Source organism: Quercus lobata, chromosome 5 (genome assembly GCF_001633185.2).
Source record: "Quercus lobata isolate SW786 chromosome 5, ValleyOak3.0 Primary Assembly, whole genome shotgun sequence".
Lineage (NCBI taxonomy): Eukaryota > Viridiplantae > Streptophyta > Magnoliopsida > Fagales > Fagaceae > Quercus > Quercus lobata.
In genome coordinates this window covers 65,766,660-65,838,748 of record NC_044908.1, presented here as the reverse complement: position 1 = coordinate 65,838,748, position 72,089 = coordinate 65,766,660, and the positions used below count along the sequence as shown (strand labels likewise).

The 72,089-nt window shown below is 33.9% G+C and overlaps 2 protein-coding genes and 1 pseudogene across 5 annotated transcripts; all 3 read right to left on the bottom strand.

The window, feature by feature from the left end:
* Positions 1-25,793: 25,793 nt before the first annotated feature.
* On the bottom strand, positions 25,794-26,527 carry LOC115992865 (pre-mRNA-splicing factor CWC25 homolog). Its single transcript, XM_031117098.1, is given in 3 exon segments — positions 25,794-25,950; positions 25,952-26,008; positions 26,104-26,527. Coding segments are annotated over 3 exon segments (369 nt in total). The 5' UTR covers positions 26,292-26,527; the 3' UTR covers positions 25,794-25,826.
* A 1,336-nt stretch (positions 26,528-27,863) lies between these two features.
* Positions 27,864-42,821, bottom strand: LOC115992669 (annotated as a pseudogene).
* A 7,972-nt stretch (positions 42,822-50,793) lies between these two features.
* On the bottom strand, positions 50,794-66,210 carry LOC115988421 (beta-amyrin synthase-like). 4 transcript variants are annotated; one of them, XM_031111997.1, is made up of 18 exons: positions 66,102-66,210; positions 65,701-65,951; positions 61,505-61,690; positions 61,278-61,367; positions 60,884-61,081; positions 60,654-60,738; positions 60,244-60,410; positions 59,948-60,139; positions 59,746-59,859; positions 59,515-59,634; positions 59,304-59,426; positions 59,113-59,211; positions 53,054-53,110; positions 52,362-52,552; positions 52,087-52,264; positions 51,562-51,642; positions 51,385-51,468; positions 50,794-50,965 (listed from the first exon to the last, which is right to left on the bottom strand). In XM_031111997.1, exons 2-18 carry the CDS (start codon positions 65,899-65,901, stop codon positions 50,843-50,845), a joined length of 2,289 nt encoding a protein of 762 aa, XP_030967857.1. In that variant the 5' UTR covers positions 65,902-65,951; positions 66,102-66,210; the 3' UTR covers positions 50,794-50,842. The 4 variants fall into 4 exon arrangements, with proteins under 4 accessions (XP_030967857.1, XP_030967855.1, XP_030967856.1 ...); XM_031111995.1 differs by having other exon boundaries at positions 65,701-65,930; XM_031111996.1 differs by having other exon boundaries at positions 65,701-65,922.
* Positions 66,211-72,089: the final 5,879 nt, after the last annotated feature.

Genomic DNA, 72,089 nt, shown 5'->3' with positions numbered 1-72,089 from the left:
CCATGAGAATGCATGAAAAATGCATGAAAACAAGAAATAAACTTGAAAAAGAAGGGCAAAAGGGTCTTACCGGCTTCTAAGGACGAAAACCTTGCAAAAATCTTGAAGGAAAATGACAAAAATTGATGGTGGAGCCAAGAGCCAACGCGGAGAGAGAGAAAAGCTTGAAAAAGTTTGAATAGTGACTTTGAAAAAGTCCTATTCTGCTTTTTTTTTTTAAACCAGATACATGAGTTTCGATCGGTCGAAAATCAGTCTCGATCGGTCGAAACAGTCAGAGACTCCCTCTCTTAAAAATTTTAAAATTTTAAAAATTTCAATCAGTCGAAAAACAGAATGGACCGATCGAATCAGGCAAAGGCTCACCATATTTTTCAGGAAAAACACAATTTTTGAAAAGCAAATTGATTTAACTCAAAGCATTGAAATTCAAGAACAAAAATGCATGAGTATGAGATGATATGATTTTCCAAACAAGAATTTTAAGCCCAATATTCCCAAAAACAAAATTTTGCATTCTCCACAAATTTTCAAGCAACAAATTTAGTTTGCACATAATTCAAAGTGATTGCAAAAAAACTTGGTTGGTCAGACCATAAACACACACAATAACATGTACAATGTTTAGCAACGAGTAACTCGTGTAGTGTGTGCGACTAGCAAAGACATGAGATACATGTGAGGTGATATGTGAATAGCAATCAATCACAAAGTCTACAAAATTCATCACAAAGAATTTAAAAGAGACTATCACCTAAAGAGTTACATCATATAACTCCCACATCTCCTAGATCATAAGCTTGCAATCATGTAAGTTTCTTGTATTTATGTCTCATAATATACATTCCAATTTTAAGTTTATGTGAGTTTGGCATCAAGCCTAATAGTACACACCAATTAGATTTTAAGAATTAATCACTTTTACTGAGGCTTCACCTTATGTTCTTTTTGTGCATGTGCTACACTTTCTCGAGCACAAAATCTTATGATATGCACTAAAGTGTTCATGATTGGCTAGTGAACAGTGATGAGATGGTTATTTATGCCTTTCTCTAAAAGTTCAAGTCCGACATTTAAAAACAAGTGACTTCAAGATAAAGACATAGTAATCAAAAACCATACACATCTTTCCCACACAACATGCACTACAAATCTTCAACTAGTAGAGTGCAATAAATAATCTCATCAAAGCTAAACAAGGTACAAACAACATGTTATATGAAAATAAATTGACCAACCTTGTTCTCAAAAACCAAGAAGAATAGTGCAAAAACAAAATGTGCTTCCTTTTCCCTTTTTTTTTTTTTTTAATAAAAATAAAAACACCTAGAATGAAATGCATAAATGTTATGTAATGCAAATCCTAGAGACAAAAAAAACAACCAAAGAACAATGGTCACAAAGGGTAGAGCAATGAAGCACAAGGACCAAGAGGCCAAAGACAGATTAGGGACACAGAATCACACCAATCACTTGACGAAGAGTCTCGAACTTACTTCTATCAAGAGGTTTGGTAAAAATATCAGCATTCTGACGCTTTGTAGGAATATACTCAAGACACACAATTTTTCTTTCAACAAGATCCCTAATGAAGTGATACCTAATATATATGTGCTTAGTCTTAGAATGCTGAACAGGGTTCTTAGATATGTCAATAGCACTAGAGTTATCACAGTAAACCACCATAGTATCTTGGGATATCTCATAATCTGTTAAAACCTTTTTCATCCAAAGAAGTTGTGAACAACAACTTCCAGCAGCAATATATTCTGCCTCAGCAGTAGACAATGACACAAAATTTTGCTTTTTGCTCATCCAGGCAACAAGGTTAGCACCAACATAAAAACATCCACCAGTGGTGCTTTTTCTATCATCAGCATTACCAGCCCAATCAGAATCAGAAAAACCAGCAAGAGACAGATTAGACTCTTTGCTATAAAATAATCCATAGTCACAAGTTCCAGCAACATATTTAATTATTCTTTTAACAGCATTTAAGTGTGAAACCTTAGGATTAGACTAAAATCTAGAACAAACACCAACACTAAAAGCAATATCAGGCCAACTAGCAATCAAATATAACAAACATCCAATTATACTTCTGTATAGTGTAACATCAACAGACTCACCTGATGGATCATTTGTTAGTTTTGCATTGGAGGCCATTGGTGTTCTAGCATGGGCAGCATGGTCCAGTCCAAATCTCTTGACTAGATTCTTTGCGTATTTGGCTTGGTTGATGTAGATCCCTGAATTCGTTTGCTTCACCTGTAATCCCAAGAAATATGTTAGTTCACCAACCATACTCATTTCAAACATTGCCTTCATTTCATCTGCAAAAGAATGAGCAAGAGAGTCATTAGTAGCACCAAAAACAATGTCATCTACATAAATTTGAGCTACAACAAAACTATTCTTATCCTTTCTTATGAAGAGAGTAGTGTCTGCAAATCCCCTTTTGAAGCCGTGCTTAGTAAGATATGCAGTCAATCTATCATACCAAGCCCGTGGAGCTTGTTTCAAACCATTCCGTGCTCTCTTCAATTTGTACACATCATCCGGTCTATGAGGGTCAACAAATCCTTTAGGTTGTTCAACATAAACTTCTTCTTGCAGCATGCCATTCAAGAAAGCACTTTTGACATCCATTTGATATAACTTGAAGTTTAGATGACTAGCTATAGCCAGCAATATTCTAATGGATTCCAATCTTGCTACTGGAGCAAAGGTCTCATCAAAGTCAATCCCTTCCACTTGTGTGTAATCTTGAGCAACAAGTCTTGATTTATTTCTGATGACAATGCCATGTTCATATGACTTGTTCTTGAAGATCCACTTAGTTCCAATTACATTTACGCCCTTTGGTCTAGGAACTAATTCCCACACATCATTCCGAACGAATTGATGAAGTTCTTCATGCATAGAGTTCACCCAATCAACATCTTGAAGTGCTTCATCTACCTTCTTCGGTTCAAATTGGGACAGATAGCATGAGTGTGTAATTACACTTAAAGCTTTTAACCTTAATCTCATATTGTCATTCAAACTTCCCAATATATTTGAGGAGGGATGATTCAGTCTTACTCTAGAGGAAGGACCTTTAACCAGAGATCTGGATGTACCTCTCTGTTCTGATGAAGGACTAAACTCATGTTGAACCTATTGAGTCTCATGAACTGGAGTTGATGGTTCAGGACTTGATGGCACATATATTGCATCATTCAACACCATTAGCTCCTCATCACTATGTTTCACAACATAATCATCAGGGAGAGAGTCATTAACCTCCATTGGCTTATCTTGAACCTGAGTAGTACTTTCTGGATGTGCTTCTGGACATACTTCATCATTGATCACAACATTTGAGGATTCCATGACAGTTTTGGTTCTCAGATTGTACACCCTATATGCCCTACTAGTAGAAGAGTACCCTAGAAAATACCCTTTATCACTCTTAGCATCAAATTTCTCTAGGTGCTCTCTATCACGTAGAATGTAACAATCACTACCAAAAATCCTGAAATACTTGACAACTGGCTTTTTCCCTCTCCAGAGTTCATAGGGAGTCTTCTTGGAGTCAGGTTTGAAATACACCCGGTTTAGTGTATGGCAAGCAGTGTTAACTGCTTCTCCCCAGAAAGATTTTGGCAATTTTGTATTGTGCAACATCACACGTGCCATCTCTTGAACGACCCTATTTTTCCGTTCAACTATTCCATTTTGTTGCGGTGTCTTGGGTGATGAAAATTCTTGATGTGTGCCCTGTTCATTGCAGAAAGTAGCTAGCTTGGTATTCTCAAATTCTCTTCCATGGTCACTTCTGATTCTGGCTACCACTGTATCTTTTTCAACCTGCAATTTCTTACACAGATGTATCATCTTCTCAGGAGCCTCAGCTTTATCTTTCAAGAGCACAATCCAAGTATATCTGGTAAAGTCATCCACAACCACTAGAATGTATTTCTTTCCTCCCAAACTCTGAACTCTAGCAGGACCCATAAGATCAATGTGCAGTAACTCCAAAGGTCTTGAAGTTTGAACACTAGCCACAGACGGATGTTTAGATTTTATCTGTTTACCTATCTGACATAGTCCACATATGCACTTGTCTATCTTCTCAAACTTAGGTAAACCAACAACAGCATCACATTTTGAAATCTTTTCTAACTGCTTATGACTCGCATGCCCCAGCCGTTGATGCCACAAATTAACTTGATCAATCTTTGCACTAAAACACTTGTTGCTTATGCTTGGTGTCAATCCATAACAGTTGTCCGCTGTTCGTACACCAACATACATACAGTCACCTCCACCATCAAGTATTTCACATTTATGCTTGGTGAAGAGAACATTTAGTCCATTGTCACAAATCTAACTGATGCTGAGTAAATTTGCCTTTAGTCCATCAACATACCAAACATCTTCAAAGACTGGTAACCCTGGGATGTCCACAGTTCCAATGCCTCTGATGACAGATTTGCTTCCATCTCCAAAAGTGACTGTACCAATCTTTCCTTCAAAAAGAGTCTTGAATAATCCTTTGTTTCCTGTTATATGCCTGGAACAACCACTATCCAAATACCAAAGACAAGAATCACGTGCCTTTAAGGCGGTTAAGGCAGTATAACACAAATAATTATTACCACATATGATAAGACCAAGATGTTCAAGGAAAGATTTAACAAACTCAACAAGAGACAAACATACAAAGTAAGCAAGTTGATGAATAAGTAGATAGAATTTCCAAAAATACATACCAAGGGGTCAAGGATCAGCTCAGTGATCAAAAGATCAACAACAAAAGAGCTACCCGCTCTGATACCACTTGATAGTTTTTAGACCCCTTAAACAATTGATTAAACCTAGGTAGTTAGCCAAGTTGTTACTTAGTCCAATTAAACAAGTCTAGATTATCACAATAATAAAGATCAAATCATACAAAGCAGCGGAAAATAAATAACACACGATATGATCACCCAGGAAACCAAACCGGTAAAAACCTGGGGAGGATTTGACCTAGCTATCCTCAAAGTAAACTTGAATCCACTATTAGAAAGAATCGAAGTTCATAAAAAAAGACTTACAAGCACCCTCGCTCGACTTCCTAATGCTACCAACCAGTAGAACTTACTGACACGGCCACGTGCAAGCTCCGAATCCACGAACTCCTTCTTTCTTGGATTCCCACCAACTACAAGCACCCCCGCTTGTGTATTCTTTAAGCTTTAATGGCAGCAACTGTTTTGATCATCAAGATGTAGAGAATATCTCCTCCTTGAAAACCCTAAGTTTGTGTAAAGGAAAGCTCCTCTAGATCTCACAAGAGATTTACACAAACCGCAATATGAGCAACGCTAAAACGTGGCTAAGGTTTGCCTTTTATACTTAGGACAAATAAGAAACCCTAAAAACGTTTTAAAACAACTAGGGCTGAGTTGGAAAATCTGCAGAAAATTAATCTGCCCGACGTTCGATCGGTCAAGCCTAAGCTTCGATCGATCGAGCCAGGCCGAAAGCCACACTGCTTTCTGCTTTACACTTGATTCCAACTTTACATTGACATACAACTTTGAGCTAGCTTTAAACACTTCTAAACACATTGTTTTGATCATGGTTTGCCAACAATACAAATTAGAGTTCTAAATACATAAAGTCCTACACTTTAAAACCTAACAGGTTCCTTCCTAACTACTTCCCAAAACACCAAACAACCCTCTCACAGTAATGGATATGGTGAGAAAATGTTTTGGTAAAAAGTCTCTCAAGGATTTAACAATGGAGAGGTAGAAAGTAGAGGAATTTGAAGAGTCTCTTATGTGAAGATTGTGGATGAATCAATCTTATTTTTCTCTAGGGTTTCTCTCTTAAAATTCTCTCTGGAAGCTCTCTTTCTTTCGTGGGTATAAGGGGTATTTATACTAGGGTGAGAATGGAATGTGAAGAGTCAGGTTTTTCAAAACAGGGCTAGCTCGCGACTTGGCCTTATGGCTTGACTGAGTCGCGAGTTCCAGCCATGAGATAACTAAATGGCCAATTGTCCTATTTTGTCCTGTAATGCTCCAGCTAGCATGACGCTTCAACTTTTGGCATGCCTGGCACGTGTGCAGCTTCTGGTGGCTTGCTGACGCGAGTCACCCGAGAGATCCAGTCGCGAGTCTCTGTTTTTCTTGCGCACTCTTGAGCATTTCTTCACACTATCTCACTCACTACCCTTACAAGAATCCCACCTAAATATAGGGTTACTAATTGCTGAATTACAAGCAAATTTGGCACAGAATAAAGCCAACAAGATAGTTGATTAAATTCAACCTTACAATCACAAATGTGAAAAGTAACGGGAGAATTTTCCCTCCAAAAATTTTACCATTTTCGATGGCTTCATGTTTGTCGCTGATGCCTTCTTTTATATTTACGATGGAGGAATGTTTGTCACAAATACTAACACCATAATATGAATATATATATATATATATATATATATTTTTTTTTTTACCAGAGTACCAAAGCTCTTATATTCAGAATTCTACTTAGGACTTTCTCTTTGGAACTTCTTCCTCTTAGAAGCCTTTCTCTAGAGAGAATTCCTTGCTCCTATTACTTTGTTCCTACTACCACTATTTCCTTACAAAACCTTGTAACTAGGACTAGTTCAAGCTTTGTAATTGTTAACCTGTACTGTTGAAATCCTGTATTCACTACTACTGTAAGTGTTTATTCTACTTTCAATAACAAGTATTTTCAGTTTTATGTTCATTACTCTACTTGTTGCTGCCGCCACCTTGGACGGATTACCGCCATAACGGACGGTTCTAAATTGCTTTCATTTACTTTGAATTATTTTCATACATACTGCTTGGCTGGTTCTACCGCCTTATTATTGTTCTTATTTTGTTTTAAGTTATTTACTTACATTCACTACTATTATACACTGTTCTTCTATCTCTTCCCTTCAGTTGTGCGTCCCCTTCCCCCTTTATGGTATCAGAGCCACTCTTTTCTGGTCGGTGATAGTGTTGTTGTGTCTTTATTTCTTGTCCGTGTCTACCCGAACCTTTGGTACTCTGTTGTTGTGTTCCCTTCTTACCGTCGTTGGCATCACCCTAGTCGTAAAGTGAATTCCTAGAACCGAACTGTAAGGCTCGTTTGAGCCAAGAAAGGGCGTGTAAGGCATGAGAGTTATAGGGTTATTTAGGGTATGTGTTACGAAATGCAACAGTTGTGAGAAAAACATGATAATTGAGTGTTGAACCTAGGATAGTATGGATAAGTTATGGAGATCCAACTCCTCTGTCAGCTCTAGGACTGGTTGTCCTCATGTTATTGTAAATGAAGAAGATCACACTGTTGAAGAACATGAGATCCCTGATTTCCGGAAATGGAATATTCCTAAAGTCGATACTAAATCTGTTTATAAGACTAGTTTTGTTGAAACTACTTTCTATCCCATTTACAAAGTGAGAACTGTTGAACAAACATTTTCTATTTCTAGAGTTCATGAAAAATGTTGCTTGTTTTCTAAAAGAAATATTAATGAATTCATTGCTAAAAAACTCAGTTATTTGCATATTGGTATGGTTCAAGTTGCTATTAAACCACTCACCCAAAAGGGTATTAATGCTTCTGTTCTCATGTGTTTACGTGATGCCATATTTTAAAATTTTAAAAATAGCATTCTTGGTATGATTACTGCTTCTTTGTATGATGGTCCTGTTTATTTTAACCGTTATCCTGATCTTACTCTTGCTTTGGATGATCCTAATATTGTTAAAGTTTTAACCTTAAATATTGCTTCATCTGGTTATATCATGGAAGAAGGTAGTAAGCCTTTTGTTTTGATTTACCGCATTTATTACAGATTGTTGGGTACTCAATTAAATCCTGGTGCTATAAATCATAGAGAACCTTCTGGTAAAACTATGTTAATTCAATGTTCAACTCCTGATGCTAAAGTTCAAGTTCCAAAAATGATTCAATGGCAAGACATTTAGCTTCCCATTGAATGGTTGTTGGAACAAGAATCTCCTCTTGTTAAACCTGTTTTTTATGAACTTGATCTCACTCATATTCAACAATATCTTGATGGTACTGTTAAAATAAGTTTTCAAAATAACCAACCATTAAGGATCAACAAAGGAAGGCATTCCTTTGCTAGATTTGAAAATATTTCAAAAAGAGATCAAGACCTCAATGAATTTTTGCAAAAAAGTCTTAAAAAACCCACTGGTTTAAGGCTGAAAGGAGTTTCCAGCAGTAACTCCCAAGTTAGCACTCCTTTCTATTCTACTAAAGCTGAATCTTCCTCTCCTCATGGCAATGTTGCTATTGATGATGAAGAAGACTTTGTATCTGTTACCCCATCAGATTCTGATTTTCCTCCTATTGAAAATCCTCCTGTTTACCAAAATCAATTAAGAGTTTTGACTATTTTAAACGATGATTTTGAAATTGATTGGGATTCTTTGTACAATGAGTTTATGCTTTCAAAAAACAGACCTAAAAGAAAATATTTCCAAAATAATTTTGCTTAGTCTGAAAAAGACCGTGTTAAAAGAAAATGGTTGGAAAAGATGAATCAATGGAAAAAACATATTTTGTTTTTTGATTTTCTTGAAAATCATTATGTTTGAAAAGATGAGGTTTCAAAACAACATTTAAATGTGATAAAAAAATCAAATTTTGTTAAAATAGATAAAACCATTATTAGGTCTAATCATCCTCCTCTTGAGCCAATTTTGATAACTACTAAAAAGGATGAAGTGATAAAAGAGGAAGTGAAGGCCTCTTCTTTCAAAATTGCTGATGATTAAACTCCCATTGTTAGTCTTATTGAACAAAACAATTTTTCTAATGAATCCTTGCATGTTATTGGTAAATAGCTTGACCGTATTGAAGAAAAAATTATTGACAAAATTGCTTTTGTTGAAAAATCTGTTTCTGAAAAACATGTTTTTGTCAAGACTGAAGAACCTTTGATTAATTTACCCAGTCATGATAAAAATTTCAAGTTCAAAACCTCCCAATCTAAAACTCTTGAAATTGTTGAAAAAATGCTTTTTGATTTGAAAGTTAAAACTGAGAGTACTTCTCGAAGTACAACATGCACTATTTCAAGAAATGGAAAAGAAATTGTTTCTGATGAAATTACAAATTCTGATACTGTATCTTCTATTTCTACAAAAAAAAGATTTTTGATGATGATTTACCAGAGATTAAAAGATTTGTTGGAAATTTCAAACCTATGTTTCTTACAAAAAATTGGTATTCAAATCCTACTCCCCCTGATATGCAGTTTGAAGAAAGACCTTTTCAAACTCAGTTTTCTGTTTCTACTGATAAGATTTATGAATGGAATATTGATGGTTTGTCTGAACAAGAAATAATGAATAAAATGGGTCATATGTCTATGGTTGGAATTGCTTATGTTAATAACCATAATCTTGATCACGCTAAAATTGTTGACCTTCTTGCTATTGGTTTTTCTGGTACTCTTCGCGAATGGTGGGATTCATATCTCACAGAAGATTTCAGAGAATCTATTAAACATGCTGTTAAAAAGAATGATAAAGGTTTGCCTATTTTTGATGAAAGTATTGGTCGAGATATTCCGAATGGTGTTAATACCTTGATTTATACTATTATCAAACATTTTGTTGGTACTCCATCTAATATTTCATCTCGAATTTCTGACTTGCTAAATAATTTGAGATGTCCTAATATGTCTGATTACAGATGGTACCAAAATGTTTTCCTTTCCAGAGTAATGCATCAGAAAGACTGTTTCAAGCCTTATTGGAAAGAAAAGTTTATTGATGGTCTGCCTCCTATCTTTGCTCATAAGGTAAAACAAGAGTTAATTGGTAAAAATGATTCTATTGATTATGATAATTTCACTTATGGTGATATTTTAAGCACTATTAAAAAACTTGGCATTAATATGTGCAATGATGAAAAACTGTTAAAACACCAATTAAAAAATAAAAGAAAAGCTAACTATCAAATGGGTAATTTCTGTGGACAATATGGTTTGCCCCCTATTGCTCCTTCTAGACAAAAAGGGAAAAAACATGATAAAAGTCACAAAAATTACAGCCATAAAAAACATAAAAGATATAGAACCAACTTTGTTAAACCCAATGATTTTTATGCTAAAAAGAAACATGTTAAACAAAGATCAAGTCAAGGTAAATGTTTTAACTGTGGAAAACCTGGACATTTTAGTAAAGATTGTAAACAAAAACCTGGTAAGTTAAAAAATAAGTTTAACATGTTAAACATTAATGATAAAGAGCAAGAAGAATTATTTAGAATCCTTGAATCAAAGAATTCGTCTAATTCCTTGGAAGATGATTTTTCTTCTTCTGATTCTTGCTATCAATTTGCTACTGATTCTTCTGATTCTCCTAATATTAAAATTTGTAGTAGAGATTCCTGTTGCAATGTTATTAAATCTGTTAAACTCTCACCAAGAGTGAAGAGAATGAAAAATTAATCATTCAACTGATCAATCAAATTCAAAATCCTGAATTATAAAAAGAATATTTGGATAAGTTCAAAAAAATTTTGGTAAAAAATGAAACTGATAAAAAACTAAAATCAACTATAAGTTTTGAAGAAACTTTGGAAAGATTTAATAAAAAGAAATCCAAATATTTAACTGTTAATGATTTACAACATGAAATTAATATTGTTAAACAAGAGATAAGCAAATTAAAACATGATTTTAAATATATTAAAAGTAATAACAATAATCTTAAACAAGAACTGATAATGTTAAAAGTTGATAAAAACCTTGATAAACAACAATCTGATAAATCTGATAGTGAACATGATGAGCACAAAGATGGAGATGAATCCAATCAACAAGCTCTTCTTTCTGATAAAGGTATTGTTGATGTTTTCACTGATCCTCAACTTGCTCTTGTTAATAAAATACTTCCTCCAAAATGGTTTACAAAAGTCAAAATTGTTGTTTCTCCTAATTATCATTTCACTGTTATTGCTATGATTGATTCTGGTGTGGATATGAACTGTATCCAAGAAGGACTGATTCCTTCAAAATATTTTGAAAAATCTACTGAAAGATTGGTTTCTGCTAATAGTTCTCAGATGAAAATTAAATATGAATTGAATAATGCTCATGTGTGCCATGATAATGTTTGTTTCAAGATTCCTTCTGTTCTTGTTAAAAACATGACTGATAAAGTGATTCTTGGTTTGCCTTTTATAAATGCTTTGTATCCTTTTCTTGTTGAACATGATGGAATTACTACTTATCCTTTTGGACAGAAAGTAAAGTTCAAATTTGCTTCAAAATTTGAAATTGAAATTGATCCTGCTTCAAACATGATTCATGCTAAAATTAAACATCTTAAATTCCTTCAGCAAGAAGTTAGATACAAGAAAATTGCTAAACAAATTTCTAATAGATTGTTGCAATCCAAAATTGATAATTTTCAGAAAATTCTGATTGATGATGTTTGCTCTGATGTTCCTAATGCTTTTTGGCACAGGAAGAAACATATTGTTGACTTGCCATATGTTAAAGATTTTGATGAGAAAAATATTCCCACTAAAGCTCATCCTATTCAAATGACTGTTGAAACTGTTGAATTTTGCAAAAAAGAAATCCATGATTTGTTGCAGAAAAAATTGATTAGGAATAGCAAGTCCCCCTGGTCTTGTTCAACTTTTTATGTCCAGAAAAATGCTGAGATTGAAAGATGAACCCCAAGATTAGTAATTAACTACAAACCCTTGAATGAGGTTTTGGAGTGGATTAGGTATCCTATTCCCAATAAGAATGACCTGGTCCATAGGCTAAGTGAAGCTGTGGTGTTCTCCAAGTTTGACATGAAATCGGGGTTCTGGCAAATCCAGATTAGTGACAGTGATAGGTACAAAACTTCTTTTACCACCCCTTTTGGACATTATGAGTGGAATGTTATGCCATTTGGTCTTAAGAATGCCCCGAGTGAGTTTCAAAACATCATGAATGATATTTTTAATTCCTCCAGTCACTTCACCATTGTTTATATTGATGATGTTCTTGTTTACTCTAGCTCTATTGATGAACACTGGAAACATTTGTATTCATTTCTGGATACTATTAAAAGAAATGGTCTTGTTGTCTCTGCTAAGAAAATCAAATTGTTTCAAACCAAAGTTCGTTTCCTTGGCTATGACATTTCTAAAGGGCAGATTTGTCCCATAGGTAGAACCATCCAATTCGCTGATAAGTTTCCTGATGTTATCATTGATAAAACACAGCTCCAAAGATTTCTTGGGTTATTAAACTATGTTGCGGATTTCTACAAGGATATGAGGAAACAATGTAAACCCTTGTTTGATCGGTTAAAAAGTAATCCCCCTTCTTGGTCTAATGTTCATACTTCTCTTGTTAAACAAATCAAATCTCATGTTAAGACATTGCCTTGTCTTGGTATTCCCACTGTTGGTGCTTTTAAAATTGTTAAAACCGATGCCTCTGACATTGGTTATGGTGGCATTCTGAAACAAAGAGTTTTTCCCAGATCACCGAAACAAATTGTTTGTTTCTATTCTGGGATTTGGAATAATGCACAGTTAAATTATAGTACTATTTCAAAAGAGATTTTATCTATAGTACTATGTATTTCAAAATTTCAAAGTGATTTGCTAAACCAAAAGTTTTTGTTACATATTGATTGCAAAAGTGCTAAATATGTAATTGAAAAAGATGTTGAAAATATTGCTTCAAAACATATTTTTGCTAGATGGCAAGCTATTTTAAGTGTTTTTTATTTTGATATTAAATATATTAATGAATCCCAAAATACTATCCCTGATTTCCTTACCTGTGAAGATAATCATCCTGCTGAAACCTCCAAACAAATTATTAAAAAAGAACCTGCTTCTCCTCTTGAAATTACTAATCGTTTCACCACCCTAGGAACCATCCCTAGGCCTAATTACTCCACTGTTCTTGCCTCATCCTATGACCCCTATGCCATAACCCCTGTTAACCAACCTATTCGAACTGCTTTTTCCAGAAATTCCTATAACCCTTAATACATCAAAAAACAACATTTCCAAAACTTGTTTTATATTGAACCTAACAGAGTCTCCATTTCTGATCCTCTCAGACTTGCTAAAAGTTATTTCCCTCCCACAGAGAAAAGAATTTACACTATTATTCTGATCTTCTGTGTCATGAAAAATCTGTTATTATTAACACCATTTCTGACAAGGTTGACACCTCCAAAAAATTTTACCACAGTGTTTACATGGTCAATTTTATTTTTGAAGAAAAATGGGGCTCTTCCCCTCATTCTACCAAAACAATGCCCTCTTCCCCCATTCCTTATTCATATTATGATTATATCACTGCTTGGTCTAGATTCATGCTGCACCGAAATGAAAGCATGACTCATTTCTGGTTTGTTAACTTTGATAAAAGTTTCACTGGTTATTTACCTCATTGGTTCAATCGTTGGTGGACCCAGTTTGGCCCTATTGCTAAAATATTTCCTGAGCCATTGCTTGATGCTTTCGAATGTTTCAAGAAATTTTATCGGTGTAATGCTCATGGAGTTAAATTTCCTACTTTGCTTCACTTTGTTAAGCACTATAAAATACCTTGGATATTAAAATGGCAATATGAAAAAGAAGGTGATGTTCTCTCAAGACATTGGTATGTAAAATGGTGGGGCAAATTCCCTCACACTCAACGTATTATTGCTAATATTTCCAGAGAATTTTCATCTACTGCTGCTCTCCCCATGGCCAAGGATCATTCCCCAGTTAAAACCCCTGTCCATGCTAATGCTCCCTCTTCTTCTTCCAAGAATGCTAAGCCTCTAGCAAAGAATAAGAGCTCCCCTATTGACGATTTAAGAAAAAAATCCTGCTCTTTTGGCTTTACTCAAATGGGCAGAAGAAGCTATTGCCAATCAAGGAAAAACCAAAGCCTTCTCTAAAGAATCTGTTGCCCACAAGAATATTTCCCTTATGACCAAGAACTGTTCGGTCATGATAAGGATAACACTCCAGATCTTCAAGATGATTGATCTTATTTGTCTAGCCTTCACAAAGGCCAAAAATGCTACACTGTTTACTTATTGGTCAAAATTCACTATTGTTTTCCACCTCTGATGATGATGTTCTGAAAAGAAGATTCCCCATGTTTCCTACTGAAAAGAAGATTCTCCATGATTCCAAGGCTTTTGGTCACACCAAAATCACCTTGGCCAGCTTTTACTGTTCACTGCACTATTCACTATTCGCTTTTACTATTCGTTGTACTATTCACTTAGATATTTTGCCTATTTAAAGGGGGTTGTCCCTTAAGTTTAGGACAAAATTCTACTACCCATAAGCTCTTATATTCAGAATTCTACATAGGACTTTCTCTTTGGAACTTCTTCCTCTTAGAAGCCTTTCTCTAGAGAGAATTCCTTGCTCCTATTACCTTGTTCCTATTACCACTATTTCCTTACAAAACCTCGTAACTAGAACTAGTTCAAGCTTTGTAATTGTTAACCTGTACTGTTGAAATCCTGTATTCACTACTACTGTAAGTGTTTATTCTACTTTCAATAACAAGTATTTTCAATTTTATGTTCATTACTCTACTTGTTGCTACCTCCACCTTGGACGAATTACCACCATAACGGATGGTTCTAAATTGCTTTCATTTACTTTGAATTATTTTCATACATACTGCTTGGCTGGTTCTACCGCCTTACTATTGTTCTTATTTTATTTTAAGTTATTTACTTACATTCACTACTATAATGAACATAAAACTGAAAATACTTGTTATTGAAAGTAGAATAAATACTTACAGTAGTAGTGAATACAAGATCTCAACAATACAGGTTAACAGTTACAAAGCTTGAACTAGTTCTAGTTACAAGGTTTTGTAAGGAAATAGTAGTAGTAGGAACAAGGTAATAGGAGCAAGGAATTCGCTCTAGAGAAAGGCTTCTAAGAGGAAGAAGTTCCAAAGAGAAAGTCCTAAGCAGAATTCTGAATATAAGAGCTTATGGGCAGTAGAATTCTGTCCTAAACTTAAGGGACAACCCCCCTTAAATAGGCAAAATATTTGAGTGAATAATACAACGAATGGTAAAAACGAATAGTGAACAGTGCAGTGAACAGTAAAAGCTGGCCAAGGTGATTTTGGTGTGACCAAAAGCCTTAGAATCATGGAGAATCTTCTTTTCAGCAGGAAACATGGGGAATCTTCTTTTCAGAACATCATCTTTAGAGGTGGAAAACAATAGTGAATTTTGACCAATAAGTAAATAGTGTAGCATTTTTGGCCTTTGTGCAGGCTAGACAAATAAGATCAATCATCTTGAAAATCTGGAGTGTTATCCTCATCATGACCGAACAGTTCCTAGTCATAGGGGAAATAAGGGTTGTGGGCAACAGATTCTTCAGAGGAGGCTTTGGTTTCTCCTTGATTAGCAACAGCTTCTTCTGCCCATTTGAGTAAAGCCAAAAGAGCATCAGGATTTTTTCTTAAATCGTCAATAGGGGATCTCTTATTCTTTGCTGGAGGCTTAGCATTCTTGGAAGAAGAAGAGGGAGCATCAGCATGGACATGGGTTTTAACTGGGGAATGATCCTTGGCCATGGGGAGAGCAGCAGTAGATGAAAATTCTCTAGAAATATTAGCAATAATACGTTGAGTGTGAGGGAATTTGCCCCATCATTTTACATACCAATGTCTTGAGAGAACATCACCTTCTTTTTCATATTGCCATTTTAATATCCAAGGTATTTTATAGTGCTTAACAAAGTGAAGCAAAGTAGGAAATTTAGCTCCATGAGCATCACACCAATAAAATTTCTTGAAACATTTGATATATATATATATATATATATATATATATTTTTTTTTTTTTGAATTTTCAATGTATAAAAGCCGTCACAAGTGTTAAAAGTTTTAACGTTTTTTTTTCGGTCATCATAAATAATACTTTATTAGCAACGAACATTTTTATGTCGTCGTAAAAAGTAAAGCAGGAACACTTCCCTTCAAAATAAATCATATTTTCGACAACAATAATAGGCATTTTCAATTAACTCATTTTGTTATCACAAATGTTTTAATTTTTGACGAGTAATAATCGACAAAGAGACTTGCCGTCGAAAAAGCTAGTTTTTACAATGGCATTTTGTAGTCGTCAAAAAAGTTTCGTCACAAACAACAATCTTTTTTGTAGGGCCTACAAGACAAGACATTCAAGTAGACCTGCGTAGTTTTGTGGTCTTTGATCGACATGTTGAAAGCCCCCTTTAGATAGAAAAACCTATACCCATTTGATACTCTCTCTCCCTCAGTTTAAATATTAACATATTAACATTAATTCATTGTCTATCCCTCTAGCTAAGCAAGTAAAATTATAATATTAATTATTTAGGGTGATTCAAACTCTTTTTTTTTTTTTTTACAGACTTTCAAAATCTATGGCATCTGCTTTTAATGATAGCTCTTTATCAAAAAACCAAGGCATTAATCAGTTTTTGGTGTAAGCGGGGGTTGAACTCTAAATCTCTTATGCGAAGTCAAATGCAACGCAAAATAAAAATATTCCTTATAGGGTTTTCTTAAATAATAAAACTTTATGAAGTCTTACTTTTAATTAACCCTTTTTTTGTGTATTTTTCACATATGAAATCATTTTCAAAATGTTATTCTCATCCATCTCTATTAAGAAGATAGATGTTAAGTCAATAAGTCAGCCAATATAATAGTTGGTCTAATTAAAATGAAAGGTATTACATCCATAATATTTGTACAACACTTTCATAATAAATCATAGATGGTAAGTTGTTATTGGTTCTAACTTGAATTTATAACTTAAATTGCTTTTTTGCCCATCTGTAATAGCAAATAATAACTTATCACCTAAGAATTGTCTTGAAAACGTTGTGAACATTTTTTTTTTCATTTTAATTCTCTCTTATTTTCTTCATCGTGACAGTTTTTGTACCCATCCTTCTAACCACTATTAAACCTCCCAAACCACCGATTACATTGACCAAAATCTCAAAACACATTCTACAAAATTATTAAAAATATGAAAAGAAGAAAAAGGAAACTAAAAATTAAACAGCTCACATTTCCCCTTTGCATTTCATAAATGAAAATAAATCAATCATTGGTAGCCAAAATACATTGTAGTAACTCAACAAAGATGACAACAACAAGGATAGTAAAGTTTAACAAACTACAAAATATAAAATTGAATGTTCAAATATTGTGTAAAACACCTATGAATGTTCAAACCCCCAATTTATAAATTACCAACACAAGCTTATAATCAAACAATGTATGTGCGGAATATGAAAATAAGCTAAAACAGAATTGATAAAAAAATCTAAACTGAAATTAATCACAACCACAGCAGTAATTAAAAGGCAAAGATTAAGGGAAGAGAGATGCAAACACAAAGACAACAGAGCAATGTGTTATCGAAGAGGAAACCGAAGTCCTCAGTGAAAAACCTCTCCACCGCCCTCCAAGCGATCAATAATCCACTAGAGAATAAAGTTGGGATACATGAATAACAGAAGATCCTCCAAGTCTAATCTACCCAGTACACCTAAGCCCTCCAAACTTCTTGCTCCAACAAGATTACGCCGAACCTTGTCTTCTCTAGCTTACCGAATCCCGCAATAGCCCATTGCATCAACCAAAAAGAATTGGTCCCTTCCGAACTATTTCCCAAGTACCAAAATGCCTCCTCACAGATATGAATATGGTGAGATAAGGATTTGGCTAATGTACCTCTCAAGGATGTATCAATGGAAAGGGTGAGAGTAGAGGAATTTGGAGAATCGAAGGATGAATATTGTGGATGAGTCAATCTTGTTTTTCTTTAGGGTTTCTCTCTCAAAATTCTCTTTAGAAGCTTCTACATTTTGCGGGTATAAGAGTATTTATAGTAGGGTGAGTGAGGAATGTGAACAGTCAGTTTTCATCAAACAGGGCATTCTAGCGACTCGAGCTCGCGATTGGAATAAGTCGCGAGTTAACTGTCTAGCCAGTCTGAAAGTTTTGTCCTATAGTGCTCTAGCTGGCGTGACCCTTCAGCTCCCCTGCATGCTTGACACATGTGCCACCTTTGGCAACTCGCCAGTCACGAGATCCAATTGCAAGGCTCTTCTTGAGTGCACACTTGCTATATGAATTGGTTACATGCATTGACGAAGAGCTTCATGGGCTTGATGTCACGATCCAAAATATGGCAACCAAAGTGGTGGAGTGAACCAAGTCCCACAAGGATTTCTTTAAGCTTCCACAACATGTTTAAATTTTGATTCAAAGACAATAGAGGTTCAAGGTTAGGGTCAACTTTATAGTATAGACAAATGAGGCGATTATTAACGCCCCCAAGTAGAAAAATGCCCCCAAATTTTAACTAATAAGGTTATTTCTTTCATTGTAATAGTAAGTCCAAATATTAGCTAATAAATAAAATAAGATTTTTTATCAAATGAAAAACAAGAACAATAAAGGAGAGAAATACTACGTCCATAAAATTTTTCACAGCAAATCATAAGTGGTAGGTTGTTACTGGCTATTGTTGGTAGGCAAAAAATAATTTCAGTAGTGGGTTCAAATTAAGACCAGTAACAACTTAATACCTAAGTTTTGTTGTAAATGTAGCATGTTACATTCTAAAGATTTAGGATTAAATGTTTAGAATTTCAAATTGTATGTGTTGGCAAACTGAGAACAAAACTTGTTTAGTCTAGGTTTAGGCATTGCTCAAAAGTTGTATGTCTTAAGCTTTAAGTTTGAGCTAACTGCAAAAAAAGGAAGTGCAAATCTGCCAAGCTTAATCGATCGAAAATTAAGCTTGATCGATTGAATTTCGCAGAAACAGAATTCTGCAGAATGTTTTAAACAGAGCCCAAGCCCACGAAATGTTTAGGGTTAATTCCAACTCTTCTACATATAAAAGAAAAGCCCTAGCTACGTTTCAAAGACCTTTGGAAGCCTTATGTGTTACTCATTGTGAGATATGAGAGGTGTTGTGCCTTCTAACAACACAAGAATCTACCAGAGCAAGATCTACAATCAAGCATAGGTAGAACACAGTTGCTGCAATAAGATCAACGTCTGAAGGTGATCTTAAACCTTTGAGTGGAATCTCAAAGTCACAAGCAGGAGTGCTTGTGTTGCTGCAAAGGCCAAAGAGAGAAGTAGTCTGTGGATTTGGAGCTTGCACGTGGTCTTGTCAGTAAGTCACTACATGTGGTAGCAATAGGTTTAGTGGTCTAAATCTAATTGTAGAGACTTCAATTCTCTTTAGTGGATTTGCTTTATCTTGAGGATAGTTAAGTCAAATCCTCCCCAAGTTTTTTACCTTGAAACATTTAGTTTCATTGGTTTTTCCTGGATCATCATATTGTGGTGGTCTTTATATTTTCCCTGTTTTGCATGCTATGATTTTATTGTGTTAACCTAGATCTAAATAATTAATCTAAGTATTCACTTGGCTAATTAACTAGGTTAAACATATTGGTTTAAGAGGTCTAAATGAACAAACATAGCACTTCCAAAAAAAAAACACACAATGTAACAAAATTTCACTACACTTCTCACAAAAGTTGAGTTGGCAAACTTTACTAGTTCTCGTCTAGGTCTACTACTAACATCACATTTTTACTTACTACAATCAATCAGCCACATCATGTGAAAAGTTTGTCAAATTTTTTGTATCGATAGGCCTTTCCAAAAAAAATGTTGTGTGGTTAATTAGTAATTTTGCATCTTGAATAGAGTTTAAGTAATACTTACTTTTTTAATTTATTTTTAAAATTCATATTTAAAACTATAAAAGGCCATAATTCAATTTTCATCTAAGGCCTTCAAATGCATCACACCTCACCCGTTCAAGGCCAAGTTGGATTTTGGTGCAAAGTCCATACCAAGCTACCACATTCCCAAATTTTGTCACCGCCAAGCCCCTCTATCGGTTTTTTCATTTTTGTTTGTTATTTCGTATGTTTACAATTTTAAAAAAAAAAAAAAAAAAAATTTAATCTTGAGCCAAATGAAACAGGCAGGCTTGTCATACATACATATTTGATCTTCGGTCCTGTGTATTACTTACTATGATCCCCATTTTAGTGTTTAGCAAAAAAAAAAAATGATCACCATTTTAGAAAACATCACATGAAAATATCCATAATTAATTGGCAATTTCACTAACAATAAACCAAAATCCAATTAAACGCCATGTAGTGGTGTCCAGTCCACACAAACCAACGTTTTCCATGAGTCAAATATACTGATAGAGACGCATGAATGACATTGAGAAATCACATCTTTTATTTGGTTATTACTTCGTCACCACGTATCTAGATGACGCAGCATGTCGTTGAATTGTACATGTGTGCCATGTGGCCAGTTGTTTGTCTGTCATGTCACTAATTTGTTGTCTGCGCAAGGACGGAGCCCGAAATTCTGAGTTAGAGGGCATAGTATATAAGAAGAAAATTGTCATAAGAGAGAGAGAGAGAGAGAGAGGGAGGAAGAAGGGTTTTTTATATATAAACACATTACAAATTTTATTCAAAAATCATGATAAAGGTGATGCATGTTATACTATAAATAACACACTTTCTTAAATAATATGAGATAATTACTATTTTTTTATTTGAAAAGAGAATTAATTTAATATTAACAATGACAAAAATACTAACTATACAATATGTACTATTTATCTATTTTGTATCATTTGTCACTAAAAAAACAAATTCAAAAGATGCTACGAGATTCATGTAAGCCCCCAAAGATGGGTGGGGGAAGGGCTGTCATTTGTATTGACATATTATAATAACTAGTCGCAAATTCGCATGTTGTGCGTGATAATTATTTTTATGATGGTTTTATTATTATTTTTTTTACAATTTAAACTAATTTAATAAAGAGTAATGTATTTCATAATCATATTTTTATTTATTATAGGAACAATCATAAATGTAATATAGGAACAATTATAAATCATAAATATAAATTTTGTCATACCAAAATGAAAACAATACAATTTTTCTTAGATATTCAAAAGGCAAGTTAATGAAAATATTCATTTTTTTAATACAAGTTATTTAGAATATTTTGTGAATCATTAAAAAGAATATTTTTGGAAATTATTCTTTAGTTTTAAACAAACTTTCTTAAATCTTTTTTTTTTTTTTTTTCTGCCTATAGTCCAAAACATTGAAAAAAATGTAACTTAGAAAATTAATAAAACTTAACAATGATTAATTGGACCAATTAGGAAAAAAAAATTGTTATTGATAATCTCTTAAGGTTATTTTCTTTGCAGAAATTATAATTTCGTCCACCCAAAACATATTATAGCAAAACAAATTCAATAACACAATAGAAATAAGAGAGAGGAGAGAGCTTTGACCGGCAGAAAAGAAAGTGAGAGAGAGGCTGTAGAACCAAAGCTACCGTAGAGCTTCTCTCCCCCATCTCATCGCCCTTGTCCCGGCGATGCCTTGGTGGCCGCACCGTTCAATACCCAACACCTGTTTTTTTTTTTTTCCCTCTTTTTCCTTTCATTTTTTTCCCTGAGTTTAAATCCACAAAGAAACCTTTTTTTTTTTTAATATCCATGTGCGAATTTTAAAGCAAAAATTCTTGGTTTTGTTTAATTCTTTGGTTGATTTAATTCTTGGTTGTTCGATTTTGAGGTTCTATAGAGCAGTTGCTTTTGAGTATGCCATAGAACTGTTTGATCAAATGCTTGTGTGAGATATGGTTACTGTGTTATCTTAGACTTAGAGGATATGGTGGCTGCTTCCTCACAGCTTTGACCAGTTTTTTTGATGACGTAGAACCTTATCAATGCAGGGCCGTTCGGACTAGATTATTATTTTTTTAACCAGATTCATCTGATTGCTATCCACAAATTTTCAATTTTGTACATTGTATTTGTTATGCACAATACTTTGCTTAAAGATTCAAAATTTAGCAGCTGAGTAGGTTACAATTATGCCTTTCATAAAATGTGATATGGGCTATATATATGTAAGGTTGTGTATAGATGTAGCTTGGGCAATTTCCTTGGTACAATTCCTATCTCCTTTGCAACTGACAGTTGTCACCTGGTAGAACCTAGGTAATTCGATTGTCAAGTTCAGCGTTGGTAAATTAATTGGGAAGATATTGCAAACTATTTTAGAAATGATAAGTACCTTTTTGGAAGGAGATATTGATGCTTAACATCAACTGAGATATGGCTACTACATTATCTTAGACTTAGAGGATATGGTGGCTGCTTCCTTACAATTAGTATTGGCTAGAATAATTGTTTTAGATTATTTAGTGTCAATTTGCAGATCATAAGACAGATGCATTATTTTAAGAACTCAAGTCAAAGTTGTTAAAATTAGATTCCACCTTCGGGGTCATTGTGTGTTGCTTTTGAGTATGCCATGGAACTATTTGACATTGGCAAGAGAGGTCATATTAGTATCTGTGGTCTGTTTGGTCTGTTTATCAGTAGTGGCCTATTAGAATTACATACTCAAACTTTGCCTAAAATTCAATCTAGGTATGTAACTTTAGTTTTTTTTTCTTCCGTTTGTACAATGTGCCTTAAAAAAAAAAAAATCGATAGTTTAGGGAAGGAGGGTTTAATGCATTCCTTATTAAAATTACACATTTTCATGACATGGCATACCTACGTAAAAAACATAAGAAGAAGAGACATGGGTATTTACAATTTTCCACTCTCAATTATTTGATCAAAGCAAAAATGTTAAGGGTCAAGAATCTAAGTAGTGCCAGAGTCACTAAGTAGAGGTGGACCAATATAATTTGGTTCCTAAGGCAAAAAATTTATGTAAGACCTTTTATTAAGTAAATATTTATTAAATAAAATTATTTAATACTAATCAAACCATGGTTAATTTGTTGCATTAAATGAAAATTTTGAAGAATAATACTAACTAAAATAAGGTTAAAATCATTTGTTTGGAATCCTATCTTGGAGAGGATGGAGAAGAAACTCTCAGGTTGGAAGCGTTTTTATTTATCAAAGGGGGGTAGACTTACTCTGTTGAAGAGTACTCTTTCTAGCCTTCCTACGTACTATCTATCCTTATTTGTCATCCCTATAGCTGTGACTGATAGGTTGGAGCGTATTTAGAGAAATTTGTTATGGGAATCTTTAGAGGAGTGTTTCAAATATCCTTTGATGGCTTGGGAGAAGGTGTGTTTACCATTAGAAATGGGTGGTTTGGGGATCAGGAAGTTAGTGCATTTTAATAAAGTCCTGTTAGGGAAATGGTTATGGAGGTTTGGACGAGAAGGCACTCATCTTTGGAGGAGGGTTATTGCATCTAAATATGGAGAGGGTCAAGGGGGGGGTGGACTACTAAAGCATGTAGAAGGGCCCACAGATGTGGTCTATGGTGTGGTATTCATGATGGATGGGAGAGTTTCTCCAAACATGTGGCCCTAGTGGTGGGTGATGGCACTCATATTCTTTTTTGGCATGATAAGTGGGTTGGAGATAACACACTTAAAATGCTCTATCCTTAATTGTATGTGTGTTCTAATGACAAGGAAGCTTGCATTTCTGATGTAGTATGCGACTAGGAGGGTAGAAACGATAGAATTTGGAATTTGAGATTTTATAGGGATTTTCATGAAAGAGAATTAGAGGTTGCCTTCTCTTTCCTTGAATTCATTCAATCTTGGATCCCTAGGGGTGTTGGGAGTGACACTTCTCATTGGTGTCTCAATAGGAATGGCAAGTTTGATACTTGGTCCTATTACAATAATATTCGGGGTGCATTTGCATCCAATTTTCTATGGAAGGGTGTTTGGAAAGTTAAGATTCTTAAGAGGGTGGCATTTTTTGTGTGGATAGCGGTTTATGGGCAGATCCTTACATTGGATAATCTTATGATTAGGGGGCGCATTTTGGTGAATCGGTGTTGTACGTGCCATCGTAATGAGGAAACTGTGGATCATCTCCTCCTCCATTGTCTTGTAGCTCACTCACTGTAGGTATATATGTTCCAGATCTTTGGGATCCAATGGGTTATGCTAGGCTCTGTGGAAAGCTTGGTGTATTGTTGGAGCTATTAGCTGGGAAAATTTAATTCAGACATATGAAATATGGTTCCTGGCTGTTTGATGTGGATTATTTAGACGGAAAGAAACTAGAGCTCTTTTGAGGATACTGAGAAATCCTTGGTTCAATTACAAGCTCTATGCCAGAAGACTTTATTTGATTGGTCTAGGTGTTGGGGCTTCTCGAATAGTTCTACTATCTTGGAGTTTATTTCTTTTCTTAGTATTGCACTTTAAGTTTTTCCTTGTTGTTTGATGCTGATTGTTTGCTTGTTGCATTTCTTTGTGTTCACCATCATGTACACCTTGTATTTGCTTACTTTAGTTTTATAGTTTGTTTAATAATACTCTTATTACCTATCAAAAAAAAAAAAAAAAAGGTTAATATCATTACTCATGCACATTTATAGAAGCAAAACAATATAACAAATGGAACAAACACATTACTTAGAGCCATATAGACCTAACTAGATTGTTTGATATTCCGCATATTTAGGAGATCACAAACATTGCGCTTATAACACAAAAATCAATATTCCAAAAATAAATTGCCTAGAAGTAGGAACTGTAGGCATTATTCTATGAGAAATGCTTGGATAACGTAAAATTGCACAACTTTTGTTGGCAAGTTGTGAGTGGTAGAGGTATAATTATGAGTCCATGGGGGAAGCATATTTAATAAAACACAGTAATAACAAATTCCATAATTATCAAATTTTATAATTCATATTTCACATACAAAGACAAAAAAAAATACAAAAAAAAAGAAGAGAAAAGTCTATCAATAAATATCAACATCATCAAGTTTCATAATTATATACAAAATAAAAGAGAGGGAAAATCATTTTTCAATAAAATATTCAAATAAATACTTCATAAACATAAACATGTACATATTGTCACAGGGTCAAATTTTTCTTTCAATTTGCTGCCTATGATGGCACTAAGCCTACTGACTTAGTCTCAGCCAAACACACCACACACACGCACTGTAGGAACACTATGAACAGAATTATCAAGAGAATGCACACACACACAGCACACAAAGCAAGCTAGGTGGCAAGAGTTACTGCAAGAATATGATTTTGTGTGGGAGCACAAACCAGGCAAGCACAATGAAGTAGCTGATGCACTTAGTCGTAAACAAGTGCAAGAATATGTGGCTGCCTTGACTAGAGTGGAGTCAGATTTTGTGGATAGGATCAGGGAGAGTGCTAAGCTTGATGCTACCTATCAAAAGCTGGTGCAGGATGTGACTGCAGGCCTTGTGAGGCGTTATTGGCTGGAAGATGGGTTGCTGTATGCCAAGGGTCTAACACATATACATGTACATTACAATTTTTTAATAAGCTAAATTAAAACCATACACTCTAAATTTGCCTAAAATTCAATTCAATTATGTAACTTTAGTTGTTTATTCTTTCATTTGTACAATATGCCTTCCGAAAAAAAATCTATAGTTTCAGGAGGGAGGGTTTAATGCATTCTTCCTTATTAAAATTATACATTTTCAAGACATGGGGTGCCTACCCTAAAAACAAAAGAAGAAGAGACATGGGTATTTACAATTTTCCACTCTCAATATTTGATCAAAGCATAAAGTTTGAGAGCCAAGAATCTAAGTAGAGGTGGTCCAATATAATTTAGAGCCTATGGCAAAAAATATATGTAAGAATTTTTATTATGTAAATATTTATTAAATGAAATTATTTAATCCAAGGGAAATTTGTTACATTAAATGCAAAATCATAAGCAAAGGATCCGAATGAAGTTTCTTCCACGCGTCATTCGCAGACTGAGGCTTGTCTTCGAACAAAGCTCCAGGCGTAGCTGATGCCGGTGCCGATGATGAAGCTGCCCTTTCCTACAGCCAATCCCGAATCGTACAGAAAATCCAATCTCTCCTGCTTACTGTCACAGAGAATTATAGAATTGTTAGTATCAGAAAAACCTCAAAATTCAAACCCTAACCCTAGCAAATATAGAGAAAAAAGGATGATACGTACGGAACGAGACCGGCTTGCTCTTGAAGGAGACGAAACTCGTGGCGCTCCCTTTCCTCCTGGATCTGTTTGCGGAGTTCTTCCAATTTCTTATCTTCTGCGTCGCGCTTTTGCTCGGCTTTCCACACGTTCTCTATGTTCCGAAGAGAACCCGTGTGCCATCCCTTCTTGTTCAAGAATTTCAACGCCATTCTTCTTCTTCTTCTTCAATCGAACTTCAACAACAACTACTACAATTGAAATCCTTTTTCTCCTTTTCTGCTCTTCTTCCAATAATCGCCATGGTCACTCCTAGTCTAGCCCAGCCCATCATATTGTCGCTATTGGGCTCATTACTTACGAAAAGGCCTAATTAATAATTAGATATGATTTTAAATATTAACGTCTAAGTAGTCCTTCGGCTTATAGTCTGCTGGTATTTATTCCTCTGTGAGGCTTTCGATCCTCCTTTGCGAGGCTTGTTGTTCCGTGTTCGATCCCTGCCTATGTCACAGCAAATGTCTGTGTTTTTGTTTTTTTGAGAATTTTTTTTGTTTTTCTAGTTAAGAATTTATAATCCACCCCAAAATATTGGACTAATGTTTTCTCATCATCAGCATGGTTATAAAAATTTACATAATCCCTCTAAAAATACAGTGTAACAAATTAAATCATAGATTTTTTAATCAAAACAATATCCTAGATTTTTAATCCTATTTTATCTATATGAAAGCAAAAAATTTAATTAACTTATGTTTATAAAGAGTCTTAGTGATATTGGGTGCTCTTTACATGGAAAATTTGGACTTAAATCTCTTCTCCCCCATTCGATTTGTAACAACTGAAATAAAAATAAAAAATTGTGGAAAAACATAATTTGTCAAATTGGAAGATTATTTTAATACAAACAAATGTTTTAGTCAGAAAAGACAACCAAATTCAAGCTGAAAGAATACACAGAAACTTATCAAATTGGCAAATTGATTGCTGGGAATGAAATACAAAATTTTAGCCTATACCTTTCGGCAGCAAAGGCAAATGCTGTCATGACAAATCATGACAATTCCTCTTGTGGGATATTGGAATGATTTTTCAGGATATTCAATGCAATAACTCACATGATGCATCCCAGATTCATCGATGTTAGTGGTCTGTGTAGCTGAATTTGGATCCAATACAATCATCACGCCATGCAATTTCTGTGTGAATGAGATGTAGAAGTCGAAAAGGTAAACAGTAAAAAAGTTGAATGGTTAAACTATTTTTTGATCCAATACAATCATTGCACTGTTAGGCATGGCTCACTGATTTCATGCTCTAGCTAATGGAGTTGCTCATTTGGTTATTTTTTGGTTAACTGTTTGTTTGTTTGTTTTTTTTTTTTTTTTTTTTTTTTTTTTTTTTTTTTGAGAATCCAGACCTGAAAAGGGCCCCTGGGTTGTTAAATGTTAAGGTTAGGCATGGTTATTGGTATCAGGCTCTAGCTTGCTTTGGTGTCATTTATAAGGTTGGTTAGTTTTCTGGCTTTTCCCTTCTTTTTTTGCACTCGTATGTTCCAACCAAAACAATTAGCGAGAGAGCTTAAAGCCAGTTCATAATTTCTCAAAAAAAAAAAAAAAAAAAAAAAAAAAACAGCCAGTTCATCAAAGAATTATGATGTAAAGCTATTGATTATTACAGATCTTACAAAAGTTTTATACATACAAAGAATTGCTGGGCCAAGACAGATTTACAACAAAATTTATCTTTCATGCCTAGCTTCCCCCCCCCCCCCCCAACCCCTTCCTTTTCTCACCTCTGCCTTGATTCCAAGAGAGTGAGAGTGATTGAGAGTTCTTATGAGTAATAAAAATGTTTATTTTGTTGAAAAGACACACAGACAACACCAACTGATCATGGGCTAAATCCTTGACTACTCAGTGATGAAGTACTACTCAGTCTTGACAAGATTGCCTTTATGAGAGCAATGATGCAATTGGATGAGATGGCCCCTCAAACTGAACTCTTCCACCTGATATGAAAGCAATATCATAAGGTTAAGGCATAATCTTTGATTTATTTGTTATATTATATACATTTTTTTTTTCCCGTCACTTCAGCATGGGACTACTATAGTCCCCTACCCAAGCAAGACTACACTACATTTGACTTAAGCAAGCTGGCATTTCTACAAAGCAACTTGACAGTTATAATAATACATTACAAGCAGAGTCGTGGTGAGGCTAACCTGCGATGCATATGTCTTAGACAACAGACCACCACATTCTCCAATAAGAGCTTTTTCTCCCCCCAGTTACTTTGGCTAGTTCTGAAATTAAATTTTCTGTTTCTTCTGCCTGTGTCAGATGAGCTTTATCACTAAAACGCTCGAGCTTTTTCTCCCCTAGTTACTTTGGCTAGTTCTGAAATTAAATTTTCTGTTTCTTCTGCCTGTGTCAGATGAGCTTTATCACTAAAACGCTCAAAATAGGCAAAGTTTATTTACATAAATTTACACATATTTACAAATACACACAATGTAAAACACTGAATTCAGTAATCATTAATAGAGAAACATAAAGGATTAAATTAAATATATACAAATTTTCATGAACAAATTATTGCATAAAGGAGAAATCTCCTACAGAAGAACTTTGTTCAACTTAAAATAGTTCACGTAAAGCAATCCAATAAGTTGGATTTGGATTGAGTTGTGTCTAGTGAAAATAACAATGTGGGATAGGCTCAAGTAGTGGTTTATATATAGTCTCTGTCATAGCTATGGAGAAAATAAAAGATCTACTTGTCAAGGGTAAAGGAAAATGTCTTTCACTTATTTTACCTTTGGCACAAAGCTTTGAAGATGAAAAACTATCATTTCCATCATATTTGTTGCTGAGTTCAGTGCCTCTCCTACCTCTCTTATATCAGCCTGCAACATGCATAATTCTCATGGTCAAGAATCATCAGTGTAAAGCACACAGTAGCAAAGATTTTCTAAACATTAGTAACACTTGGAAGCTAAAATGGACAAAAGAAAAAAAAATTACCCTGACATTTCTGATTGGAAGTTGAAGTGAGGCATTCAACAAAGCTTGAATTGCTTCTGATAAAGAAACTGAATAATCCTCTTCTAGAGCAGACCACTCCTCCAGATAGGGAATCTAAAATCAGGGCCAATAGCGTTTGATTTAGATAGGGATAAACTATGAACGTTTACAAACACCAATGTTACAAGGCAAATCGATATTTTCTTAAAGGAGTAAGAGAAAAAGTAAAGAGTCCTATCTGTTACATGATCTCACAAGTAAAGAGCACCAAGTAATCTATTCTCACAATAGTTATATAATGGTAAAAAAGGGGGGGGGGGGGGTGGATTTGTATACTTCACAGATTTGGTACATGATCTCATCAAACACAGAAATTATTCAACTTATGTACATATTGTTGGCTGCTTCCACCTCTATTTTTTTGGTTCCACGGTTCAAATTATTTTATTGCTATAGGCAAATCAAAATAATCATTGTAAATAAAGAATTCAGTTTGTTGCTACATTTCATATAGTATTTGCTTCCTAGATACATTCACCGTAGTTATATCAAGCTTTAAGCATTGATCTCATCATTGGGTCCAACTTTGCTCGTTATAAAAAAGAAAAAAGGAAAGAATAAATAAATGGATGAGAATTAAGATAAAAACGACTTATTGCATTTGGATGAGCTTATTTTGTCTTACAAGATAAACTGTGTAAAAGAAAAACTGTATGTATAAAAAAGTAAGCATTAAAAATTTGTACATAAAGTTGACGGTGAAGATAATTGTCCATTTTGAGCTAAAAAGAACTGACCCTAAATGAAACTATGTTAAACATCAAACTTAGTAGAAACACCTGTCAATGCAATATCATGAAAACATTTGCCAAGATGGGGTCGTCATTTTGCAATGCTATAACTTATGAATAGAAGTCATGTAGTTTAAGTGAATGGTGTCTTAAGCAAAAGGTGAACAGAGTAATATGCGAGATGAGGCTTAGAGAAAGATCTAAAATGTAACGGGAACACTTGTCAATGCAATATCATGAAAATGTTGGTTAAGATGGGCTGTCATTTGCAATACTTATATACAACTGCACTTTATGAAGAGAAGTCATAGTTTAAGCGAATGGTACCCTGAGCAAAAGATATTAAATTTGAGATGAAAATCTAGAGAGAGATCTAAATCATAGCATGAATGGATAGTTTATTGTTTAGACAGTTTATGAAAACTTTTTGTTTTTAACTTTTTTCCCCTTTTGGTTGGAAGAAAGAAAACGTGAATGATAAGAGTTGGCGCCTATTATAAACATCACGCAAGATAATTATTACTCCTTTAGTTCAAACAGGATGTTTAGTATAAATGTATTTCTGAATATATTTCCCATTCATGCAGGTTACAAACAACTTTGTTCCACTGAAATATAAATTACATTAAAGATGCTTTATATGCCAGAAATGGGTTAGATAATGCAGAAAGCAGTAATGAGGCAGGCAGCCTTACTTGAGCATCAAGAACTGTTGAAAGAGTCTCTGTTCTTTGCAAAAGCCCAAGTTCTATGCGTTTCTTCTTCACAGAATCGAATAACTCGGATATCTTGACACCAAGCCGAATAGAGTGTTCTTTACAAGATAAGAAACAGTCTGTTTAATAAAGTATTCACAGTCATAGAAAAGATTTCTGTTATTAAGAAAGGAGAAGAACAAATTTGATTGCATATTTAGTTTTTTTTTGATAAGTAATAAGAGAATATTATTAATACAAGAAAAGCAAGAGAAAAACAAAGAGTTCACGGTAGTGAACAAAGGAAAAAAGAAACAACAAGACAAAAACAGCCCCTAATTTATTCTAATAGAAGAAATAAAATCCATAAGGGTAGAACAATCCGAGAAACCCCAACATCAAGACCAATCAAATAGGGTCCTTTGGCAGGACTCTAATAACTGAACCACAGTTTTCTCCTCATCCTCAAAAGCCCGCCGATTTCGTTCAGACCAAATAGTCTACATTAAACAACCTAGGACCAAATCCCAAATATCAGAACTATGCTTCCCAAGCCAATGAAACCAACAAAATAATAAGTCCTCAACTGAACTTGGCATGACCCAAACGATCCCAAATAATCGAAGCATATACATCCACAAAGAATGAGCTATCGGACATAAAAGTAACAGATGATCCACAGATTCCGCATTACAACAACACAAATAACAACAATTCGCCAAAGGGCGACCACGAAGCATAAGATTATCCAAAGTTAGAATCTGACCATGAACTGTTGTCCACATTAAAAAAAGCCACCCTTTTAGGAACCTTAACTTTCCAAATACCCTTCCAAGGGAAGGTGGAGGGAGCTGCATTTCGAATCTTATGATAGAAAGACCGAGTATCAAACTTCCCACTGCCATTAAGGTCCCAACAAAGCCTGTCACACCCTCCACCCCTAGGGATTCGGGTTTGGATGAAATGAAGAAAGGAGTAGGAAGCCGCCAACTCCCAATCATTGAATTTCCTCTGAAATCTTAAACTCCACACTCTGTCATTATCCCCCACTAAAGGGCTTAGCACATCAGAAATACAAGCCTCCTTATTAGTTGAACACAAAAATAACTGAGAATAAAGATTTTTAAGAGGGACATCCCCAGCCCACTTATCATGCCAAAAAAGAGTGCGAGATCCATCCCCCACCACAACCATGGGCCCTACTGCAAGCTCTAGTGCACCAACCCCCTTTTCCCTTCCCATATTTCATGGCTATGACCCTTCGCCATAGATGAGAGGTTTCATGGCCATACCTCCAAAGCCATTTCCCTAAAAGGGCCTGATTAAAAGGCGCCAACTTCCGAATTCCTAAACCACCCAACTCATGTGGTAAGCAAACCTTTTCCCAAGCCACTAAAGGATATTTGAAACACTCAACTGATGAACCCCACAAGAAGTTCCTTTGAATGCATTCCAATCTAGACGCCACAGCTTTGGGGATAGTAAAAAGGGAAAGGTAATAGGTCGGAAGGCTTGAAAGGGTACTCTTTAGCAAGGTGAGTCTACCACCCTTTGACAAATAAAACTGCTTCCAACCTGAAAGTTTCTTTTCCATCCTCTCGAGAATAGGATTCCAAATGGAGGGCGTTTTATACAAAGTTCCTGAAGGCATACCCAAATAAGTCATAGGCAAACTGCCCACTCTGCACTGAAGGATATTAGCCAAGGACTAAATGTTACACACCTCCCCAACAGGGACAATTTCACTTTTCCCCACATTCACCTTCAAACCAGTAAAAGCTTGAAAATAAGTCAAAGCCAACCTAATAGACAGAATCTACTCTTTAGAGGCATCACAAAAAAGAATGGTATCATTAGCAAATAAAAGATGGGAAACACGGATACCAATAGAATGAATAGGACCCACATGAAAACCCTGAATGAAACCACCTTCCTCAGTTTTCTTCATGATATGGCTTAAGAACTCCATGATCAAAAGAAATAGGAGGGGAGACAAAGGATCGTCTTGTCTGAGACCTCTAGAGCTACCAAAGAAACTAGCAGGAAATCCATTAACCAAAACTGAGAAGCGAACGGTAGAGACACAAGTCTTTAACCATCTCCTCTATCTATCCCCAAATCCCATCCTTTCCAACAGATAAAACAAGATGTCCCAATTCACATGGTCATAAGCTTTCTCGATATCTAACTTACACACCACCCCCGGGGTACAACACTTCAGTCTACTGTCTAAACATTCGTTGGCAATAAGCACTAAATCCAAAATCTGTCTGCCACCAACAAAAGAATTTTGAGACTCTGAAATAAGATTATCCAGCACCCACCTCAATCTGTTAGCTAAAACCTTGGACAAAACCTTATACACACTGCCTACTAAGCTGATAGGCCTAAAATCTTTAATATTCAATGCATTGTTTTTTTTTTTGGAATCAGAGATAGAAACGAAGCATTCAGAGACCGTTAAAACTCTGAGCTCCTATGAAAATGATCAAAAAACGCCATGACATCTGTTTCCATGACACTCCAGCATTTTTGAAAAAAGGCCATAGTGAAACCATCTGGACCTGGGGCTTTATCACCCTCCATCTCTTAAAGAACCCTTACCACTTCCTCCTTAGAAAAGTCCCTCTCTAATTCAAGCCGCTCATCCTCTTCAATGCTAGTAAACTCTAATCCATCCATAAAAGGGCGTCAAGTATCTGTCTCAGAATACAAACTCTGATAAAAATGGACCACCTTAGACCGCACCTCTTCCTCATCCTCATAAAGGACACCATTCACCTCTATACCCCGAAGATAATTAGTTCTTCTATAGGAGTTTGCAACCCGATGAAAAAAGCGAGTATTATTGTCCCCCTCCTTCACAAATAAAATCTGGGACTTTTATCACCAAGAAATCTCCTCCAAAGAGGCAAGATGTGCAATCTCTCCTTTAATCTGAGTATGACGAGTTAGATCCTCATGAGAAAGGCCTAACAAGTCCTCCCTCGCATCCAAACCCAACAATTCCGATAAAAGACATTTCTTCCTAAATGCCAAGTCCCCAAACTCCTCCTTATTCCACTTTTTTAGGTCCTCTTTAAGAGCTTTTAGTTTACGACCCAAAATAAAGCTAGGAGAACCCGAAAAGCAATACCCATTCCACCATTGCCAAATCCTCTCTACAAAACCCTCTTTTTTCAACCACATATTCTCGAACTTAAAGGCACTCCAGCCTTTATTAACACTACCCGCCACCACCAATAGAGGGCAATGATCAGAAACTACACGAGGGAGAACCCTTTGAGACACGTTTCCAAAGTGATCCACCCAATCCACCAAAGCCAAGGTTTTATCAATTCTTGACATACAATCTGATCTCGAATCTCTAAACCAAGTAAACGAAGCCCCTTCAAGGGGTAAGTCCACAAGGTAATTAGCCTCAATGAAGTCTGAAAAAGCAAACATAGATGGACTAAAAGCCTCACAACCAAATCTCTCACTCGGATATTGAATGGTATTAAAATCTCCAAAAACACACCATGCTGTATTCCACCTGGAGTGCATCCTTGAGAGTTCTTCCCACAGAGCACCCCACTGAGTATCCTCATTAGGCCCATACACTCCTGAACAAGCCCAAACAAAATCATCTACAACCCCCTTGAATAAAACATTAACAGAATACCGCCCAATAGCACAATCAACTTTTTCAAAAACTCTCTTGTTCCAAACTAGTAACACCCCCCTGCAGTATTGACTACATCTAGAACAACCCAATCTAGAAAAGGACTACCCCAAAGGCTTCGAACAACAAAAGAGTTTAAAGAGGATAGTTTAGTTTCTTGAAAGCAAACTATATCACACTTCCACTCCTTGAGAAGATTTTTACATACCTCTCGCTTCTGAGGATTATTTAATCCCCTAACATTCCAAGATAGCAGCCGTAAACTCATTTAAAACTAGTAATCGCCCCCGTACCTACTGAGAGGTCTTTGTTCCTCCCCTTAGATGCTACCCTATCATAATTAATAGAGGAAAACAATCCTTTGAGTTCCCTAAGCCCTTTCTGCTTAGAGTTCACATTACCGTTAGAAAACCCAACACTAACAACATCAACACAGTCTTGTTCAAGAAGACGAAACAAAGCCAGACATTGATCTTCATGCTTCACAATAGGAAAACCCACAATTCTACAAAAAAATTTCATTTGACTACAAACCCATTTCGAATTTTCCTCCGCTGACCCCCGAAACTCTCCCTCACCATGAAAAAAACCACTAGGATTAAACACACTGTGCTTCCACTGACTCAGAATATGCTCAAGTCCATCCTGAAGCAACTTAACCCCACCCACTTGGCTCGGCAACACAGGCTCAGCATTAGGACTACTCCAATCTCCTCCCTTCTCACCTGAATCCACCATAAAGTCATCTCTCTCCAAAGCAGAGATCTTCTCCATTACCCATACCTGACAGAGGAGAAAAAGAATTATGGGCAGCATCGGCCTTACCGTCACCAGCTATCGGAGGATGGGATTGTACACCATCGCGCCGGAAAGTGCCCCACCGTCGTTGTCACTTGCACCACCGCACTTGCCGGCACCGCAATTGTCATTGGCACCGTTGCTGTCACTAGCGCTCCTCCCTTCTCACCGTCACCAGCTATCGGAGTATGGGTCATGACCCCCATCCTCCGATCGTTCACCACCGCACCAGAAAGCCTAGGAAAACACCCCACCTTCACAATCGCCGGCGCCACCGCTGTCACCAACGATCCGGAGACCTCCATTGTTCTCGCCGGAGCCGCAGCTGGCACCGGCGACCCAGGAAACTTCCGCGCGCTTCCTTTGGAGCTCTCCCCTCCAACCCATGAAGCCTGACCCTGAAAAGAATCTCTTAAGGCCACGGGTATGACCAAAGAGCCCTTAAGTGGAAGAACAAATTCCACGGGCTAGGCTTGAGCAAGCCCACCAGGATGTTTAAGAATTTCTGGCTCACCACTAAGGTTCTTGGGCCAACTGAAATCCTTTACATCCAAGTAAGTCACTAAACGTTTCCCGCCTTCAATTTTGCACACTCTTAGAGCCAAACAAGCAGAGGTCAGCTTAAAAGTACAGTCCGCGTGGGTCTGCCATTAATGACTGAGATTTTTCCTTTTAAAACTAAACCATTCTTTACATGGCCTCCAGGAATCCTGTTCTGCCCCAAAATAGCTCCAATTTTTTCAAAATTCCTAAACTTTCGCTAATGCCCAACAACAGACAAAAGTTTCCCACTTCGGTTACCACCAGTAGACTGACCACCTCCACCACCACCATTTTTGGAGGGTGCTTCAACCATAGGAACTGGTTTAACACCAGTGAAAAAATCCCTCATCTCCCTCTGAAACAGAGACCAACTTGCACGGTTGGAGCTTGCTGATATCATAACACACCCTCAACGAGCCGCCAAAGTATTCAGCTATGACCACAAAAACACCAGCCTTATTCGACCTCCCACAAAATTCCAACAATTTATTATTATCCCAAAACCGTTTGCACAAAGAAACTTTCCCCGGAACCTAATCACGAATATCAGCAAAATAAGAAAGGATCCACTCCAATCCTTTATGACCTACCCAGATAGTATGCTTGACATGCCGGCTGCTCTCATGAATAGCATATGAATCATGTCGCCCACCATTGAAAGAAAAAGAGAAAAGCTTTGCATCAATATGAAAAAGAAACTGACTACCCCCCTGAACCAATACCATGGGAGGGGTAATAAGGTTTGAGGCTGGTTTAGTATCATTTATAGGTAGGGAGATAACAATATCAGTTTTAGGTAGAGAGATAGCGGGTAACTGTGGAGGTGTAGGCACAGAAAGCTTAATAGGCAATGTGGATGGTTGTAAAGGGTGTGACGGTGGGCAAAAGCTAGAAGGGATAGGGGGATGACAAAAGGTGTATGGAGGTAAACCAAAAGGTGGGATTTGAGGTGTAAAAAGAAAAGGATAGGGAGAGAGGGAAGGAATCTGTGGAACAGCCGGTGGTAGGAAGGGGAAGAGAGAGGGAGTAGGGGAGGGTTGATGGTGAGGGTGAGGGTGGGGGAGGGGTGTGGGAGGGATAGGAGTCATTCTCATGAGTATAGCATGTGGGAGGTAAAAGGTAAATCATGATGCGATTGATTTTGCAAAGAGCAAGTACATCAGAGCAACAAAATTTCCAAAAAAACAAGTTATGGATGACCATGACTTAGGAAAAAAGTGTGAATGAGGTCAGTTTAAGTAAAAGTCAATTTAGACTGAATACTCAATATATAAATATATATATATATATAGTCAATGTGACTGAGACGTCGATGCTAAGCTTGTTATTTCACTATCCTATTTTTCTCGCATCAAAGAAAGAGTACATGCTTTTGACTGCAATTACCCACATTCTTTTTGGCTTCCTCTAAGTCCTTTTTGTGCCTGTATTGCTCTTTGCAAAAACATATCTGCTATGTTTACCTCATTTGCATTTAATGCTGTGTTTAACTCCTCATCATTGGCCATTGCAAACATTTCTAATCAGATCCATTGTTGCTTTACCACTAACAATCTCAGTAGTCTTCCCTTTGGTTCCTAGATTTTCACAAAGCAATGTAATGGAAAATAATATTGATTCCTGTTGCCCTAGATGGAAAACTAAAATGTCTAACAGAACATATGATACTAGTGGTATTGAGACTATTAAATCTCTAACAATTATAATTATGCTGATAAGTATCCTCTACTAATGTTATTGACAAAATACCATTTCTTTTCTTTTCTTTTCTTTCTTTTGGGAATTCCTAGAGGTTGTGTCACAGTCAACAAGAGCATGTATGTGCAGCAACATAAACTAACCCTCATTTGGTTTTGATAGACATGGAAAGGGGGTCTACAGCAAAGACAATTAAGTCCAGTCCTTCTTACTTAAACAAGTTTTTGTTGGGTGCGCTGCACCATGTTCCAGCCCACACTTTGTCTTAGCTCATTTAATGAGCTTGTTGGACAAGTGCTGAGAAGTCAGCAAAGTGAAATGGGTTTGCTGGAGAAGCTTGTCCAAAAGAGAAGAGTTAGATTCATCTTTTCCTCAATTATGTACAAAATTCCAACAACATTTATAAAGGGATGTACAAAAGTCAAGCCACATAAATGATTATGTGATGTTAAACTTGTGAGACACGTTGGAAGGAAGAAAGAAAAGAAAGAAGTAAAAGGCAAGGTCATTCAGCTAAGGGAGAGCTGAAATTGGTTGAAGCTAAGTCAAGATAAGTTGGTTTGCATTTAATGTGACTTGATGTGAAAAGTGTGAAAGGGAGTAAGAGAAAATACACAGTGAGGAAGAGAGAAGTGAGTGAAAAGAAAAAGAGAGTTTTTTTTTTTACTCAAGTTGTATCTCTAAGTGTTGTAATTTCTATTTTATATAGTGAAATTATTCGGAGTTTGTCCCGTGGTTTTTCCCTTTAAGGAGAAAGGATCTCCACGTAAATATTTGTGTTCTTGTGTGGTTGTGCTTCCGTTGTACTTGCTAAAATTTATTCTTAGTTATATAATTTTTCCCAACAAGTGGTATCAGAGCATAGATTCGATTGGGAGCAATGGCCAGAGAAGAAGGAAAGACATCAAGAATTAAGAAGTTTGACGGTATAGACTTTGGCTATTGGAAGATGCAGATTGAAGATTATCTGTATGGGAAAAAATTACATCTTCCTCTTTTGGGAATGAAACCAGATAGTATGGAAGAAGAAGAATGGAGCCTTCTTGATAGACAGGTGCTAGGACTTATACGATTAACTCTAACAAGATCAGTTGCACACAACGTTATGAAGGAAAAGACCACAGTGGATCTGATGAAGGCCTTGTCTAGTATGTATGAAAAGCCTTCAGGTAACAATAAGGTGCATCTGATGAAGAAGTTATTTAATCTGAAGATGGTGGATGGTACTCCTGTGGCTCAACATCTGAATGAGTTTAACATCATCACAAATCAATTTTCCTTTGTGGAGATTGTCAGTTGGGAGGCCATGAGAATGGCAGTAAGCAATTCTGCAGGAAAAAGCAAACTCAAATATGATGATATTTGAGATTTGATTCTAAGTGAGGAGGTTCACAAAAGAAATGCTGGTACAAACAATGCACAAGATCAAGCTCTTGTTATGGAGAACAGGGGCAGAAATAAAAGCAGAGGGCTTGATGATCGGGCCAAATCTAATGACAGGTCACAGTCAAAAGGTAGATCTCAGTTTAAAGAGATGAGAGAATGTTTCCATTATGGGAAAAAGGGTCACATAAAAAGAAACTGCTGGCATTGGAATAAAGAACAAACTGAAGAGAAAGATTAAAAAAATGATGATGAGAAGAATACTGCAGCAGTTGTGTTTCATGAGGATGTTTTGATACTCTCTCTTGAAGAGCAAAAATGTAAGCATGTTGCTAAGAATGATGTTGAGTGGGTTGTTGATTCAGCAGCTTCCCACCATGTTATCCCCACAAAAAGGTTGTTCAACACATACAAAGCAGGCGACTTTGGTGTTGTGAAGATGGGTAACTCTAGTTATTCAAAAATTGTGGGAATTGGTGATGTGTGCATCAAGACAAATGTTGGTTGCACGTTGATATTAAAGGATGTGCGGCATGTTCCAGATTTAAGGATGAATGTGTTGTCTACTTTGGCTTTGGATTGAGCGGGTTATAGTAACCATCTTGGCAATGGAAGACGGAAACTTTCTAAAGGATTATTGGTTATTGCAAGAGGACGTGCTTGTTGTGGTATGTACAGGACTCATGTGAGGGCTTGTAAGAAAAAGTCCAATGCAGTCAAAGTTTTTGAGAAAACTCCACAGTTGAGAGTTGATATTAATGGGGTTGCAGCCAAGAGAGTAAAATTCTCTCTACTTGAAAGTGATTTAAATGAGAAAGTGATATTTGATGAAAAATATCATGATACTAGGAAGAATGATGAAGTGAAAGATTGTGAAGGTCTTGAGCAGGGGGAGCCAAGAAATTGGATTAAGGATATCCAAAGTGAAATAAATTCTTTGAGAAAGAAAGGTATTAATTTTGATGAAATTTTCTCAGTGTTAGTGAAGATAAGAAGGTTGAGTCTAGTGTTGACTTGGCCGGAATGAATTCTAACTGAAGAGTTGGATCGAAGATCTCCATCGTAGTGGGCTGGAGGGGGAGATTGTTGGGTGCGCTGCACCATGTTCCAACCCACACTTTTTCTTAGCTCATTAAATGAGCTTGTTGGACAAGTGCTGAGAAGTCAGCAAAGTGAAATGGGTTTGTAGGAGAAGCTTGTCCGAAAGAGAAGAGATGGTTGAAGCTAAGTGAAGGGATGTACAAAAGTCAAGCCACATAAATGGTTGAAGCTAAGTCAAGATAAGTTGGTTTGCATTTAGAGGCCGTTTGGATTCCACTAAATCCGGCATCTGCGTTTTCAAAGTTTTACGTTTTCCTCTTCTTCTTTTTTTCTGCATTTGTTGACTTTGGGGTGCAAAATTTACTGTTATGAACAGTGTATGTACTGTTCACACTGTGCATACACTGTTCACATATTAAAAAAATATTAAAAATGGGTCCCACGGTACTATTTACACATTTAAAAATTATTTTGTTACAGCGTTTTCAATTTTCAATTTTCAGTTTCAATAACAATAAGTTCAATCCAAACAGACCCTTAATGTGACTTGATGTGAAGAGTGTGAAAGGGAGAAAAGAAGGAAAAGATGAAGAAATAAAGGTAAAGGTCATTCGGCCATTTGGGTAGAGGGGAAAAGAAGTGAAGTCCCAAGAGTGTGGTGAGGACTAGGTGCAGTCTTGAAGAGCTGCGTGAGTGAGAGCAAGCTAGAGAGAAGAGAAAAATAGAGAGAGTAAGAGAAAATACACAGTGAGGAAGAGAGCAGTGAGTGAAAAGAAAAAGAGAGTTTTTTTTTTACTCAAGTTGTATCTCTAAGTGTTGTTATCTCTATTTTATATAGTGAAATTATTCAGAGTTTGTCCCGTGATTTTTTTCTTCAAAAAGAAAGGGTTTCCACATGAATATTTGTGTTTTTGTGTGGTTGTACTTCCGCTGTGCTTGTTAAAATTTATTCTCAGTTATATAGAATTTTTCCCAACAGTTTTTAGTAACAAAAACTTTATCTTGTTTGTACTTTTCATTTGAAAAGCAAGTAGCAACCTTGTATTAAAAATTAAGACCCCGAGTTCTCCTCGTAAATAGATTTTTATGGTTGTTATGCAATTTAAGCGTGCCCATTTCATACATGATCATAGCATATATTCAATTTTGGTGAATAACAAACCAAACTTGAATATGGCATTTCCATTGTCATGAGTCCAGAATTCACTGTGACCTGGTAAGATACTGTAACAACTTACAGCACCACGTGGCATTTACAATTAATACCAGCAAGTAATATGTGCAAAAAATTCGACAGCACCATTAGTTAGAATGATACTTATATAAGTATATTCACTCCAAAATTATTCATCAATTCACCTCCCTAGTTCTATATCTAGTCAAAACTTTAAGCATCATTACGCTCACTGAGAAAACTAGGCCCCGTTTGGTATAGTATTTTAACATCATGTTTTCAGTTTTTAAACAACATTATACGCATTTGCACACACTTTTTCACCAATATATATTTCAAAAAAATACAAACAACGTTACTAAAACAATGTTACCAAACGGCCCCCTAGTAACTAGAAGCAAAAACAATGAATTTAGGAAATTGGGTAATGAATGTGATGAACCAACCTCGTATTCTCTTTGCTGAGCTTGCATAGAGGCCTCTGCTTTTGCATTGGCAAATCTCTACTGCAGATAATGGTTGTGAAGCAATCTGAGAGTATGTACATTTTCCCGCTGGGTCGAAACTTTCTTTACCTTCCTAGTATCATTCCCAGCCCCCAACGACTTTGCACCAGGCGGCGGGACTGGAGGCAGAGAGAGGCCTCCACTCGTCTTCACAGAGTTTGTGTTTGGTTTGGGGAGAGCAAAGTTTGATGGCTTTTCACCACCACCACCACCACTTGATAATGGCAAATTCATCGAACGAGAACAAGGCGATGGAGCAGAGAATTTCAAAGAATCACTGCTTCCATTAACACCCCCTATTGGTAGAGCAATTTTTCTCAGACATCAGTCTATCTGCCTCGGGCACTGAAGACCGGAAATCAGGAAGAGAGCGAGCCGTGCAGTTTGGGCGTAGATTGTGATTAGTCACATCGGAAGAATCTGAAGGTTGAGCTGATATTGACAATGACAAGCCGCTCGATTGCAAAAGCTTGGCCGCGGCGGTGCCCGTGGCGCTCATATTGGTGGTAGATCGTCTGAATCTGGATGCTATTGTTGTACCAATTGTAGAGACAGTAGGCGTGTCCGGCCTTGAAGGCGTGTTGAATTTCCCGGAGCAAGTTTTTGAAGGCGGTTCGGCTCTGTTTCCACCTCTGTTTTCTTTGAAAAGCTTCACTACAGAACGCTGTAGTTTCCTCTGAGCTGCTTTGCACTGAGGGTCCAGCTCCGAGTTTTGGATCTGAATCGACTCAGTGACAGAAGGCCTGTTCTCGTCATCGGAACTGTACAATGGCTCCATGTCCAGATGCCGCCGCCGCTGCCTATGCGCCGAGGTTGACCGCTGCGGCTGCTGCTGCTGATGATGATGATGCTGATGCTGATGCTGTTGTTGTTGGTGTTTAGAAACGGGCGATGAAACGAGAGGAGACATGAACCGAGAGCTGACCTCTCTCACCCTCGGCCGCCGTTGAGTTGGCGGCGGAGGAGGCGGAGGCGGAGGAAGAAGAGGCGACTCCGCCATCGTGGTGGTGACTTCCGGCTGATGTTGGTCTTGCATCAATTCATTCATATTTTTTTCAGGTTTAGGGTTTGGGCGAAATTGAATAGAATCCAAACTCCAAAAATCACACTGGCATATACTTGTGAATAAATTGAATAATCGGATCGGATCGGAAAGTCAAAGTAAAACCTGAAATGAGATTTGACCTCTGTCGGGTCGGGTTTCGGGTCATAGTAAACCTGACCCGAACCGACCCAATATCAGTCCTGAATCAGATGGAAGACCCTATATGACTGAGGTGTTTACCGGATTAGGGATATCAGAGAGAGACAGAGAGAGAGATAAAAGAGAGAGAACAGTGTAGCGGTGTCCTCAAAAGGAACATTAAAAAAAAAACTAGCCGTTGGCTGTGAGGATAAGTTCCTAACGGTTCTATTTTTCAAATTGAGGGGGGGCATGCCATGTATTACACATCAATCTATCTGTCTAAAATATATTCTAAGTTGTAACCATTTCTTGTAATACCCACAAAGGAGAAATCTTTCCACTCCTGGTCACTAGAGGGGTATTTCTCTAGGTAACTCCTCTCATATGGTGTCCATTCTACTCATGAATTGACTGTTTTGCTTTTGTTTATTTTCGGCAGTATATTTGTATAGTAATTATTGAATAGATATAATTTTTGATCATTTTTATAGTAAATATGTTATAAAAGACTAAAAGCTTGTTTATTTCAAAAATTCGTTAAAAAAAAGGTGAAATTTTTTCAAGCAAATCTCAAATGCTCTCAATTTAACATGCTCTAACTCCACCTACCACCTTGAACTATTTTTTATAAGTTTTTTTTTTTAAAAAAAAAGTTTCAACCTATGGCGTCCGCTCCTAATGATAGTTTTTTATCATCAAACTAAAACATCAATCAGTTTTTGGTATAGGCGAGGATTGAACCCCAAATCTCTTATACAACTATCAGAGATTTTACTAGTTGAATTAACTAGAACCCACTTTTATGAGTTGATGCAATGAGAAGATTTTCAACTTATTCCAACTCCACCTGTCACCTTGTATTGGTTTTTTTTGGGTTTGGTGACAAGGTCTACAACTTGACCCAACCCACGCTATCAATTTTCGATAGTTTATTAAATATATTTTTTAAATTGGTTAATATGGTTCTTCTTGGATTTTGAGATTTTATTTATTTATTTATTATTAAAAGATAGAAACTTGAATTTTGAGATCTAGTATTTTTTTTAAGGGAAATTTTGAGATTTAGTTTATTTGTTGTTTGGTTTATTTTGATATTTTGATATTTGGGTTCTAGTTGAATTAACTAGAACCCACTTTTATGAGTTGATGCAATGAGAAGATTTTCAACTTATTCCAACTCCACCTGTCACCTTGTATTGGTTTTTTTTTGGGTTTGGTGACAAGGTCTACAACTTGACCCAGCCCACGCTATCAATTTTCGATAGTTTATTAAATATATTTTTTAAATTGGTTAATATGGTTCTTCTTGGATTTTGAGATTTTATTTATTTATTTATTATTAAAAGATAGAAACTTGAATTTTGAGATCTAGTATTTTTTTTAAGGGAAATTTTGAGATTTAGTTTATTTGTTGTTTGGTTTATTTTGATATTTTGAAAAATCATTTTTGACAACTTTGTTCAAGGTTTTTAACTGACAAAGGTCAAACTATAATGATGTAAAAATTACTATTTCCGTCCCAGTTTATTTGTCCTCTATTCCATTTTGAGATGTCTCAAAATATTGTCCTATTTCTAAAAATAAAAATTATTAGTTTACTAACGTTCCTATTATACCCTTACTTCATTTTCAAAACTACTTGACAAGAAAACTTACTAATATTTAAAAAAATCAATTTAATTGGGGCACCTTTTTAGTTGTCTCCTTAAGAATAACTTGTTTTTAAGAGAGGTGTTACGTCTACAATATTTTTACAACAAATCATGGGTGGTTAGTTATTATTGGTTCAAATTTGAATTTAGTACTGAGATTACTTTTTTAACCCAACAATAACAATCAATAACAACCTGCTACTTAATATTTGTTGTAAAAATGTTGTAGACATATCATTTCTCTTTTTTTTTAAAGCTGATAAATTTATTTAAGGGTAGTTTTGTAAACTTATACATTTTTATAAGAACAGACAAGATAATAAATGATGTTCCCTTAAAAAGTTTGACTTTTCAAACAAGACAAACAAATTGGGACGGAGGGAATAATTTTTTTTTTTTTTTAGAACAATGTCAAAATTAAATTTAATCATTAATTAATATGAAAATAAATGAAATAAAATATTCTTGATTGAAAATTTAAAAAATATTTTCTTAAATTATTTAAACAAGTTTGTACAACATGACAATATCTTTTAAAAATCCAAAATATTTATGCAACTAAAATAATTTAAACCTATCAATACTCTTTTTTTGAACGCATAGAAACCATATGAATAAAGGCATGTACAATTAAAAAATAAATCATTTGAATTTATTCTCTAAAAATGTACAATTGAATTGAATTTTCCTTAACATTTTTTAAAAAGAAACTAAAAATGTCCTTATCAATTTGACATTGATTGTGAATGAGAAACTTTCGGTTAATAAAACTCAATCATCCTCAAAATGTTCAGTAAAATTACTGAAATGTCTTAGTTATGCCCTCCACCACCAAAGCACATTCTAACCAATTACATGGGATTGTTCATGTTGAAATATATTTGACTTGCTCAGAAGAATTAACATCAACTTGAAAGTTGTATGCTTACATTTTCTTATAATCAATGAAATTTAATGTTTGTCATGGTTTTTTTTTTTTTTTTTTTAATTTTAATTTTAATTTAGTTTTGATACATACAAAATCAATTGTGAAAACTAGCACTTATCGCTCTAGTTATGTGAGTTCTGTAAAATTCTCCTCCTCATGATTTCCACTTGAAAGAGCTCATGTCAATTACTTAACAAAAAGTTAGTTGCTTTATCCTAATTTACGAATTACCATGAGATGAGGTAAGTTTTAAATAAAGTAGTTCAATAGATGAGGTAAGTTTTAAATAAAGTAGTTTTTCATAGGGTACTTAAGTTTCTAATGTACTTGGATTTTTTGATAATCAGAAGGGGGCAGAGGCGACCATATGTGACTTACTCTCCAGGGTGTGATCTAATAGGGGCACCTCCCGTTAGAGAATGTTGAATTGAGCCATAACTACTGTGACGGGGGTGCCACAGACCTCACCCTAACACCCCAAGAAAGCTAGTGGATGAGGTGTAATGCATGCTAGGAACCCACCCTCACATCACATGGTACCCGCCACGACTCGAACAAGGGACCACATGCATGCACGCGGGATCTCACACCACTGGGCCACCTCTCTTGGGGCTAATGTACTTGTATTAAGTTTCAACATAGAAATACTCAAATATTTATTGTAAGGGTATGGAGTATGGTTTGAAGGCAATGGCATTGAATTTGGCCTTAAGTCAAACATGGCTACTGTCTAGAAAGAATGTTAATATGTACTTATAACTGGAAGCTCAATGTTTGCCATGTAAATCACAAAATGTAGAAAATGAAACTGAGAGTGAAGAGAAACTGGTTTCACTAACCTCTTATGTTTTTCTGTATGAATTTCTACGTATATTTGTGGTGTGTTCAATTAATTTTTTTATGGCTAATCTAATTTGTTGGAATTTTTACAAAAATATAGGCAATTTTAGGCCTGGTGGTGCAGATTGTTATATGATTGATTCACATATTAGCTAGAAGAAATCTGCAAAGACGTAATCTTCTCTCTTTTTTTTTTTTTTTTGCCCTAATTGTTATATCATGTAAATTTTGTTTAACAACGATTAGCACCAAAATTATTCTATGCTATTTTCAATTTTGTTCTATTTTCCAAACTCATCAGAAACCCAATTCACTTACCAACAAAAAATAAAATAAAATAACCAAATTCACCCAATTGCCTGAAAATCAAGAATTCACATACCCCAGACCAAACGATTTAAAATTTGGAGGAGGTTCAGGCAATAAATTAAAGCTTTCTTTTTCTTTATTTACAATGTAGAGAAAGGGTCAGCGCTCATGTTCAACCTATGTTTTGCAATGACAAAATCAAAGAATGGAGTAATTTAATAATTGGAAATGTTAACGAATGCTCTAAGAGCATTGATGTGGAAACTATTTTCGGAAATATTTTATGGGAAAACGGTAAAGCAATTAATTTTGTTGACAACTTTTTATATTTCTCATAAAAGTGATGTCAAAACTTTCCTAATATGGTTTATTAACAATTGTCATAAGGGCAACCGTTAACATGGCCCAATTATAAATATGATAACATTTGAGTCTTAAAAGATAAGACCATGACATACAAGCACAAAATTTGCCGAGAGTAGGACAAATAATTATTGTTTCAGAATGAATAACATACAACTAATGAATGAAATAATTTGATTTACAAGGTTGGGATGGATCTGAATTCTGTGAGAGGTAACAATTTGATTTAAAAAATATTACTACTATTGCTCAGGTATACGACTAATTACATAAGACAAAATTTAGGTACAGTACGTTAGGTGTTGTTCCTCAGGTTCCCATCTTAAAATTTAGCTATATGGCTACTTAACTAAAAAATACATTTCTATCCCATGAGAAAAAATCCACATGGCAAAATCTTAAGAGAGGAACCTAAGGAACAGCACCTAAGTACGGTACCTAAGTCTTGCCCAATTACATAAATAGTTGATTGTTTGAGAAAGCCCACTGAAATTGATCCCTAGATAAAAACATGATCAAAATAACCTAAAACCTCCGCCTAAAACCAAGGAACTAAGTGACTGATTCCCTCATCTGTTTATTCTTTCAATAAAATTTAGGAACTAACTAGTTTTTTTATCACTCTGTTCATCCCATGGCAAATTCCCTCATCATTGCATCTGATACTAATTACTCCTTGCTCTGCATAGGTTCATGCTATTCAAATTTACTTTGCATGAAATCAATTAATTGTGAAATTATCATTTCTGCGGGAGGTCTCCCTCATCTCACAACAAATATGAATCCCTTTGTGGGACTCACACCTATGAGAGGAGAGAGGTTTCCTCCCGTAGGAGTAAATAATTTCTTGTGTTCCATGTGACTTTTAGTCTTAGCATATTATATGTTTAATCGATTTCAAAACTTGGGGCTACTTTATAATAAAATTGTGCTCCCATGTTTTCCCACAAGCTAGATTAGCTTTTTATCGGAGACATTTTTGCAAATAAAAGATAGATGTAATAGTAATGCGAACATTTTTTTTTTTTATGCGAAGTAATGCGAACTTGAAATGCAAGTGATCCAAATGTGTATGTAAGATTTAAATTTGCATATGTGGTAAAAGTTGTTGAATCCAGTATTTACAAATCCATTTAATGGTACAGGCCACAATGACATCAAACAAAAAATGGCCAACTGTACTACTAGTACTACCATCCATGTTATAGTTAAATGTCTCCTTCATATGACCTTCACAATTTTACAGCTGTGTTTTAGTAAGTAGGAATGCACAAAGTTGATAATGATGTGTCCATCCATTTTGGCGGTTAACCTACTCAGCTCTCTCTTGTATGCATTTTCGTAATTATCTACAAATATTTGGCACCAAATGCCTAACATCAAAACAAAGCAATTCTCAATAAACATTAATTCTTAGGCCCGAAGCCCCAAAGTTTTTTTTTTCATACAATCAAATCTTGGGCTTTCCAAGACTCAAAAGTTTTCACAAAAAAAGAAAAAGAAAAACTTTGGGCCTAAGAGCTCAATTACATTTTCATTGGTCCCAAAATATCAAGAACCTTCTTCAACTGATAAGTGCTTTTTGAAATTAACGCTTGAAAGCCCAAAATCATTGATAAAGAAAGAAGTCCTTTGAATTTAATTTCTTGGCCTGCATGCCCAAAGTTTTTTAAAATAATAAAATTTTCAAAATTGGGTCCAAAATCCAAAATGTCTTTTCAACAATGCCCTGAAGGCAAGATTTTCAAAAATGCCCCCACAACCAAATTTTGAGGGAAAGACTTATTCCATTCACAATTATACAATTTCAAATGCCCCAATTTCAAAATTCCTCATAATCAAATCAAGTGTTTTCATGAACCATACAAAGATTTTAAAAAGAAAACTTATGAGAATAGTGGTTATTCAATTATTCCATTTCAAACGAAAGAGGTAAAACACCATAAGTGGTTATAAAACCTCATTCTCACATTCAATTCAAATCAGTTTCAACTTATATCAATTTCAATTTCCGTCATTTCACACATGATAGTGCCTGCTATTAGGATTATCCATCGCCATAATGCATGTAAAACAATCGAAACATGTGAATTTTTTTACATGTCAAAACATGTGAAAAAAGATAGCATTAGATAGGACACAAATAAGAAAAATATGCATGTGACTTTTGACTACTTTAAATAGTCTTGTAAGAATGACTCCAAAACCTATAAAATGACCCCAATGGATTTGCATGTAACTTTTGACCACTTTGTTTTGCCATTTTAAAACTTGAAATTGATAAATCAGGAAATCTGAGAAAACCTTAAAACATTGACCAATAGCCAAAACCCACTTAAAACCACATTGATCAACCAAATTTGATCAAATCAAATGGTCCTGGAACCAACTCTGAAGTTTGACCAAATGATTGACCAAGTTTGATCGACTTTGATGAAGTTTTGCAAGATTTGACTGCACTCTATTCTCACAATCTAACCGTCTGATTGTAATTATACTTTACAAATACAAATATTTCACTACATTTTGCCAATCCAATGGTTAGATTTTGGATCTCAGTTTGTCACATGATGGCCACGTGTTGTTACACCTACCCATTAAGAAACTATGATTAACCTTGTTCACACAATCCAACCATTTAATTAAGATCGAAATTTGCCAAAACCAATATCTTACCCCACTCTTTCAATATAATAGTCAAACTTTGAATATGAGTTTGGTGCATAATGGATGCATGTCGTTGTCTCATATATTGATAAAAACTACCAAATAACCAATAATAACTACTAAAGCCTCCAATATGACTGAAATACTCCTATCAAAGCTAGGAAATGACCGAAATACTATAAACTTCTAAAGTAACCAAAATACAAACCAAAACCTACAAAATGACCAAAGTGCCCTCAAAGCTTCAAAATGATCAAAATACATTTTACTTTTGAAATGACCAAAATAGCCTTTAAGTACTTGGAGGGTCTTGAAAGCTAGAAAATGACCGAAATATCCATAAACTTCTAATCAACCAAAATACAACCCAAGACCAACAAAATGACCAAAGTGCCCCTTAAAGTTTCAAAATGATCAAAATACCTTCTTACTTCTGAAATAACCAAAATAGCCCTTAAGTACTTGGAGGGTCTTGAAGTACGTTTTTGTGTAGTTTATAAAATTAAGAAAAAATTCTAGAGTTTTAAGACAAAATTGAGGAAAATTCACCATTCAAAGAAAATAACCATTTTTTACGGCCATATGTCTGTTGGAAATGACCTTTATTGTGACGGATTTACCTTACTGTCGCTAATACCTTCTTTTCTTAAGAAAATTTTAACTATTAACAACAACCAAAAATAAGGGCACGAATTCCCCCTTTTAAAAAAATCACCAATGTTGACAGCTTAGGTCCATCGCAAATATTACATATTGGGAGGGATCCAACTCCATCACTAATACATTCTTTCTTTTAAATAAAATTAACTATTTACGATAGTCAGCATGTTTGTCGCAACACAAACTCAATTAGAAAAATAAAAAAATTAATTGCGATGGATAAATGTTGTCACAAATGTGTGAAAAGTAAGGGGAGAATTTTCCCTCCAAAATATTTTACCATTTGCAATGGCTTCATGTTTGTCACTAATACATTCTTTTATATCATAAAAAATATATATTTTGTATTTTCGACGCACAAAAGCTGTCACAAGTATTAATAGTTCTGACGGTTTTTCTTTGGTCGTTGTAAATAATACTTTATTAGCAATGAACATTTTTATGCCTTTGTAGAAAGTAAGGCAGGAACACTTCTCTCCAAAACAGAGCATACTTTCGACAAAAATAATAGGCATTTTTGACAGACTTATTTTGCCATCACAAATGTTTTAATATTTGACGAGCAATAATCAACGAAAGAGACTTGTCGTTGAAAAAACTAGTTTTTACGATGGCTTTTTGTTGTCGTCGAAAAAGTTTCGTCACAAACAACAATCTTTTTTGTAGTGATATTCATATAATATTGTACATCTTACTCCCATTTATTGAGGTGCATTTAATAAACTTCTATACAGTCATCAATTGCTGCGAAAGAGAGAGAGAGAAGTTATTGATGGATAAGACACAAAAAACTAAATGGTTCCAATAAAACTAACAATTCGCTATGCATTGTTGAGTTACATAGTTCTGGATGGCAATGGAACACTCTTGCGGTATTCTGCAAGTGCCCACAATGGAAAAGTGTTTCTATATATTGGATAGTGTAACATGCAGTTCTTGAAGAAGACTCCAGTGGTTTCCTATCATAACATGTGATAAGTGGTCAGAGAGTATTGTAAGCAAAATAGACTACATATTTTAATTTTCCTTTCTCCCCTTTCTACCTAAATTCTGAAATAGAGAGTCATTCTTCAATAATTTTCCTTACGGCAATAATTGAAAGTAAAACTAAAGCATTGTAAGTAAAAATAAAGCATAATATACTACATGTTTTAATTCTCCTTACTCCCACTTCTATCTGAATTCTGAAATAGAAAGTCATGCTTCAATAAGTTGGGTCTCTATGCAAACTACTGCAAAATTTACTAGACAAGGGAAAAGCTATTTTCCTTAGTGCAATTTTTCTTGTTAATATCTTCTTTTTTCTTTTCTTTTTTATTTTTTTCTTTTTTATTTTTTATTTTTATGTTGTTTGAAGCTATGCCAAATAAGAGTATACCTGTTGAGGGAAATCACCATCTTCCATTTGAGAATTGATTATCAACTTTGCTGCGCGATGTAGAGGTTTTGGGTCTATTTTAGCCTATTACAAGTAAAATGGTATCTATTAGAACTATTCAAGAAAAGCATATGATACCACAAAATGTAATAAACCGTTTTTCAACAACAGACTAACCTGTCCAGCATGAATAAGTCCCATCATTGCCCATGCAGTTTGTACCAAATTTGATCGATTTCCTTCTAAAGGTACATATTCCTATATAATTAAACATAAAGAGTTTGTTATTTTAACTTTTTGTCAAAGATATTATATAGAACTAGTCACATATCCACGAGAATATGTCATTATTTTTTAATGGCATATAATATGTTATCTATTTTCTAAATATTCACAAGATAATATATTACCACCAATCATCTGTAACAAAATATTTTTCTCATGTCATAATGATGATATCTTATTTTTATTTTCTAAAATATTTTTTTTATTTTCTAATTTTTTTCACATTAATTGTGTAACATCTAAAAGCTTTTCTCTATGAACTTAGTTCATCTAGAGGAATCACGATAATACTTTTCTTACTTTTTTTTTCCTTCTACATATATATGTTTTTTTATTTCTATTTTAACATATATAATGAAAGATATTAATTATGAAAAGATAAAAAATCATAAGGCTTATAGATTGGTGAAGCCCTACCTTGTTTGGGCATGAAAGATAGCTTTCACCCCAACCACCATCATCTTTTTGTGTTCTAAGTAGAAAATCAACAGCTTTGCGAATAGTAGGACAATTGTGGTAAGTCTTGCCAGCCGCAGCCAATCCACCTAGTGCAAACCATGAACCATAGATAAAACAAATTCCCCAAAATCCATACCTGTAGGGAAGATTCATCACGTAAATTATTCTGTAGTAAATACATCTATATAGAGCCAAAATAATAATTATAATAATACATATTTAGTGAACCATACCATGAACCATCAGGCATTTGTGTGTCTTCAAGGTATTTAACTGCATTTCTAATGGAGCTGTCAATCTCTCTCTTCCTATGCTTTGGGTGCAACTTCTTAAACAAAACAAAAGCTTGGATTGTCGATGCAGTGCACTCAACATACTCATGCTCGACAACAATATCCTCCAAGAATTCTACGGGGTTAAGCAACTGAGAGGGAAAAAATATACATGATTAATTTTTCACAAATATATGAAACAACAATCAAGGCTCAGTTCCAAAATTTGTGAGGATCAACTATGGATCCTCAATAGACTAGTAAGTTTCGACAGCCACATGTATTTTTTTTTTTTCAATAAATATATTTTAACTAAAGCCATATGACTCATATGTTGTTTTACTTTCTTAATTGGCATGTCTTATTTTTTATTAATTCTATTAATATTATTTTATTGCACTCCCTTTTTTTATTCTCTCAACTTGAAACAACACATTTTTTTCTCATCAGTGCGCTAATTGCTCTCCTATAAACATGACCAAATAATCTAAAGTGTCTATCTCTCATCTTTTAATCAATAGGGTGATATTTATCCATAGGGGCCACTCTTATTGATGAAAAGATAATTACGCATTAATTTATCAACATAGATAATTTTAATTTATTTCCAAAAGACTTTTTCAACATCATTCCAATATGGTTAAGGTACTAACATCCAACCAAGGCCCAGCTCTAGCAGGCTCCCAAGCTGCAAAACCACCATTTTTACTCTGCATTGTTGACGTAAACATAGTAAAATAATTAATGAGGAAATAAACAAACAACTAAATTAAGAAAAATTAACAAAGTTCCTTCAAAGTGAATTTCACCACGCATAAAGAGTTGATTTTATTTTATTTTATTTTATTTTTTAAATAACAATAGAAAATACTAAAAAATAAAGATAATTCTAGGGAAGAAGCTTTAGAAATAAAAGTCTCTCTCAATTTGGATAGTTAATTTTCTTGTTAAAAATTGTTGATCCATTATTATGTGAGTTATTCTAGAACCACAACCTTTACCACACCATTGAAAACAACTATCTTATGTCAAACTGTGTCTGACTGCCTATCACTTTTTCTCCACCACTCACGGTTAGTCACATATTGTTAAGGACATATTTTATGTAATTGGCTAATTCTTTGACAAAATGCACTTTACTTGTAATTGGGTAGATCTAGGATGAGTTTAGTACTTCAAGAAACAAGAGTTCAAGTCAAGTATTAAAACCATGAAGATTGGACCAAGAAACAAGTGAAGAAAAGCTATTCATTAAAGCTCAATAGATATCTTGACAGAAACAGTATCTATTGGGATTTAAGAACGAAGCTCGACAAAAACTGAATTTGTCGAGATTTACGAAATCAGAATTTCCAGATCTGATTTTTGGCCCTAGCTAACATGTATGTGTAAGGTTTCTTTTCTCACAACCCTAAACATATATAAAGCTTATTTTAAAGGCCGTTATACATGAAGAACACATACAGAAAGTGACCTAGTGCCTTATTCTCTCTGCAAGAAGTTACTGCATCTTTTGTACCTTAAGGTTTTGTAACCAAGTACTTCTTGATCTTCATTGTCGATGAAGTGAAGAACTTTGCATCCAACAACATCTTCAAGTTGCTAGAGTTAGTCACGTATTGGGATCCATGCAAAAGGGTGGCATTCATATATTGAAGAGTTTAGAAGTTTTGAAGCAGTAGAAGGTTTTTACTGTAAGTTCATCTACGAGGATTGTAGAGTTTAGGAACAAATGTTTTGTACTAGATATGAAGCTTCTCTTTACTATAGTGAATTGCTTTTCGGGAAGGTTTTCCCCCCAGCTTTTTTATTGTAAAACTAGTTTGTTTCATTGGTTTTCCTAGGTCTGATATTTTGTCTTATTTACTTTTTCGTTGTGCATGATATTGACATGATATTAATATTTGTTTGTTTTGACAATGTTTACTTATAATAAATCTAATTAACAACTTAGGTTTAAAACTTGTTAATTCTATCAACCAGGGTCTAAATTTCCCAACAAGTGGTATCAGAGTGGACACACTCTGATTAGATTTTAATCATTGTTGTGTGATCCATTGACCCCTGTTGTCATGGATACTCTTGATTGTTTTGATTTGCATGATCTTATGTTGAATGATGATGATGATATTCAAGATGCCTATTGCAAGCTTTATAATTTTTTTTATGAAATCTCTTGAATGTTCTACAAAATTAAAAGCTAAATTTAAAAAGGTCAAACTTGGAAAAGATGATTTGATTGCAAAATTAGATGAAGCCAATAATTTGAATGAGAATTTTAAAAATGAATTTCATCTCAGGTGGACAAAATTAAAAGTTTGGAAGAGCAACTAGTTGAATCTAAATCTGAAGTTGAAAAATTAACTAGTGCCAAACTTGTTGTTAAGTCTAACTCAAAAGAAAAAGATTTTTATATTCCTCCATTTAAAAGGAATAATGAAGAGTTGAAGGGTAATTTTGCTAGGATAGACAAAGGTAAAAATTATGATGATAACGCTGAAGTTTCTAAACCTATGTCTAAAACTCCTCCTAGGTTGAAAGAAAAATATGAATTTGTCCCCACTTGTCATCATTGTCATATTGTTGGTCATATTAGGCCCAATTGTCCTAACTTAAGGTCTTTGTCAACCTCTAAGGTTAGACCTCCTTCTAGGACACGTGCCTTTTCATCTTCATGGCCAAAGACTCGTGCTGTGTGGATGATAAAGGAACCTAAGACTTAATTGCCTTTCTGTCTTTCTATTTTCCCCTGCTTTAATTCTTCCTATTTGGAGTAGGACTCTCTTTTGCTTGATTTCTTATGCTTTTGGAATCATGCTTTCATGCATTTGCATCTAGTTTTATGCTTTATAACTGTTTGCTTATTTTTGTTTGTTTGTTATTCAGTTTTTGTTTTGTTTATTTCAAAATACAAAAATTGAAAAAATCAAAAAAATACAAAAACAGTGTTTGTATATGTTGGTACTTGTGTACCTTTAATGGCCATTGAAACAAAGTTTCTAAACTTTGTATCTATTGTAACTTAGATGAGCATCTCAATACACAACTAAGCAAGTGAGCTTTGTGACTCGTAGTTGTGATGAGTACGATTAAGATTGTCTCGTAAATCTCATACTCATATCACTCTTTTTGACAGGAAAGACTAGAAAATCCTAAGAAAAAGGTATAAATAACCATCTCACAACTAAAGCCCGCCAATCATGTATAACATTTGTGTGCTTCAGCATAGCAAACTTGTGATGCTTTGGCTTACACAATTAGGTATTTCTTTTCTATTTTATATGTCTATGCATGCTATGCTTAAAAGAAAAATATACAAAGAAAAATAAAAGCAAAAAGAATCAAAATGCTTTTAATATGGTTGCAAGCGTGTTTCTAGAAGATATGGGAGTTATAGAATGTACCTCGAAGGTGATAGTTCTTATCAAACAGTTATAATTATGTGTGAGTGTATTTGATTTTCTCATGTCTCAAATCTTGATAATATGAGACACTTATGCACTCTTGCTTTGTTTCACACACAACACGCAAATTCTTTGCTACTCTTAATACATGTGCAGGTACAATGTGATTTGGCCATCACAAAGGATACATGTGTTAATATATGCTTGTTTGAGTAGCTATCTTGTTGTATTCATCTTGTGTGTTTTTCCTCCCTTAGAAAACCTTGCTTCTATCTTCTTGACAGCAACTCGACACAAGTTTCTTTTATCGAGTTTTCTGGATTTGACCTCAATAGCTTCTCGACAGCTAGGTCGCGATCCATCGAGCCAAATTCCTGTGCTCTCTATCTGCTCGATAGATTCTTGATCCATCGAGATTTCTGGGTTGCTTCTTGATAGATTCTCGACACATATCTTGATCTTTTGAGGTAATTTTATGTGCTATCTGCCAGCTCAATAGCTTCTTAATTTGTTGAGACCCTCTTGCATGTATTCTTTTTCAAATGTTTTGCATCTTTCTATTATTTTGTTATCCATAGCATCTTGTTTCATTACATTCATGCATTTATATGGATTCCTTGTGTTCCTTGATCATCTTAGATCATCTTTATGTTTCTTGGGTGAAGTTTTATAGCTTCTTGTACCCTTTGTCAATCATGACAAAAAGGGGAAGAAAATGTGGATACTTTTTAAGATTCTACATGTGAAGGGGAGAAATACATGCCTTTGTAAGGGTGAGTTGTGTTTCATCTTGTTAGGGAGAGTGTTTACCTCCTCGTTGTTTTAGGAGCTTCTTTTAGCTTCTCGTACACTGGTCTAGTGACCATTTTTACATACATTGTGCTTATCTTTGATATATATATATATATATATATGATGATATATGTCTTCTTCACCTATCTTTACATGTGTTGTTTTTTCTCTATCTTTATTTCTATTTCACACATGATGCCTTGATGAGTTTTGTTTAAGTGTTTTAGAAAAACAGGTTGTGAAAGTCTATCATGCCATGAACTCTTTTCTTGCAAAGTTTTTCAAAAGTTTGTAGTAGGGATAGATTTATTTTGTAATACAACAAGTGGTTATGAGTTAAGTAATTTAAGACTTCTCTCATGATTAGTTGTTTTGTTGTGATTTTGTCATGAATTGCTAAAGGGAGAGATTGTTAAGGACATATTTTATGTAATTGGCTAATCCTTTGACAAAATGCAATTTACTAGTAATTGGGTAGATCTAGGATGAATTTAGTACTTCAAGAAACAAGAGTTCAAGTCAAGTATTAAAGCCATGAAGATTGGACCAAGAAACAAGTAAAGAAAAGTTGTTCATTAAAGCTCGACAGATACCTCGATAGAAACAGTATCTATTAAGATTTAAGAATAAAGCTTGACAAAAGCTGAATCTGTCGAGATCTACGAAATCAAAATTTCTAGATCTAATTTTTGGCCCTAGCTAACATGTATGTGTAGGGTTTATTTTCTCACAACCCTAGACATATATAAGGCTTATTTTAAAGGCCGTTATACATGGAGAATACATGCAGAAAGTGACCTAGTGCCTTATTCTCTCTACAAGAAGTTACTATGTCTTTTGCGCCTTAGGGTTTTCTAACCAAGTACTTCTTGATCTTCATTGTTGATGAAGTGAAGAACTTTGCAGTCAACGACATCTTCAAGTTGCTGGAGTTAGTCATGTACTAGGATCCATGCAAAAGGGTGACGTTCATATATTGAAAAGTTCAGAGGTTCTGAAGTGGTAGAAGGTTTCTACTGTAAGTTCATTTACGGATATTGTAGAGTCTAGGGACAAAGGTTTTGTACTAGATCTGAAACTTTTCTTTACTATAGTGAATTGCTTTTCGGTAAGGTTTCCCCCCAGGTTTTTTACTATGAAACTAGTTTGTTTCATTGGTTTTACTGGGTCATCATATCTTGTCTTATTTACTTTTTCGCTATGCATGATATTGACATGATATTGATTGTAAAGTTGTGATTTACAAATATGTTTTATGTTGATTTTATTCCATGACAAAAAGTGTTGTAATTGCTTTAATTTTGTTCCTTATATTTTGTGGGATTATATTGTATTGGGTTTAGTATTAAGTCAGTGAAGAATCGAGCATGAAATGAAGAATTAGTGCAATTTCTTGACTAACTTGCGAGAAGAGTATCCTGCGAAAAGAGCACGTGAGAAGCACATGCTGGAAGCTGAAGAGTCATGCTAGACTGTCGTTTTCGCGAATGTCTTGCAGGTAAGGCCTTCTCGCGAGATACCTACAAAACTCTCTGCTTTGAGGATTTTAAATGTGACTTTCTTACTCTTCACCCATACTATATATACCCTCATTACCCACAAGAGTATGAGAGGCCATTCAGAAAGAAAAACTTTAGATATGTTTTCTACAACACACACACCCATCTTTTAGAGAGAGAGTTACTCGTCCTTAGTGAGAAATCATTCTAGCATCTTCTCCTTCCCTCTCCCATTGTCATTCCTTGAGAGGAGATTTGTACCCAAACACAACTCACACCTTTTCAGAGCTTAGGAAGCCTTGGGGATTTGCTAAAAGAAGCCAGTGAGGCTTGGCGGATGCAATCGGGTGTATTGCGGGATCTGGAAAGCTAGAGAAGACATAACTCCAAGAAGTTCGTTGGTAGCAGGAGTTTGGAGGGCTCAAGTACATTGGGTAGACTAGGCTTGAAGGGTTTTTTGTTATTTGTGTACTCCATCTTTCTTCTCTAGTGGATCGATTTTGACTTGGAGGGTCGTGGAGAGGTTTTTTGCCGAGTTCTTTGGTTTCCTCTTCAATAACATGTCTTGTTGTTATCTTGTATTTGCATCTTTCTTCCCTTACTCTTGTGCTTTACTTTTATTGTTTATTGTTCATGTTTATGCACTAGATTAGTATCGGTTCATTGCGCACATTTACTATTATTCTGCACTTTGATTAAGTAAGAGTAAAAGCAATCTACTCTTAACTTTTAATTGGGGGTCTAAACAAGCTCTTGTGTTTTCATACAAATCCGAGTTTTCATTGATGTTTGTTTGTTTTAACAAGGTTTATTCATAATAAATCTAATTAACAACTTGGATTTAAAACTTGTTAATTCTATCAACTGGAGTCTAAATTTTCCAACACATATAATAGTTGTGAGAAAAGGTATAGTCCTAGAATTATTGTAATAATGTAACGTAAATGACCTATTCATGCCTACAAATTCAAAATAAGTATGCATAAAGATACACCACTAAGGAAAGTTAATCTTCACCTGTAAGGAAAGCAGGATATTCACAGCATCAAACAACCACTCAGGTTCCATTTTCTCACCAACAATCTCTTGTGGCATCATTGAGAAAAGCAAGCTGCACTGTAAAGCAAAGGAGAATTGGTGACAAACGAACTGATTATGGGTAAAGGGAAACACTATTTTTCAATCAAGTATTAAAAAAAGTTAGTTACCTTCAAAGCTTCTGCAGTGCAATCAGAAAGTTGTAATCCTTGATCTTGATCGGAGAATGTCCATGATCCTTTAGACATGTGACGATACATTCTTCTAAAGTCTCCAGAAGGATTGTCCTTGACCTTTACAATGTTTAAGAATTGAAAATCATATCTGAGATATTTGAATCAATATTGGGTAATGACATTTTTTAAGAATTGAAAATCATACCTGTGATATTTTTATGAAGTTGTGCCCTTTTGCCAATACAGGTCCAATTTCATTAGTAAGATCACTAGCAAGGAGAGCTTGAATAGTCAAGCTCGCATCCCACACTTGACTACCGAAACTCTGCATATAGATGACATAAATCAAGGTAAAATGTTCAATATAAACTCAAATTTAAGTCTTCACGAAATAGGTAAAATGTTCCACAATTGCTTTACAAAAACGTGTACTAACCTGCATCTTGATTCCATCTTCAGCAATCCATATGAAATCTTTCATCCTAGCAAGATGTTTCTTGAAATAATCCCCATTTGGATCTTCAACCCAACAAGCAAGCATACATATTGCCTGTTAAGTGCAACTGGCTTTAGTATTGATATTATAAAGCCTAAATTAGCCATGTTAATCGGTATTCTTGACTATAGAATCTAATTACCTTTTCCACTACTCCGACGGTAATGTATCGACTAATCTCATCTTCATAATGAATATGCTTCATTGTTACCTGAAGAGCCTTCTCTCTGACCAACTTATTTAAGGGCCAACGAGTAAGAAGAGGCTCAGTTAATACGTATAGACTATCCCAAAGCAGATCTTGTAACCAAGGATGGGGATAGTAGAGATCCTCCTGTAATAATAGTTTTGAAGAACCAATGCATATGAAGAAATTATTAAGAGCCTATATGTGAATGCACACATATCGACCATGAGGAGAAAATTAGGTAAACTCACCTTCGCGCATAGATGCCTCACTTTCATCCATTTAATTTCATTGTAAGGCTGAGTATAGAGCTCCTCCCTTAATTGAAGAACTAGAGGTGTAATTGGACCAACAAATCTTTTCCCATATATGTACGAAAAAGGCATGTACACCAACCGACAATAGATCCACATTTTGGCTACAATTTAGGCACAAAAGACCCTTGATATAGTTTTCACTAAAATAAAAATATAGAAAGTTCTATTGTCGAAGAAGAATAAATCCTCAACAGTGGCAGAGGCATCTAATAGAAGGGCAAACCTAATTTCTACATTATCCTAACTGTGTTCAAAAACATTCCACTATGTAATAAGGATCAAAATTACAAAGAATTGTAAAATATGATATATTTAATGAAGCAATAAGTACATATGGTGTGAACCTGGATGAATGGGAAGAAAAGAAGGAAGGAGCCAAAATTCTGGTGGCATTGGATTGCATCCAGTCCATTCAAACACGCCAAGTATCTATAACATTGCATAATAGAGTTAATTACCAGCAAATCGTCATCATTCTTGGTGAAAGCAATACAATTAGATTTTAATCTACAATACAAATTATTATCAATGTATAACTATAATTTGATATGAAACTTTGCAGAAAAAGACATACGGAAAGCCAATTCTTTCCCCAAGAGGGTATGTGTGTAACACCACCACGATCAAGGATCCACTTCCGTGCTCTTGCACAAGCATTGTCCTGACCACCGTCAGGTCCTTCCCCAAGTATACGCATACAAATGTAGTTGAGAACTGTGCCAAACATGATGCTGTGACCTTCTAAGTGTAATCCCCAGCCACCATCTTCATTCTATTTTAATAATGATAAATTAATAACATAGCTTTTTGCTGAATATTTTTTAGCATAGTTGTTATACATGAAGTTTGAACTTAAAAAAAAAAATTAAAAAAATTAAAATTAAAAAGAAGAAGAAATGAAAGACTAAAGTAACAAATTCCACAAAAACTCTAATTACTTATTCTATAAAACATCAAAGAATATGTACTTGATGATTGTATACGTAACGAAGGATTTCTTTTCGATATTCAGCAGGGAAAATTGTATTAAGATGTCCTGTAATGTAGCAACATATTACCTGCATATTTTTGGATTTAATAAAGACAATTAGCAGTTAGATGAAGATGAACACCAAAATAATTCAGTGGCAGGCATGTCATTAACTAGTCTATGATGATCACAATTTTGAACAATAATGACAACAATATAACTCACAAAGGGTGGAACGAAAAACATCGGGCCAGCATTTTCAGCGGGCCAGTGACCATCACTAGACTGCAAGGCCGCAGAGAAATGGACAGCCCTCCTCAATGCATTTGTGGCCTTTTCATTTGTGATTTCTTCTCCATCCTCTATCTTTTCTGGTGGAATTGTTTGTTTGAAGTTTTTCTCCCTCAAAAACTGCAATAATTTTGTAAATTAAAGAAAGGATGGTGTCAGTGTCAACAATTTCTAAGGCTCTAGAAATATGAGCAGTAGCAAAACTGACTACTACAATAGAATTTCATTGAGCAATGACACTTTTTAACCAATTCACTTGAACACTAAAAGATACCAAGGTTTGTTAGTTTTTATTCCCTTTTAACGAATCCAATTCACTTTTTCTTAGTGCTTTGATAGGAATTCTTGAGAGATTTCAACTCTAGGGCCAGACTGTCTTTTTTATGTTTCGGCTATAAAATTTTAAGTTTTATGCATAAATAGGGGATTTTTGTGTTCTGGACGAATTGTATCTTTAGGTATTATATTTATTAATTAAATTAGGGTTTTTCGTTCTTGTAATTTTTAAATTCAATTGGATCCATAATATGTAACCAGTACATTTAATTAGGTTTTTCAAACTTTAATTGGGTAAAATTAATATAAATTTGAGAGTAATCAATGAATTGAAAACATTTTGAATTTATGATTAGGAAATAGAATAATTTATGGCTTCCAATGATCTAAGTACTCTGATCTCAAATTTAAGGTTCACATATGAAATTAAGGTTTCCAGTTGCAAGTTTAAAATTTTAATCGTAATTTATGATTACTTAAGTTTTAGGTGTAATCAATAACCGCCGTGCACTCTTAGTACGGTAGTCAAGTCTAAATGCTTGTAGGGTGTGGGGGGTAAGGACTGGGGTTCAAGTCTCTAGAAGGGAGCTTCACACACATATACACTTAAATTAGGCTAGAGTGAAAATTTTATCTTGTATATATATAAATATATATATATAAAGGTGTAATCAATAGGTGGTTTTCTCTTAAATTTGGTTTTATTTTAATTTTTATTATTATTATTTATTCTTGATTTTTTTTCGTGTGAAGTGATAACGTATCTATCAGATTAAAAAAAAAACAAAAAACAAAAAAAAACAAAAAATCTTTTTAGATGCTATTATGTTTCTTTGGCTTATGTGCTGAGGGTCTTGGTGACAAAACTTTTGATGAGTGTTTTGCACTTAATTAATTAGTTGGTTTTCTATTATTTTTTTGTGAAAAGTTAATGGATACTTTTAGTGCTTTGATTTAGGAAATATTTTTAAAAATTTTTTATGGGGACAAAAGAAATAAATTAATTATTTTGACGGTTTTTTATATTTCTTATAAAAATTGTGTCAAAAATTGCCTAAATTTTAAGAATTTTTCTAAGAACACCCATTAATAAGACCCTTTCTACTTATTATAAATTGTTTACTTGTGTGATTGAATATGTCCATATCCACATATGTGATTGCGTTGTAGTGTCCCACCCGCATGAATTTAACTGTAGCAAATTTTATTAGGAGATTAGACGTGGCAAACAGGCAATTCGGATCAGGCCAACCGAGTTGTGGGTCAAAATGAGTCATTTTAAGTGGGTTAGGGATAGTTTGGGTCCATTGGGTTGCGGGTCAGGTCGACCCATATTTTTTCACATGATTTTTTTTAAAAAGAAAAATAAATGTATTTGCTATTTGAAAATTAATGTAGCAAATTACTTGATGTAAAATGTATTACTTTGAAATTGCCACTAATATTAAGAATGAGTTGAGCTAAACAAATTAATACTTATTCAATAATTTTAAAATTATACAAATTCCAGCATAACTAACTAAAACAAAATAGCACAAAAGATAATTAAAATAAACACACAATTTTCATTTCTACACATTATCAATATCCCAAAACATAAAACAAAATTGCAAATGCTTTATTGGATAACTAATTTGACAAAGAATAAAAACATATAAGAAATTTTCAATATTGAAAGCTAATTTTATATTCTATTCTAGTATCAATTGTAGTTGGCACTCTATATATTTCAAATTGAGAATATACATCAAAGTTTGATTGTTTACTTATTAATATATGGTCTCTCTTATGAAAATCATGTCATTATTAAGCAACACATACTTCAAAAAATAATATAATTTATTTTAAAAAGCCGTTTATTTTGGACTTGAATTGTTAAAAAATAGGACTAAGCATCCATAATTTATGCTAATTTCATTGACATATTTTGGCTTCACTCTTTTCACACTATTGAATGTTTCTCATATATGTATATAATTTTAAATATATGGTTTTGACTCTACTGTAATCAGATTATCTTAGCGTGTACTTTTTATATGATATATAAAATCTTTACTCATTATAGAATGCCTCAACTATTCATCTCTCGATTCACTTGCATGCAGTTATGTAAGGGTCTTAATTGTTTCCTTATAGTTATTATATCTAAAAGATGTTAAATATATATTTCTAAATGGAATTATCCAAATATGGTAAAAAAATTGATGTACATTTTATTTATTTATTTAATATAATAATAAAATTGGCTTAATTGATGTCCATTATATATTGCCAATTTAGTTTGACTTGTGTACTGTAAAACTCACAACAAACAATTAAACCAATAAAGTCTTAATTTTTTTTTACCCAAAAAAAAAAAAAGGTTTTAAAAATGGGTTGGGTTCGGGTTGACTTGCAAAAAAAAGGGGGTTGGGTCACTGGTCAACCCGTTTTTACTTTGAGTAAAAAAATTCGGATACGAGTAAGATATTTTCGAGTCGGGTCAGCAAATTTTGACCCATTTTGCCATATCTACCTAATGTATTGTATTTTGGAAAATATCTAGTACTACAAATTATTACTTTTTTGCAACAACTGCAATGTGACAGAGTGTGAGTCATGAAAAAAATGGCGAATTCATCTGTAAGTGATAGACAATCACTTATAGTATGTCACGTCAAAGTTGTGGAATAGTTTGTGGACTTAAAACCACTCTATATTTTGGGGATTGTACCTAAGTTTAATTCAAAAGCATTAAATTGCTTTGATGGCCATGTCATTTAAACTTAAGGATAAAGTTTAGCTATGAAATTGATTGTAATCTTAGACTACAACCTTACTTAATATATTTTTATTGAAGGTGAAATTTTGACAAATCCACCATTGGACTATATCGAATTCTTATATCCTAGAAATTAAAGATCAATAGTATATCATAAATAAATTGTTTAAATTGAAAATTTTTGTAATTTAAAATTATGCATAAAATATAAGCTTATAAATCACATAATAAATAATATCTGATTGACACAAAATTTGACATATATATTAAGAGAGTAAATAACCTGCAATTCAGTTATTAAACTTTCAAAATATGTGGTAATGTTTATTTTATTGAGTAAGGTTATAACTTTAGGCTACAACTAATTTTGTTACTAAACTTTGTCCTAAACTTAATACTTATTTATTCTTTTGGCCTACTTCTCTCATTAATTCATTATTATTTTTTTATCTACTTATTATAAATTTGATTATATATGACTATATCCACAATCTACTTCTCTCATTAATTTATTTTAAAAGAAGTCAAGTTCCATTATTGTAGAAAATTGTGTTGCAATGTACTCAAAAACAATTATTTTTTATGTATTATTTTGTTAATAATTTGTTAATACAAAGTGGATATTAGTTTGGATTTTCATGGAAAAAAAAAAAATTTTCAAACTTTGACCCACCTCAATTAAAATTCTAGCTTCGTTCCTGCTTTCTCCCCGTTTCATATTAACGAAGGAAAACATGAAAAGAAGAAGAAAGTAATAGTTATATATCAAGTAAATTAACCCTGATTCAGAAAAACAAAATTTTAATCGTAAATGATCTAGCTTACTTTCAAAAACAAATGGAGGAAGAGAATCTATAACTATAAAGATGCGATTAAGAATAATAATAATAATAATAATAAGTGAAAAATACAATGCAATGGTTGAACTTCTATATATAGGATGTATAGGATTTGACCATACAAAAATACAAAATACAAAATTAAAAACTCTTTTAGGTAAAAAAGCAAAAATCACTACTTGGACTGTGGAGAAAACCATATTAGTATAGAATAGAGAGAGGAGAGCTAGGAGGATAGGAGGCTTGAAGGGTACCTGCATTCGCCATAGAAGATCACTGCTGGCCCTGACTTGACGTCTATTCTTGTAGAAATTTTGGCGAGCCTCTTCAACCTCAGCTCGCTCTTCTGGGGTACCAGCTTCAGGGTCAAACACCCATGTTTGTCTTCCAGCAAAGTTATTTGTGCTAAAGAGGTAAGGGCCATTGCTACCCTCTCCTATCTTCAGCCTCCACATTCTGTTTTAGCTTCAATAGAACTGCACGGCTACCAGTGATTATGACCAATCTTTCAGCACTCATAATTTTAACATCAAAGTTAGGATTGTACAAAATAATCATAACCCTTTATGCCAAAGATATATTCGTTTAATATAAATGTATATACTCGAAAAAGAACTTCTAAATGACCATTTACATTATATACATATGAGGCTACCTCAAGATATTGTGGTCTTGCACTTCTCAATGCTGTAGCACTCAAAGCAGGTGTGTTGTGTGTCTGGAACTTCAGACCAATGTGGAATTGGCCTACAAGACAAGACCAACAAAAGTAGACCTGCGTAGTTTTGTGGTCTTCGATCGACATGTTGAAGCCCCCTTTATATAGAAAAACCTATACCCATTTGTTCCTCTCTCTTAGACATGGCAAAACGGGTCAGAATTTTCTAACCCGACCCTAAACAACCCATGTTTTTTTACCTGAAGCCAAAACGGGTTGACTTGTGACCCGACCCATGTATTTTGCGGGTTAACCTGACAACCATTTAAAAATTTTTTTTTGGCAAAAAAAAAAAATTAATTAAGAAAATATTAGTTTAATTGTTTGTTGTGAGGTTTAAAGAAACAATTGAGACATTTAAATAACTGCATGCAAATTAATTGAAAGATGAATGGTTGAGCATTCTATAATGAGTAAAGATTTTTAGATATCAAATAGCAAAGTACATGTCAAAATAATCTGTTATAGTAGAGTTAAAAACATAGATTTAAAATTGTAGACATGTATGAGAAACATTCACGAGTGTGAAAATAGTGAAGCCAAAGTATCAAATTAGCATAAATTATGAATGCTTAGACCTATTTTTTAATAATTTATGTCCAAAATAAATGGCTTTTCAAAATAAATTACAATATTTCCTAGAATGTGTGTTGCTTAATAATGATATGATATTCATAAAAAAGACCATGTATAAATAAGTAACCAATCAAACTTTAATGTATATCTTAAATTGAAATAGAGTGTCAATCACAATTGATAATAGATTATAAAATTAATTTTCAAGATTGTAAAATTCTTATATGTTTTTATTCGTTGTCAAATAAGTTATCCAATAAGCCATTTGTAATTTTGTATTATATTTTGGGACGTTGATATTGTGTAAAAATAAAATTTGTGTATTTGTTTTACTTATCATTGTATTATTTTGTTTTAGATAGCAATGTTAGGATTTGTATAATTTTAAAATTATTGAATAAGTATTAACAAGTTTAACTAAGTTTATTTTTGATATAAGTGGTGAATTCAAAGTAATGCATTTTACATCAAGTAATTTGTTGCATGAACAATTTCACATCAAATCATAAGTAGTGTGTTGTTACGGGTTGTTATTGGTGTGCAAAAACGTAATTTCATTCGTAAATTTGAATTTAAACCAATAACAATTTACCTCCTATGCTTTGTTATGAAAGTGTTGCGAAAAATAATATTGATGTCGCATGTTTTTTACAATACCATTATTTTTTGCTGTGATTGGTTCCAATATGATATTTTATTATTTTCTTTTGGCTAATAAGGAATTCACACCTCAACAATTGTGAAAATATTGTATCAATTTATTGTGTTTATATTTTATTTTTTTAGAGTAGCTCATATGTATATAAAATAATAAAAAATAAAATTCTTGTTCAATAGGACAATTTATCAACCAAATTTGAAAATGAAAAAAAAAAAAAAAAAAAAGCAAGTGAATGCGGAAAGAGTGGAATAAACCCAATTCACTGTTTCTTTGGTATTGACACTTTTTGTATATAGGTAGCTCAGATGTATATAAAAAAATAAAAAATCAAAAGCGTGTTCAATGGGCCAACTTAATAACCAAGTTTAAAAATGAAAAAAAGGAAGCAAGTGAAAGCGAAAAGAGTTCAATAAACAAAGTTCGCTGTTTCTTTGGCACTGACACATTTTCTACAAACACAACATCATAGGACAACATTTTCATAATACCATAATTTTGTAATATTTTATATTGATTCATAAAGAATTGATACATTAGTAGTTGTAAAAATATTTTGATGACAACAAATTGTTTTAATATTTTCACAAGAGAAATGCAATGTCTACAACATTTTCACAGCAAATCATAAGTAGTGTGTTGTTATGGGTTATTATTGGAGTGCAAAAACGTAATTTTGTTCGAAAAATTTAATTTGAACCAATAACAATTTACCTCCTACGCTTTGTAATGAAAGTGTTGTGAAAAAGATTATTGATGTTGCATTTTTTTTTTTACAATATCTTTATTTTTTGCTATGATTGGTTCCAATAAGATATTTTATTATTTTATTTTGGCCTATAAGGAATTATTACCTCAACAATTGTGAAAATATTGGATCAATTTATTGTGTTAATATTTTATTTTTTAGAGTAGCTCATATGTATATAAAATAATAAAAATAAGAAGCGTGTTCAATAGGCCAATTTACCAACCAATTTTGAAAATGAAATAAATTTAAAAAAAAAATCAAGCAAGTGAAAGCGGAAAGAGTTGAATAAACCCAATTCACTGTTTCTTTGGTATTGACACATTTTGTATATAGGTAGCTCAGATGTATATAAAAGAATAAAAAATAAAAAGCGTGTTCAATGAGCCAATTTACCAACCAAGTTTAAAAATGAAAAACAAAAAGAAGCAACTGAAAGCGAAAAGAGTTCAGTAAACAAAGTTCACTGTTTCTTTGGCACTGACACATTTTCTACAAACACAACATCATAGGACAACATTATCATAATACCATAATTTTGTAATATTTTATATTGATTCGTAAAGAATTGATACATTAGTAGTTGTAAAAATATTTTGATGACAACAAATTGTTTTAATATTTTCACTTGAGAAATGCAACGTCTACAACATTTTCATAGCAAATCATAAGTAGTGTGTTGTTATGGGTTATTATTGGAGTGCAAAAACGTAATTTCATTCGTAAAATTAAATTTGAACCAATAACAATTTACCTCCTATGCTTTGTTATGAAAGTGTTTCGAAAAAAGTTATTGATGTTGCTTTTTTTTTTTTTTACAATACCTTTATTTTTTGCTGTGATTGGATCCAATATGATATTTTATTATTTTATTATTTTATTTTAGCCTATAAGGAATTAACACCTCAACAATTGTGAAAATATTGTATCAATTTATTGTGTTAATATTTTATTTTTTTAGAGTAGCTCATATTTATATAAAATAATAAAAAATAAAAAGCTTGTTCACTAGGCCAATTTACCAATCAAATTTGAAAATGAAAAAAAAAAAAAAAAAAAAAAGCTAGTGAAAGCGGAAAGAGTTGAATAAACCCAATTCACTGTTTTTTTGGTGTTGACACTTTTTGTATATAGGTAGCTTAGATGTATATAGAAGAATAAAAAATAAAAAGCGTGTTCAATGGAACAATTTACCAACCAAGTTTAAAAATGAAAAAAAGGAAGCAAGTGAAAGCAAAAAGAATTCAGTTCAGTAAACAAAGTTCACGGTTTCTTTGGTATTGACACTTTTCCTAGAAACACAGCATCATGCTACAACATTTTTGTAATACCATAATTTTGTTATATTTTATTTTGATTCGTAAAGAATTGATACTTTAGTAGTTGTAAAAATATTATAACGACAACAAATTGTTTTAATATTTTCACAAGAGAAATGCAATGTTTACAACATTTTCACATCAAATCATAAGTAGTGTGTTGTTACGGGTTGCTATTGGTGTGCAAAAACTTAATTTCATTCATAAATTTGAATTTGAACCAATAACAATTTACCACATATGCTTTGTTATGAAAGTGTTGCGAAAAATGTTATTGATGTTGCATTTTTTTTTTTTTTACAATACCTTTATTTTTTGCTGTGATTGGATCCAATATGATATTTTATTATTTTATTTTAGCCTATAAGGAATTAACACCTCAACAATTGTGAAAATATTGTATCAATTTATTGTGTTAATATTTTATTTTTTTAGTGTAGCTCATATGTATATAAAATAATAAAAAATGAAAAGCTTGTTCAATAGGCCAATTTATCAACCAAATTTGAAAATTAAAAAAAAAGAAAAAAAAATTGAAAACAGAAAGAGTGGAATAAACCCAATTCATTGTTTCTTTGGTATTGACAGTTTTTGTATATAGGTAGCTCAGATGTATATAAAAGAATAAAAAATAAAAAGCGTGTTCAATGGACCAATTTACCAACCAAGTTTAAAATTGAAAAAAAGGAAGCAAGTGAAAGCGAAAAGAGTTCAGTAAACAAAGTTCACTGTTTCTTTGGCACTGACACTTTTTCTTGTAACACAATATCATGGTACAACATTTTCGTAATACCACAATTTTGTTATATTTTATTTCGATTCATAAAGAATTGATATATTAGTAGTTGTAAAAATATTATGATGACAACAAATTGTTTTAATATTTTCACAAGAGAAATGCAATGTTTACAACATTTTCATAGCAAATCCTAAGTAGTCTGTCGTTATGGGTTATTATTCGAGTAAAAAAACGTAATTTCATTCGAAAAATTTAATTTGAACCAATAACAATTTACCTCCTATGCTTTGTTATGAAAGTGTTTCGAAAAAAGTTATTGATGTTGCATTTTTTTTTTTTTTTACAATACCTTTATTTTTTGCTATGATTGGTTCCAATATGATATTTTATTATTTTATTTTGGCCTATAAGAAATTAACACCTCAACAATTGTGAAAATATTGTATCAATTTATTGTGTTAATATTTTATTTTTTTAGAGTAGCTCATATTTATATAAAATAATAAAAAATAAAAAGCTTGTTCACTAGGCCAATTTACCAATCAAATTTGAAAATGAAAAAAAAAAAAAAAAAAAAGAGCTAGTGAAAGCGGAAAGAGTTGAATAAACTCAGTTCACTGTTTCTTTGGTATTGACACTTTTTGTATATAGGTAGCTTAGATGTATATAGAAGAATAAAAAATAAAAAGCGTGTTCAATGGAACAATTTACCAACCAAGTTTAAAAATGAAAAAAAGGAAGCAAGTGAAAGCAAAAAGAATTCAGTTCAGTAAACAAAGTTCACGGTTTCTTTGGTATTGACACTTTTCCTAGAAACACAACGTCATGGTACAACATTTTTGTAATACCATAATTTTGTTTTATTTTATTTTGATTCGTAAAGGATTGATACTTTAGTAGTTGTAAAAATATTATAACGACAACAAATTGTTTTAATATTTTCACAAGAGAAATGCAATGTTTACAACATTTTCACATCAAATCATAAGTAGTGTGTTGTTACGGGTTGTTATTGGTGTGCAAAAACTTAATTTCATTCATAAATTTGAATTTGAACCAATAACAATTTACCACCTATGCTTTGTTATGAAAGTGTTGCGAAAAACGTTATTGATGTTGCATTTTTTTTTTTTTTACAATACCTTTATTTTTTGCTGTGATTGGATCCAATATGATATTTTATTATTTTATTTTGTCCTATAAGGAATTAACACCTCAACAATTGTGAAAATATTGTATCAATTTATTGTGTTAATATTTTTTTTTTTAGTGTAGCTCATATGTATATAAAATAATAAAAAATGAAAAGCTTGTTCAATAGGCCAATTTATCAACCAAATTTGAAAATTAAAAAAAAAGAAAAAAAAAATTGAAAACAGAAAGAGTGGAATAAACGCAATTCATTGTTTCTTTGGTATTGACACTTTTTGTATATAGGTAGCTCAGATGTATATAAAAGAATAAAAAATAAAAAGCGTGTTCAATGGACCAATTTACCAACCAAGTTTAAAAATGAAAAAAAAGGAAGCAAGTGAAAGCGAAAAGAGTTCAGTAAACAAAGTTCATTGTTTCTTTGGCACTGACACTTTTTCTTGTAACACAATATAATGGTGCAACATTTTCGTAATACCACAATTTTGTTATATTTTATTTCGATTCATAAAGAATTGATACATTAGTAGTTGTAAAAATATTATGCTGACAACAATTTGTTTTAATATTTTCACAAGAGAAATGCAATATTTACAACATTTTCATAGCAAATCCTAAGTAGTCTGTCGTTATGGGTTATTATTCGAGTAAAAAAACGTAATTTCATTCGTAAAATTTAATTTGAACCAATAACAATTTACCTCATATGCTTTGTTATGAAAGTGTTGCGAAA

Coding starts and splice junctions, on each gene's coding strand:
- LOC115988421 (XM_031111997.1), bottom strand. CDS start 65,901: ATGTGGAGGCTGAAGATAGGAGAGGGTAGCAATGGCCCTTACCTCTTT. Junction 52,265..52,361: donor CAAATGCCTGATGGTTCATG/GTATGGTTCACT, acceptor TCTTCCCTACAG/GTATGGATTTTGGGGAATTT. Junction 50,966..51,384: donor ATGGTGATTTCCCTCAACAG/GTATACTCTTAT, acceptor ATGTTATGATAG/GAAACCACTGGAGTCTTCTT.